Source organism: Carassius gibelio, chromosome B23, assembly GCF_023724105.1.
Source record: "Carassius gibelio isolate Cgi1373 ecotype wild population from Czech Republic chromosome B23, carGib1.2-hapl.c, whole genome shotgun sequence".
Taxonomy (NCBI): domain Eukaryota; kingdom Metazoa; phylum Chordata; class Actinopteri; order Cypriniformes; family Cyprinidae; genus Carassius; species Carassius gibelio.
The window spans coordinates 21,249,479-21,316,846 of NC_068418.1; the positions used below are offsets into that span (position 1 = coordinate 21,249,479).

Sequence of the window (67,368 nt, forward strand, 5' to 3'; positions counted from 1 at the left end):
ATTTGCTGGGTGTGGCTGAAGTGCAAAGAGATCTTTCACACAAAACTGAAAAATCTGTCATCACTGAACACCCTCGTGTCAATCCAAAACTGGATGATTTACGACTTATTTTTCTGTGGATCATAAAAGAGGATATGTTTTTTGTCCATCAGATCGCAATGTTCTTCAAAACAACTTCTTTTGTGTTCTGCAGAAGACAGAAATGCATACAGGTTTGCAAACACATGAGGGTGAGTAAATGATGACAGAATCGACATGTTTGGGTGGAGGAATCCTCCAGTAAAAATCTGTGTCAGATAATGAGAAAACTTGAAATGGTTTTAATTAAAACGGGGGAACTTTTACTGCGCCTCAGAGGAAAACAAAAGAAAGATCCAGATCGAGTTATTCAGTGTAATTGATTTGCAGACTAAACTCTCCTAACACATGGATTTTAATTGCCTTTTTATTGCAGCACTGGATGCTGATTCAGACCCCTGTGGAACTTTTTTTGTGGTTTTGCACCGGGTTGCGCAAGATGTTCCTCGACAGCACCACAAAGATCTCAGCTCTAATGAGAAGCAGTAAAGAGTCTTTCCCTTGTAAACACTTTCATCGCTGAGGATCTGCCTCTTCACGGTCTCCTAAACATCCTCTGCTGTGGTCGATCAATCCGCTGCAAGTTTTTCAGTTATTATCGTTACCTAACAGCTCCACTTACACTTATCTAATCTGAAGGAAATGGAAGTAAGAGCGTTGAGATAGTTACAGTCAGTTGTACAGATACAGCGGCCTCTTTGAATGGGCTTGGCTTTCCTTTAGAAAGAGAAAGTGAGCTTAACTTGAACTAAATGCTTATTTAATCATAGTTACCACAAACCACACATATTCGCCCAAAGAAAAATGCATTTATAGAACTAAAACCCCCCTAAAACATGATTTACAGGTGTTTTTTCAAATGGAATAATATCTCCAAACATTCCCCAAAAGAGGTTGTGTTAAAATAAGGTCACTTCTGAGGAAATCTGTCCCCTAAGTATAGCTAAATATGGGGTTGAAGAAGCCTTAACCTCCAGTACAAACATGCCTTAGCATGCACACTGCTAATAAGAACTTGCACTTTGAAGATGTCTTCTGTTACCACTAGAGGACAGTGATCGAACAAAATGTTCTCTTACAGTACTGCATCTACACACCTCTGTCTCTCTGAGGAGGATTGGTGAGAATATTGTATAGGTGCTGGAGAAGCGTGTGTGGAGAGGTGTGAGGGTAAACTTAGCCTTCCAGAGATGTTCACTCATCGAGATCCATGTGGGAGAAGCGCTGGAGGACTTGAATCATCTGAGAAGACCCATGGGAAAGAGAGGAGAGCCAGAATAGTACCTACATAAAACACACACGCGGTATCTGTCTGCAGGGGAAAGCTTTGATGAAATGAACTGAGAACGGCCAACGTGTTGCCAGGCAGATCGTTCCCGAGATGTTGAAAACAAAAGTTCAATAGCTGTGGCTTTAAAACAGGGAGGAATCATAAGATACACTCTTAAAAATAAAGGTTCCAAAAAGGAGCAGAAGAACCATTTATTGTTTCCCAAAGAACCTTTCCGTAAACCATTCTTAAATGAATCATTATTTTTTTATAGAGTGAAAGCATTTTAATAATCTAAATCTCCATTATTAAGAATCTTTTGTGCAATGGAACGTTTCTTCATGGAACCATAATAACAATAAAGGTTTTAAATGGGGGTTTTCATGGAGATGCCATAGAAGACCCATTCAGTGAACATTTTAATAATCCAATAAACATTTTCCACTATAAAGAACTTTTTGTGAAATGAAAAGATTTAATGGATGTTAAAAGTTCTTCATCAAACCATCGATGAAGTGCACTTTTAAAAATAAATGTTCTTTATTGGTATCAGTGGTTCCTTCTTCATTGCACAGAAGGTTCTTTATAGTGGAAAAAGGTTCTTTGAATTCTTAACATTACGAAAAAAATTATTTAAATATGTGTTCACTGTTTCTTTGGAGAATTTTTTTTTTTTTTTTTGTCGAACTTCGAACCTTTATATTTAAGAGTGGAGAAACCTACATGCTACCACATTTTTTGAAAATGAGGAAAACAATCATTTTGGAGCTTGACATTGTGGAGATTCTTATAAAAATCCCCTTCTGTGTTCCATTGCTTTGTAGCCACATGAAGGTGAGTAAATGATGGCAAAAGTTCCCTCATCTCAAATGTTCGTAACTGCAAGCCAACATGAGGACAGACGGTAAGTTCTGAAGAGATCTCCAGCGGATGTCAAGAGACCCTTGAGCGTCACACACAATCAACACTTCACACTGATCACCACTGAGACTCGTCCCCATAGCAAGATGAGCTGACTAATGCATGGTTTGCAATACAGTTCACTCTCAACCTACCATATAATGTAGTTTGGGAATGCAATGCAATGCTAAATAAACAAATGTAAACTATAATGTGCTTTGGTGTTTTTTTTAAGGCTGTTTAAGCTTTAGTAAAATGCTTTGTCATATTCACAAAGTACAACTTGTACAACCTCTTCTCAACTTTTACCTCTGCAAACTGTGACACATCCACCCCTTCCTACACACACGCAACTGGAGGGAATAAACAGTTATATATTCACCACCAGATGCCAGTCAGGAGCCTACATTAGAATTACAAAACATGAATACATGGTAAATAGAATCTAACATTTTGACTTAAATAGCTATTCAGTTGCTCTTCTATAATACTATGTTTGGTGACTATTCTACATTTACATTTATGCATTTAGCACACGTTTTTATCCAAAGCGATTTACAGTGCATTCAGGCTATACATTTTTTATCAGGATGTGTGTTCCCTGTGTGTTAAACAATCAGCCCATAAAAAAATATGTGGTTCAGATACAGAATTGATTACAATTCATGATCATGATTTACTCACCCTCAAGTCTTTCCAAACGTGCATTGTGTTATTTCTTGTGGGGAAAACAAAAGAAGTTCTGAAGAATGTCCTTGTTCTTCTTTTCCATGCAATTGCAATGAACGGGGATTGACAAGATTCACAAACGCACACCTCACATTCATCCTGTGAATAAGCATGACAAACTCTTCAGAAGTCAGCACTAGACGTTCATGCTTTATTAAAAACACGACAAGGAGATATAAAAGGAACATCTTTGCCTCACAATTTGATACACAGCATTGGCAGGAATGTTTTACATTGTAGCACTTTGGCACAAGCAGCTGTTTACTATAGCTGTCTTTACTATGAAACAAATAGCATTCAAATCTACGGTTCCGCAACAGTTAGAACATTTCCGATAGATTACTGTATAGGTAAATATGGAGAAAACGGTATTCAACATGAAAGTATCTGAGCAATATTTGATCTCAGCAACAAGGGTTGTGACGGAAATACACCCATAAATTGTAGTGAGATGCAATAATGCATGTCAAATGTTATTGCACTATTCATTATGTACAGCGAAATGAAAGAATGGAAAAAAATAATGAATGCTCCAATCTCGGCAAACATTCATTGAGACTACAGTCATTTTTGGAACAAAATTTGCAACATGGCAGTGCACGAAAGGTTGAATGTCAAGAAATGTCCAGGTCATGTGTCATCCCAAATTCAAAAAAGGGGGGGAGGCATTTGTCCATAAAATTTGTGCATTTTATGCACAAATGCTGACTACTACTGTATTTTTACTAATAAAATGTAATCATTTTATTGTTACACTCTTAAAAATAAAGGTTCCAAAAGGGGGGTTTCACAGCGATGCCATAGATGAACCAGTTTTGGTTCCCCAGAGAACCTTTCAGTGAACAGTTCTTAAAACAACCATTTTTCTTAGTGTGAAGAACATTTTTATAACCTAAAGAACCTTTTTTTCACTCTTAATAACCTTGGAAAGGGTTCCATGGTTGGTAAAGGTTCTTGGTGGAACCACTGATGCCAATAAAGAACTTTTATTTTTAAGAGTGTATAGCCGATAACCGATAAATCAAACCGATACCGATATTAAAATTCTTTATTTTGTCTAAAAACAAAAAATAAAGCACTTAAAAAAAGAAAAATATTTTAAATGCTACAAGTGAATTTAGGCATCGCAACATTCTAAACAACTATAATGTACAGTATTTAAAAAAAAAGTATATTTATTTTGATATTTGCTGAGGACATAACAGACAGATTATTGTTTACATTAGTGCTTTTAAATATAAAATTTAGATGAGCATTAGCAAAAACCAAAGACAATCGAAATGCAAAACAAAAAAACAATATATATGCAACATTAACCAATAAGTTATCAATATACAGTATAGTGCTAATTTAAATTATAAAGTATATTTTTAAAGTGCAATTTTATGTGTATATAATGTTTGCATTCAATGTATTGCATTTATGCTGACTTTAAAAAAATAATAATAATTGAGTCTAGACATTTTACAGTATTGAGAGTTTACAGTTATGAGAATGTGATAGGGAGAAATTCTGTTATAAAAATGTCACACTGCATGACATCTTAATGGTAATATTTTTTATTTTGGGGGTAAAATATGACCCAGACGTTTCTGTGTAAGATTCACCTGTAAAATCCCCCTCTTTTCCTGTCGTTCTGCTGATCACCTGATTTATCTTTCACGCCATGCACCTGCCTACTTCCTGTATCCATTAACCTCTGCTGATTACACCCTGGATATTTCTTCCCTCAGTCTTCCTCTCTCTGGTTGAATTGCACTGATTGGCACCTCTGTTTCTGCAAGTAATTAACTGCATCCACTCGAGGTGTGCGGAAGACTCCGGGTGCGTCGGTGTTCCCGCTCAGGCATCTGTTTTTCTGCCACAAGCAGCTATTTATTAGCTCCTTTCAAAATCGGGCACAGATTAGAAAATATTTACATACTCAAGAGTGTGCCAGCGCAACTAATTCAGCCAGTGAGAAAATGAAAAAATATCTTGGCCTAAGAAACTACGTGAAATCTAAAGATGATGATGTTAAAGGTGACCTGTGCATGCGTGGTTGGGTTTTACAGCGTACAGCACAGCCTACGTCTGTCTCTGCCGGGTGTAAGAACACACGGTCTCATGTTCCTGGGGACATTTCAGAATCAGAAATGTCCAGACGTTATTCCAACACAAAATAAAGGAGAAAGAACTAAATATGATATAATAAAGTCAGTCTAAAGTGTCTCTAAAGCTTTAAAAGGTCACAGAATACTAAACTGTACCATATTTGTGTTCCAACTACTGTAAATATTGAATTAAACCAATATAACAAAATAAAAATAATTATCATTAAACTTAATCAGGGCATAAATGGGGATTTTTTTTCAGCATTTAAACATATATAAGTATATAAAAATTGTGTCATATAAATTATAATTTATTTTAAATATTTAATTATTATAAAATTAAATAATTCTATGTGATACAATAGTTAGTTTTGTAACGTTTAACAGTTATAAAATACCAGAGTACTGATAAGTCTGATAATTTACTTTTCTTTCATTTCTCCTAGGCTACTTACAATGCATTAATTAATGTTCTTATTTTAAGTAATGAGAGATTTTAGAATTTGCGAATGAGAAAATAATGTCTTAAAGCAATACATTTCCATTAACTGAAATGGAATTCATTTATTTTATTTTATGTATTGCATTTCATGTAAAATTATATGCATATTTCATTGTTTTTACTAGTCTGCAGATTGTTTTAGAAAATATGACCCAGACATTTCTTGTCAGTAATTTCACCCTCTCTTTACTTCCACATTTTCCATTCCAAGGCAAGCAAAAACTGTTGTATTTTTGATTGATTGCTGGCTGATTATAAAGTATTACACCAGACACTTACATTAACATATTCCTGATTTCAGTTGATTATTATTGTAACTACATTATGTGCTACTGCTAACCGATGTAGAAAGTAAAAATGTGCGTCCCCGGTGACGGACCCGGGGGTTTCAGACGTGAACATATAGCTGTGGATAAAACACCGCTCTAGGATCAGAGGTGGACGTTTATCTGTGGTGTGGGAGATGGGGAGAGGGCTGGTCTGGGTTCAATGCCTCTGCTCTTCATGAACGACAGCAGCTGGTCGGGTATCTCGGCCAGGACATCCTTGGCCAGTCGGGCCATGCTGAGCACCTGGTTCCCGGATCGGTCGATGTAGTCTCGGAACGGCACAAACTAGAGAAATACAAAGATGAATCTTATTAAAAATTGCTTTTTAATAGCACTAAACAATTAAAGATAAGTGATAAAAAAGAAGAATAGAATAGAATAGAATAGAATAGAATAGAATAGAATAGAATAAAAAATATGTGGGAAAACAGTAATGTAAAATGACTAATAGTATTCACATAAAAAAATACATTTGTGCCTGTAAAGCTTTAAAAAAGTCATGGGATACCAAAGTTTTTAACTTACAGTAAAACCTCTTACTTTAATTACGTAGTTAAATATTATAAAAACAATGTAAAATCAAAATAGCTAAACTGATTATTAAATTTATTCATGGTATAAAAAAGGAATATATATATACATAATAAAATTAAAAATAACATAAAAATTATATAATATATCAAAACTACTTACTAATTATTTATTTATAAAAAAAATAAACTAATTTTAATACATAAATTATGTACGATTTAGTCTGGGCAAAAAGATTCTCATTTATTCAGTATGTTACTTCTCTTTTCTTTGCAATTAATTGTTACATCTACTAACAGTTTCTTCCAAAAAAAAAATCCATTGTACATTTTTCTTTCCTACTTTAGTAGCTTTTGTATAAATAAACAAATAAATGAATACAATTCTAAATTTAATCTAAATTATTTTTGTTAATTATTCTATTTCACAGACATAACTCCTAAATTTCTTGGTTCAGAATGTTCAGTACTAAAAAAAAAAAAAAAAAAAACATTTTGGTTTTATTTAAAAATTTCAATGTAAGTGGAAAAGCATATTAAAAATGACAAATTATATAATTTAAATAATGATTTAATATTATATTATCAATTATAAATATTTACAAATCCTATTGTTTTTTTTTAAACAATAACTTACATAACTAATAGTTTTCAAAACTATAAAATTGTTATTGTTTGACTTTTTGCCCTGAATGTTGTACTTTGCAAGTTTTAAAGCTTGAAAATATTAGAGTTTAAGTTTTAAAAAGAAAAAAAAAAATCAAGCAAGTGGTAAAATTCTAAATATTATATAACATTAAATAAAAAGGGAAAATCGTTCTTTTTTTCAGAAATAAAAAGACCAGAAGTACCACATAAAGATAGATAACATTATGTACCTGGACAATGTCTCTCTCAGCAACACGTCCCCTGGAGGACACCCTGACCTCATCTCCATCCAGCTCTTCCATTGCTGTTACATTAACACGAGAACAGTTACATCACATATTAGATTTTTATTTTGAGAGCATCTGTGTTTGCAGAGCCACAATCTCACCATCAAATTCAGCAGGGCCGACTCCAACAATAATGATGGACATGGGCAGAGACGCCGCCTGGAAACAGGGAAGGGGCAGCAGTATGTGACCAATGCCCTGCTAAAAAGATTCTTGTATTTACAGATCATTGGGAAAGTCTACAAGCAAAAATGACTCACGGTGACCACAGCTTCTCTAGTCTGTACCATGTCGGAAATGACACCGTCTGTGATGATCAGCAGCACGAAGTACTGAGAGCCATCTGTCACCTCTGACGCACACCTGAGGGTTTACAGAGTTAAACGCCTCTATATCCAAGCAAAACAAGAACATGCTTTTCAGAAACTGAAAATAATGCTACATAGTTGCACTAAAACTAGTCCATTTCAAAGCAGTTGCTATGGAATTATGGGTGATTTCTAACGGGTTAAAACAAATATTCGTATGCCATAGAAATGACTTGGGGTCACAAGAAAAAAAAATTAATAAGGGTCTGGTAACTATATGATTTAAAAAGCACTGCTAATAATTTGGAGATTCTGGATTTGTGTTACAGCATGTGGCTAGAAATAATCCTCATTATTTGATCTAAGCCTTTTCTTGAACTTTCCTTATTAAATCTGTCTGCTCCATCCAGTTCATCGACCCTAATAACCACCTCCAGATATTGTCTCAGTCCCGGCACGTAAGAAGTGGAGACTCACACCAACTCTGAAAAGCTGACCACGGCAGCAGCAGCCGATCAATATCTGCCTCTTAAAGCACCTCTGCACTTCTGGGAGTTTGATTTGCTTCAGATTGAGAGATTTAGCTGGATTTGAAAAAAGGCCTGAAACTGACAAGGCCAATTAAAAGCCTCTTCACATGTGTGTACGAGGTTTAGATCTTGTGTCATGTTGTGTGATGAGCGGCTCATGATATATGTGATATTTGAAGCAGATCAGAGATCTTTTTTTTTAGAACATTCTTGTTCTGTATCAAATGTAAAGAATACTAACTATCCATGTTTTCTGGTTTATTTTCATGATTAATTAAAATACTGGGCCTGGTTATATAATCACATTTCTGTGTAACACAGAAATAATTACTTTGAAATTACATTGTTGATAACATTTAAATTAATTCTGTTCAATTAAAAAATAAAGTAAACATTGCCAATTAAAATAAATTAGTTAATAAATAATATTCTGTATTTTTAATGCAATGAATTATTATTATTATTATTAACAATAATGAATTGTGGTTGTTGGATCAACCAATATTTTATATAATATTTCATCTATACTGTAAAAATAATGCTTAAAATGTTCTCATTTATTCAGTATGTTATGCATTATTGTTACATTAACTAACAATTTCTGAGAGAAAAACTAATTAATAAAAAAAAATTAAATTGTTTCCAAAATTATAAAAAAAAAAAAAAACATAGTTCCAAAAGTGTGTTAAACTACAATATTTTTTTTCCATTGTCAATCTTTCATCCCTACTTAAGTAGATATTTTAAAAATAAATAAATCAATACAATTCCAATTTTAATCAGAATTATTTTAAATATTCTATATCACAGAAATTTGTCCTAAATGTCTTTCTGTTCTATATCTTTAATTTTCACACAACCATTTCGTACCAGTATCTGAGCCTTAAAATTAACCTGGTTATTTTTGCTTCTGTACTCGTGACACTCTTCATATTTGAAATAGTTCAAACTCTCATTCATGCTGTGATATTTTAATTTTTAATGTTATTGTGCTCGTGGCATCACATCACAACCATACTAATTTATAAATGACCCATTTTTGCAGCTCAGCTTCAGTAAATAATAATCGCTGAGCGAGAGGATTGTGTTGCGAGTGCTGCCTTCATAGTATCACACAAAAACCCTGAAAAATCCTGTTTTCCATGATGTGTCCCTTTAAAAGAAGTTCTTTTTTCCAGCGTGGTAAACATCAGACCTGGACTGCATCTGAGCAGCAGGTTCACTGAGTGAAGTGTTAGTCAAGCGCAGGTTTCTGGAGGAGTCTTTGGAGCGTGTGTGCGCGAAAGTGCATTTGTGTGGAGAGAGGACAGGCTTTCGAGTGAATAACAAGTGGATAGTGACAGGAAGGAGTTCAGCTCGCAGGGGTGAGAGACAGATAGAGAGCTCAACCTGGTGTCAATTGCAGGAGAACTGTTTAGCTTACTGTGCCACCTGGTTGATGACAGGGGCAAAGTTGGTGGGGCCGTAGAGCTGCACTTTCCGGAGACAGTCATAGTACGCCTCCAGCACGCCTTCGATGCCGACGCAGTTTGCATTCTCACAGTCGGAGTTCTACGAGGTCAGAATACACACGTGTTCAAAAGAGCTCCACAAGTTCATATATAACACATGAGGAATAACGCCAGTCATTTCCGACTTATTCATACTGGACTGAGGCATATTTTATATTGTTATATGCTATGTCCAAAGCTAAAAATGCACAACAGCATAGTTTAGCTTTGATAATGGATAATAATAAGTAAAATGCTGTCACAATGTTTTTTTCCAAACCTTCCTTAATTCAAAGTAAGATATTTTAACTGTTCTTGTTTACATAGTTAAAGTCAACAGGGTCCAATGTTGCCTATTTTAGAAGAAAAGATTGCAAAGAAAAAGTCAATAAATTTTTCATAAATTAACATTTTGTTATTGTATGTGTTTTTAACCCATTAATGACTAATGTATAATATTTTATTTTTATTTTTATTATCAACATGATCAAAACGTCGCTAAAAACCTGTTCTACACAATCTACTAAACATTTTTAGCAAGTACTTTTAGTCTCAGTCTTAAACCGTCCACCTTCAGGTTGTGTGTTTTGTCTGTGAAATCTTTAGTAATTTTTATAAAGTGAATGTAAGAATAATTTTCATACTGTTAGTGATATTTCAAGATGAATACTTACTTGGCTAAAACAACTTAGGTTTGCTTGATTATTCATACATAATTTTTTTTCTTTTTTTTTATCATGTTGAAATGTGAGCATCAAATATGATAATTCAGGTCTTTGAGGAATGATTATTTGCACACCTTTCAGTCATAATTACATTATGCATTAATTTCACCTCCACAATAAAAACTGCAGCTTTTGTTCATAAGACAAAGGTTTTAAATAACATCTTACTAAGACATATTATTGGAAAATACAGACTGACAAAAATGCATTTCATGCAAATAGTCTTTTATACTGTTATTTTATATACTGTTATATTAGCAACCGCAACAAATTGTATATTTTTGCAGTTTTGGCCTCTTAATAAGACTGAGGTGCTTCTTTCTGAGCTCTATAGTCTCCCATATCATATATATACATCAGTAATAAAAGCCTGATGTATTAAATATTACACAATATTATATTAAATATGTTATATTTAGTCTAAAGGTTCAAAAACGGTTCATTTATTATATATATATATATATATATATATATATATATATATATTTTTTTTTTTTTTCCTAACTATGATTTCATATGTCAGGCTTTCCAGGGTTAATGATGGCTCTTTTCAAGCTGTTACTCACCAGGGGAAAAGCATGAGAGATCTTGCCATCAGGAGGGAGTTTAGCTCCAAAGCCGTAGGCAGGGAAGAGTTTGTCACTGTCATAATCCTGGACGATCTCCCCCACGGCTTTAAGGGCCATGGCGTATGCGTTCAGCTGATACGGGTTCATGTAGTGGAGCGAGGTCGGCTGAGATGGGTTTCCTGCGTTCAGGAATCAATCAATACAAGACACAAGAGCAAAGACATCCTGGTCACTTACATCACCGCCGAGCTGTAAATCTGAAACAGACATGAGACAATCGCATGCCTCACAAACACAAATGCTTATGTAATGAAGATGGTCTTACCATTAGAGGCGGTGAAGTCTATGGCTACAGTGAAGTTGAGCTGTGTTCTGTTTTCAACATTGAAAAGAATCACAGTCAGAAGTTTGTAACTAATGCAGTTCATATGGATACTTAATATGAAATGCTATATTACATGTGCAGGGTGTGTAAATGTTTTGCTGATGCATATTACTGATGCAAATCTTTTTTTATTTTTCTTTTTTAGAAAAGAAAGTAAAGACATTTATTATCTTACAAAAAAAACTGCAAAATGTAAAAAAAAAAAAGTATTTAAAAAAAAAAAATGCTAATCCTATTCATCAAAGAATTTTAAAGAAAAAAAGATCCTGAAAGGATCATGTGATACTGATGACTGAAGATGTAGTGCTTCAAGTAATGGCTGCTGAATTTTTTAACTTTGCCAGTAAATGACATGTTAAAATATATAAAATAAAAAAATATATAAAATAAATATGTATCAAATTTATATAGTGGTGTATACAAAGTCTACTAGTTAAATTGCTTATTTATTTATTTAATTATTTATTCATTGCATTTTATATGCAATTATTGATTGATTGATTGATTGATTGATTGCAAAAACTGAATTGAAAAACAGAAGATCTTAGCATTTATTTGGTCTCCATTTAGTTTTAATAACAGTAGCACACAAGCCAATAAGAACAAACCTAACACATATTATTCATACTTCAAAAGTAGCAAGACACCTGACCTTTAGCACAAAGGAGTTTGCAAACTCAATGTCACACATTTGATTAGTAACCTAGAAATAGTCCAGAGTCCAAATATCTCCTATTCTCTTGAATTCATTTGCATCGTAATTACTTTGCTAAATGTTCAAAGTACTAACACTTTGTTTATTTCAAGGTTTCAATTTAATTGATTTTCAGCTTGGAGCTTTTGGATGACACTGTATATGCAAATTTTTTATAGTCAAAATTAAAAAAAATTATTTTGAATAATCTGAGCAAATTATCAAATTGCTTCTAATCTATACATGTTAAATCATTCAATCAATTAAAAAAGAAACACTTGTTTTTATTTAAATTAAACAAATACATGTTGTTGTTTTTTTTATCAAGGTCCAGCTGCAATTAAAAGGCAAGCATATGGTATGATATACTGAATCACTGCCTTGATTTCAGAGTCTGAATTATTATTATTATTATTATTATTATGGCTGTCAGTTGATTAGATACTGTATGTGTTTCTTACTCATTATTTACTGCCTGCTCTCAGTAAGCATGGCTTGGGGAACAAAGTTTCTTGCTGGATACTTTCAAAAACATGAAGGCTTGAATGCTTGCATGGCTCCAATTATGGAATGTATGTAAGTGACATTGTGTCAGTCTTTGCATTAAAAAAAAAACTATCACCTTAAATTAATGCATCATAATAACAGCCCTAATATTTTACAATGATCCATTAAACTATTTGACCATTACTGGGTTTAGCCTTGAAGCACATACCCAGAAAAATAAATGGTAAGTGAGCTGCCCTAAAGGCTCAATGACATTAAGATCCACTCTGGTTTATTGGTATTGTCTTGAAGTTATTCAGATTGACTAATCACAATTCCATGAAAGGTTTCCATGCACGGTTATTCCAGCTGCTCTCTAACCAGTAAATCTGCATCTTTCTCCAGCCTAATTTATCCAGGGACTTTTAAGGGGCACTCACCCGCCTCGAATGAAGTCCACAAATGTGTGCTCCGATTCGACTTTGAAGGACAAAAGTGTTACCTAGAGAGAGTGAAAGAGAGAAAGAGAGGAGAGATAATGGAAGTCATTATGAAAATGCATCAGACGAGGAGAGCGCTTGACAGGTAATCCATTCACACGTACCGTGCCAGAGTTGACATATTTCTTTTTCCTCCCTTTCTTCTTGGGATTCAGAACCTGAAAGAAACAAAAAGACACCCATCAAGCAAGGCTGAAAGAAATATGACATTTAACTGAAGTGTCCTCAATCTGTTTTTTTTTTCTCTTATGATTCATGAAACATTTTTGACACTTCACGAATACAGCCCACGTTGTTGTCCCTTTACTTTTTTGGAGGCATCAGAAGCACGTTTTATTTATTTATCTATTAATTTAACTATGTTAGATCAACAGTTATTGAACATAAAAACTATCATTATATGAAAAGTAACTGGTTTTCAACAAATTGTAAATTCAACAATTTACTGTATCTGTTGTATGAAATTGAAAATCAAACAACATTGAATTAATTTATATTCAAATTTATATTCGTAAAAAACTACTTTAACAAAGTTCTAAAACACAGTATTTAGCTGTGTCCCACCATTTATGCACATACAAACAACACATGCAAAAATAAACCAACTCTTTTCACTTTTTAAGATTTGCAAGTCTAATTTTCTTTCTTTTTAAATTACTCTAAAAGAGCAGAATTTTTTTGCCAGAACTCAAAATTGATTTGCACAAAATAAAAACAAATTTGCACAAAATTACCTCATAAACATTGAATTGGCTCTGCCCACGAGACAGCTCTCTATAGCTGGTCGTAAACTCTCCGATGAAGTCATGACTGTAGAAAAATCAAAGCGTTTACTTGAGCGAGGAATATTCACTGAGCATTGCACAAGCGTGCTGAGAAGAAATCATTTTGGCTAATGAAAATTTGACTCGAGTCATTCTTGTTATGCAGGATAATTTATGTATTCATAAACACAATATTTACTACCCACGAGGGAGAACACAAGCAAGCCATGAAGAACAGCGTACCTGCCATCTCTGTCCCAGTCATAAACATCAACCTTCACTGTTCTGGAGAGATCACAAACAAATCAAACCGCACAGCAAGTCAATATCTAAAATGAAGTGCAGACAGCCTGAATTTTCTCTAAAGGTCAGAGTGTGACAGCAGCCTGGTGAGTCCACAGAGCCAGTCCAAAATAAGACCAGCACGGGCCGCTGTCTCACTCCAGCTGACTGCTGGGATCATTCCGACCGCCGCCGAGACACAGCTGCCTGCTTCCACAGCTCAGAGCTCGCTACACAGGTCTGAGAGATGCTTTAAAGGTGCAACTAAAAATCACCTGCTCTCAAGAAGCATAGACTCCTAACAAAAAGATTATTTACTGTACATGTTACGGACATAAATAAAAATGTACTGGCCCTAAGAATGCACTCAAGAATCTAAAGCATATCATATATTATATATAAATATAGCATATAATATATTCATCGTATTAGGACTGTCAAAATTATGCACCAATGCATATTTAAAATGTTTCAGTAAAAAAACACAAATTTTGTCAACAAATGGCATTTCTTATTAAATAAAGTAATTTCTTATTTATCAGGGTTATGTCATTACTTGAAATAAAATAAACAACCAAAAATAAAGTATAAAAAAAAAAAACATTTTATTCCAGCTAGTTGCCAAGGCATCATTTTTTAATTTTAATTTAGTTTAACTTGATGTGCTAAATGACTAAATCTAAAAACGTATAAATAAAAATGTATATAAACTACATAGATATATATATGTATATAAACAAAACTACTAAATATTACAAAAACACATCCTAGTTACAATTTTTTTAAATGATGTTTACATTTGAAATGAAAACAGAAAAAAAAACTGATTCAAACTACTTATAAAAACTATAATAATATCTCAATGATATACTAAAATAACCCTGTTATGGAAAACATGTTTATAAACCAAACCCAGAACGGAAGTTTAACAAAAGTCATTTGCATTCTTCATGTGGTGAATTTTAATTATCATCAAACCTCAAGAAGACTAATGCACAGGGTAGCAGCAGAAACATCTGTTATGAAAGATTAAGTCTATAAAGTAGAGAAAGTATCAAGTTTTAAAATCTAATTCTTTCAGATTTGCCACTCCGATGTGTTATGAGAACAATAATTATACATTATTTAGTTTTCTTTCCTGAAAGGTTAACTGAATGCATTAACTAGGAATTACATTATTTAAAAAAAATTAATTAATTAATTGATTGACAGCCCTAATATTTTTGTTAAGCATTAACCCTTACATATTTTAAGTGAACAAGAAAAGCTAACTAATATGTATATATATATATTAAGTGAAACAAGTGAATATTTAACAACTGGTATTTTCCCCGGAAAACATGAGTCAATTAATGATTCACAGCAAGACCTGAGTATTGATTAAGAAAGTTAATATAGTGAAAAAAAGACTTCAACATTAAAAAAAAAAGAAAAAGATGTCAACATTAAGTAGGCATGCAGCAGGGTTATACTCACCTGTCATAGTCTCCGTTACACAGAGCTCGCACCGGGATGGTGAAGGGCTGCCACACGGGGTTCAAAGTATTCTTTATCACCTCTGTTTTGTGACAGATAGTGAACCTACAAAAGAGCCAAATCAAAAAGGAAATCTTACTTAAAGGCTTGTTATGACACCTGTACACTTTTCTTTGAGGAAATATGTTTGAAAACGAATACCAACCAAATACAGCGAAACATCAATAAAAGTGGTTATCATCAAGAGCAGCTCATGGTGGGCATGAAGAGCCTCTTGGGTTTCACAACACTACCATAACCCTCTGTTATCAGTCAAGTGAGCCAACACTTATGGATCATTTTGACTTTTATGGGGTTTTATGTTCGGTCTAGAAACATTTAGCTAATATCAATAAAGCAATAAATCCTCACTATACCATGTTTCTTCTTTCAGGACAGTTGCCAAAAAAAGATTTAACCATGTCAGTCAACACAAAGCAGTGTTGTACTGGTTGTTTAATTTCTTTTCATGTTTTGAGCTGGATAAGAAAGTAAGTTATACAGCTTTGTAATGATGATGGTGAATAAATGACAATAAAGTTATACTTTTTGTTTGAATTGTGCATTTAAGGAGCTTTTTGTACCTGATCTCACCCTTAAAATGACTTTTGTTGGTGTGATTTAATGCAGTAGTTAGGCTGATCTTTTTTTTTTTTTTACTTTAATAAAAAATTAATTACTTTAGGTTACCTGACACAAGCGAATGTTGCATCATGCCTGGTTACTAGGGCATGTTGTTAAAGGAATAGTTTACCAAAAAAATGAAAGGCCTTTCATGATGTAGATGAGCTTGTTTCTTCATCAAAACACATTTGGAGAAATGTATCACTACATCACTTGCTCAGCAATCCTTTGCAGTGAATGGGTGCCGTGAGAATGAAAGTCAAAACAGGTGATAAAAACATCACATTCCAAAAGTAATTCACATGACTCAAGTCCATCAATTCTTGTGAAATGAAAAACTGCATGTTTGTAATAAACAGATCCATCAACACATTTTTAACTTTAAACCATTGCTTCCAGCTAAATATGAGTCGTCCTCTTATAATACTGATTTCTAATGTGAAAAAAGTTGTCTCGTATGAATCATGAGAGAAACATGCACAGATCAAGCACTGTTTACAAGTAAAACAGTCCAAAACAGTTCCAAACAAATATGTTGGTGGGTTTTGATGTGCCTTTCTTGCTAGAGGAAGCATTATTTTGAATTACGGATTCAGATTTTGGCGAGAAGTGTCAGTTTAAAGTTAAAATTCCATAACGATGGATTTATTTCATTTATAACATGCAGCTTTTCTCTTCAAAATATCTCCAAATCTGTTTCCGAAGAAGAAACAAACACATCTATATCTTAAATGGCCTGAGTAAATGTATTCCTTTAGCCGCTCATACTCACGTGCCGTCTTCATTGCTGCGGTAAAACACCAGGAAAGGATCAGACTTCCCGAAGAAATCCTTCTTATCCAACTTGTTAGCACAGAGCTGCATGGTTGCAATGTCCTGGTATAAAACATTCGATTATTTCGGGATAGAAGGGAATAGAACATACCAAAAACAAACAAAGTTCACAAACAAGCAAAGAAAACACATGCACCCCTGACACAGAATCTCCAATACCAGCACTATTACATCCAACGATGCATTTTAATCGCTGGCCTCAGTTAACATCTCTCCAGAGCAGGAGTTCAAGGCAAGATACTAGGACAAGAAATCAATTCCACAGAGAGGATGCACTTGTGTAAGAAGAGAATTGGTTCATACATATTAATGTTGAGCGGAGGTCTCCAGTGTTTAGCTATTTATTGGTGCGGTTCTCTTCAGAATACCAGATCTCTAGGGAGACCCTCAAGACCAGGAAGGAAGTCACGCATGCAACAGATTTAATTGGATCTTGATCGAGAGAGAATGTCTAGGGAGCACTCAAGGAACTACGGTCTGGGTGTCACACTGGACAGATAGCTCATCTGCCTTTTAAAGCATCCATCTCTCTTGGGAAAACTGAAGCTGTGTTTGAGGTGAACTGTCACGGCTTTCTGCCAAACACTTCCTGTAGCTACATGAGGGACAAAATTGAATATATATACATAATTTCTGTCATCTGAAATGATATTTATGTGATTTTATGAACTGGCCCAGGGCACTGAAACTGTCAAGTTGTGAGTGGAATGACTGAAAAGAGATGGACGGTTTAACAGTTATTAACACGGACAGGTCAAAATAGTCAGCCAAATGCTAAATTTGCATTTTCAAGTCTACAAGGATGAAATGTGTGAGGGAAACACACATTTTTTATTTAATTTTATATTTACTTTACATTTCTGCCATATGGACATCAACTTGAGATAGTCACCACATAAGCTAAATATAATGTAGAAACTTTCATTTTCTGTAAAGCTGCTTTGTAACAAATTGCATCATAAAAAGCTTTATACAAATAAACTTGAACTGAATTGAACTGAATTTACCTGCATATATAAAGATACACTACTGTTCAAATGTTTTGAGGTTAGTCAAATGTATTGTTTCTCCAAGGCTGTATTTATTCGATCAAAAATGTATTTCAATTTAGATTAATTGTTTTACTTACATTTATTTTAAAATGTAATAAATTAATGTGATGCAAAGCTTCATTGTCAGCTTCATTCCTCCAGTCTTCAGTGTCACGTGATTCTTCAGAAACATTTAATATGCTGATCTGCACCTCAAGAAACAGTTCTTACTATTATCAAATCTGAAACCAGTTCTGATTGCCTAATGTTTTTGAAAAATCATAATACGGTATATTCAGGATTCTTTGATTAACAGAAAGTTAAAAAAAACAGCATTTATATTAACTATAAATATTTTGTAACATTACACAGTAGATGTTTTTAATGTCACTTTTGATAAATTTAATGCATTCTTGCAGAATAAAAGTTTTCAAAACAAGAAAAGTCCTCCCAACCCAAACATCTGTACAGTGTTTAAACTGTACATAAATGATAATTCTCATTATTTTAAACAAACATACAGAAAAGTGCTACAACATTTGTACTTCCACGATGTATGAATACTTTAATAAAGATCGAACAATATATGTCATTATATCATAACAATTATGCACTACAAGCTTCCTTTCCATTTAACAAAATGTAAGATTGTTTTTTTAATCAACAAGCAGCAAATTAATGTGCAAAAATACTTTAATCAATAAAATAAAATATATCTATCATTTATTTATTTGTTGTTTGCTTAACAGTAAAATGAACTGGGCAGGAAAAGTGCTAATTTTCTTAAAAAATAATGTAATGCAAAGTAAATGTAACGCTCCTACAAACCTTCTTTTATTTAAACAAAATTTAACGTTTGATTTTTTTTTTTTTTATCAACAGAGTAAATTAAAGTGCAACAAATGCTTAAATCCATAAATATATATTTAATCTTTTAAATAAAATATATAATTTTAGCATTGATGTGAATTGAAGTCCTACAAGCTTCCTTTACTTTAAGCAAAATTTATTTTATACATTTGGATTCTGATTTTGCTATGGAAATTTGCCCCGTGATAAAATATCACATGTGCTTGACAGTTTTCATGAGATCCATTCGTTCACTCGAGCGACTCCAGAGAGAGATCCATGGTGGATTAACCTGGTAAATCTAGATATGTATTCCTTTTTCTGTCTTTCTGTGCCTAATCTTAGCAAAAATGCAAAAAAAGCACACAAAAACCTTCACCACTGATATTTAAATACAATGCCTTAGGCATTCAGCTTGATGAAAGACTGTAGAGTCAGACTAAGTGTGTGTGCATGAGGATGGTTTTGTACTGACCCGACAATTGCTGAGTTCCTCAGCTGTGAAGATAATGCTCCCGCATTTCTTCCCAGGAATACCCCTTGAGAAAAGATAGATGAATGCTTTTAAACTTTCAATAAAATGTGGGGTAACGTTTTTAAAGACAAGAGTTCAAGTCAACCCCTCATAAAGACTGGCACAGTTCTAAGCGCACTGCGAGCCCACTCAAAATCAGGACAAATAAGACGACTCCATTTTTGGACTCAAAATGAGATAGTTGCTCGAGCGCTTTTTGCTGCTAAGAGCTTTCTGCGGAACAATTCGATTGCACTGCCGGTAATGGTGGGCCACTTCAGTCACTGAATAGCCCACATCGAACCTCTGAAAAGAACATGATTCACCTGAAAAGAGGGAAAGTGTGGGGAATGAGGGGGAAAAGGTGACGAGGGTTAGCTAGAAAAAAGATTAAAGGCTGAGGACTGAAAGACTGCGTGAGGGAAAAGAGAGAGATTCGGAAGCAGCAAAGTGATGGAACATAAACACAGTTTGATTTTGGAAGTTAATAAGTGAAGTTCACAAACCATTTTGCATTGTGCATTGCATGAAAGAAGTCTCATATGCTCACCAAGGCTGCATTTATTTGATCTACAATATATTAGAAACACTAATAATGTGACATATTTACTTTAACTTATATATATACATATATATATTACAATAGAAAACATATTTTACATTGTAATACTATTTTAGAGCGCAATTGCTTTTATTGTATTTTTGATCAAATAAATATAGCCTTGGTTAGAATAAGTGCAAAACATTACAAAATATGAATTATTCCAAATTTTTACTTGTATATCTATAAGGAATTGATAGGTTTATGAAAACCAAGTCCTGAAAAATAGAGCTGGGTGACGTTAGCTGAAAAGGAAAAACTTCTTTTTATAACATGCAGCGATGAATCGTTTAAAATAACATTAGGAACATCCATTAACAAGGCAAATAGAGTGAATTTTGATTTCATGCTGACTCTAAGTGGAAATGAGGCTTATGCACAAAACATATCCAATACATAATGGAGTCTGGGTAGTCTTGAATATATATGTGTCATAAAATTACAAAATGAGATGATTGATTCCAGTGCCAAAGATCTGTCTCCATGGCCACAGACACTCTTTCATCATTTTTAAACCCCATTCTAAGTGGTCTCACGCCATCTTTGCATTTGATTGGCTTAAATCAGATTCCCATGGGAACAAATATCACCACAACAGCTGAGTGACAGGTTAGCTTGATACTTTAGTACAGCCTTTGACCCTCCATCTATTCACACACACATACGTGCATAAACTCACAATACCATGCACACCTGACCACCCGCAGGCTAGAAATCCAGTTAAAGCTCAATGATGCCAGATAGGAATTTCGACTGAAGGACATCTAAGACAGACAAACATCCCACCACGCTTCTCATCTGCCCCCTCCTGAGACACATGTCAGATCCAGACAAGCAGGTAAGATTCAGTGAGGCAGATCTGCCATGGAGAAGCTAGAGGTGGCATGGAGGCTGAAAATGACTCTTTGCAGTGGGAAGTGTTTTATCAAGTTATCTCCAGTCGGCTGAGCTGTAATGAATGTAATTACACAATAGATTTTAAAAATACATTGTTGCATGTTACTTTCTTGCTAATTTCACACTGCAATCTGGAGAAAATAAATAAATAAAAACACCAAGAGGATCATTCTACAAAACCAATGCCTTTTGTGTCAATAATTAATGTGTAAATAATGATTAATAATTGTTATTATTAACTTTAATAATAGTTAATAACATAACTTTGGTTTTGTGTTATTACACATTTTCATTAACAAACAACCAATAAATTTAGTTATTTTATTATATTTTTTCTTTCATGCTTCTTTCACTTTTTTTAAAAAAAAAATCTTAAAACTATAACCCTGGATGACAAAACTAGTAGCAATAGCCAAAAAAAAAAAAAAAAAAAAAACTTGTATTGTCTTGTCTTTTATGCCAAAAAATCATTAGGATATTAAGTAAAGATCATGTTCTATGAAGATATTTTGTAAATTTCATACTTTCAATATATCAAAACTTAATTTTTGATTAGTAATATGCATTGCCAAGAATTAATTTGGACAACTTCAAAGGTGATTTTCTCAGCATTTTTTTTTTTACACCCTCAGATTCCAGATTTTCAAATAGTTGTATCTCAGCCAAATATTGTCAGATCCTAATATATATTCAGCTTTCAGATGATGCATGAATCTCAATTTCGAAAAAACTGACAAATAACACTGGTTTTGTCGTCCAAGGTCACATATATTGTTTTATATATTGCATGCCATTTAATTAACTGCCTTTCAAATGATGCAGCATTGAATAAATCTAAATTTTGTGGAAAATATGTATTAAATGAATACAACCATTTTACTTTTGGAAAAGTATTACAGAATCACAAACAAATATAAAAATAATTTCAAAAGTAGTTTTGAAATGGAAAATCTTCACAGAATGACCTGAGATCACAAATGCAACATCTAAAATAAAGAATAAACAATACCGGACTAAAAAGCAAGCTACTTAGGGACTTTGGGAGTCCAAGGACACCGCTAGAGGATTTTTTGCTGTACAAACACAAAGACCAAGTAGGAGAGAGTTCAGCTTGCCTGAAGAGTTCACGTCTTGCCCCAGGCATCAACTCATCATGGTCAAGGTCACACGTGGCTCATCATAACCGTAGACTCTCTCATTACTCAGTACCAGCCAATGTATAACTCAAGACAGCTGTCAGAGTCACTAACTCTTGGCATACACTTTCCCGCTGCTATGGAAACAACTTATAAAGGTGAGCCGAGAAGGTTTTCAATCCCAACTTTTCCTGCGAATGAGGGCTCCATCACTGCTACCGTGCACAAAAGAACAGGAAGTGCCATTAGTGTAAGTAATACTGCAGTCTACACAAAGAGAGCTATATATATATATATATATATATATATATTAAAAAAAAAATTTCACTGACTGACAGGTGGGAAATGAATAAGAAAAAAAAATTAATAACATTTAATTAATGACATTTAACATTTCGAGAAGATACATCTTTGGATTAAGAGTTATTGCACTCAAATACCTCGCCTTCAGTTAAACCACATTGTGATATGAAAATATTCATGGTCACAGGCGAAGAATACACTCTTTTCCAGCTGGGCTGTCACCTCTCTAACACAGCATATCTGACAGACAGGACAAAAGCGTCTCGAGATTTTATCGGAGAGCTTCAACAGAAGAGAGAAATGCATAGAGGTTTGGAACAACTTAAGGGTAAGTAAATAATGAATTTTCATTTTTGGTGAACTGTGCCTTTAATTTTATTTAAGTCCTTTAGAAAAATTATAGCACAACTCTCCTCAAAAAGCTTCACTATCTAAGGTCTCGTTTATGAGACAAACAGTGCAGCACAGCTTATAATACTTCAGGTTATTGACTATACCACTAATTATTTACTGCACATCTGTGTTTTTAACATATCGCTGTTGTAGCTTTGTATCATGCATAACATCAACTCTAAATGGTGATAAACCAGTTCAATGCACAGCCTCTTGTGGCTTATTGCTTTAATTTGTCACACAGCTCTTCAACTGGCATGTAAATGTGGCAAGATCATGCAGCCAAGCATTGTTGTTCATGTAGATAAAATGGCATCATCAGTATAATGGTGCCTCATAAAGGTGAATTGCATGAATTTTAAATTACTCGAGCTTCTAAAAATACAGTTGGAGAAACCAGCACATCGTGTTGCTGAAGTACACTGCAAGTTCAGCCGTGGGAACAGACTGCAGAGAATGAGTAAGCCGGCCAATTAGGCGATGATGGTGGGGATTTTAGTGAGCATGCATTAACTGATCTCACTGTTCGGTCAGGGCAGGTTAATAGCTGTCAAAAATGCCCTACTCCCAACAGCACTCAAAACACAGATTGTAGAGGTGCATATCTGAGCAATTAAGCAGCCGGTAAATGTCTGTCAGGGAAGAAGTATTGTAGAGAAATGCAAATACATACTGTATCTGAAGTGCCTGGTCCAGATAAGGACAGAGATGATGTGATGGTTAACTCGTTTATGCATAATGAATTTTAAAGGCCACACTGTGTTTACAGGTCTGCTGGCATACGGATTCGGCGTACACACATCTGTCGCAGGAATCAGGAGCTGTGCTTAAGTTCTAAGCCCGTTGTTCCCTCTTAATAAGCCAGAGACTCATCTGAAGGTCAAACACAACAGCTGTGTCCACAGATCAAAAGATCTTGAGACACGCTTAACCTCATCCACTAAAATAGCATCACTAGAATACAAAGTAAACAATGAGATATTCCTGTGATTTGGGATTTTTTATCTCCTCCCACTTTGGCCTAAATATCTGCCATTCTTTTTTATTTTATATTTTGTTGAGGTGGAAGAGGTGTTGTGTTTCTGCACTCTTACATTTATAGCAAATTATGAAAAAACTTGTTCTAAAATAAAAAAATGTGTGGTTTGCATGGAACATCGATGCCTGTTTAAATGATGAACTTTATCACTTGTGTTTGTTTTCAGACACAATTATAGACATTTTCTTGTGCTTCAACTGTTTGGCCTGTGCCACAAAACTTTCAACCTTTGTAACACCAGTGCCATGTGCAAAAATAAGTTAATGTACAGACCTGCTAGGGTTTTACTATATTGTTTAAGTCAAAAGAGCAAGACTCTATGCTATTCTGGTCTCTAAAGATGGCTCAGATCCATTCTTCAATCTAACATCTCATATATAGTATAAACAGTACAGCACAACTTATAATACTTAGTTATTGGTTTGTTCATAGAGTATATATCACTAATGACTATGTACATCATACTGAGCCACATGAATGTCACCTAAGAAATAGCTAAATATGAGCCAAAAGTTGGCCTATATATCCAATGTACTGATCGTTGACTAGAGTAGACAATACATTCATAACATATAAATTGTATATATTTAAGTAATGTTAATTTATATAATATATTTTTAATGCACAACAGATGTCTATTGTGTCAAAAGTCCATAGTGTACTGAACATGTAATTGTTTTCCATGCAATGGAGTGTGAAAATCCATTTGAGCTGGTGATGTGTAAGTGTGATAGCCATCAGTACACTGACAGTAGTGTGTTTGGCAGTTTATCTGGACACACTTCACCCTCATACATCTCAATGTAAACCTGTGACAGCGCCGCAACTATGATGAAGGTCTCCAACACGGAGGGTATTTTCACAGAAAATGTCATGCTTTCTTTTGAACTAATTAGAAGCTCAGTTTGTGTGTGTGTGTGTGTGTGTATGCATGTGTGGTGGCAGCTAGAGAGTTAAATAGCGAATTACGTATGAAATAGATTGATAGAGTGTGTAGAAAAACGCATGGGCGTAACATTAGGTAATTTGTTTTTCAACAGTGACCAATGACAAATTACCTTCCTACCTGCATGGCATGATGTATTTTTGAGCTTATCTGACATGTGTTCAATACTCACATGTGGCAAATAGAAGCCAGAGCTAAAATATTGACACTCGGTCTTGTTATTGTAAAGCATTTTACATTCTCTCATCTCAAACATTCCTGGACCGAAACCAGGTTGTCTAAAAATATTTTGCTCAGCCTGACAGTATATGGCTCTCTTCTATCCACGCACATTTTCTCCACAAATCCACCACGCTCACATGTGGAAATGAGGCTGGAGAAAAATCAAGCCCGAAGGCTCCCCGAATGTGGCACGGAACCTCAAATCCCCATCTCCGAATCTCCCGTGGTATCTCTTGTCCTGAGGACTCCCTGGCCTTATCTTGTGGAAACAGAGGGAATTAGATGTATTTGCCCAAATGCAGTGCTATGTAATTGAAAAGCCACTAGTCTTGGTGGGTTGCCATAGAAACCAGCAGGTAATAGAGTAGTACCTCTTCCTCCACACTTCCACCCCAGTGTGTTACAGTATCTGCCCACTAGCTCTTTAGAGAGACGGGCTGACCTACTAAAATATGCCTATTGCCGCCAACCTTTTTCCTAATCCGCTGCTCGCCGCTTGCACAGCACAGCAGAAAGCGTGACACAAAGGCCAAAAGGAGACGGCCCATTTAGTGCTTTTTGCCCCATGCCGTGTCACCATCAGACGCATTCGCAAAAAGCTCCCCGTCGACCATGCTGCGATACAGAGCGCGTGCACAGCGCCTGTCATGTTCTTCGGGGGTTAAAACAGCTGATGGAAGGGACTTACAAACTATTTTTCATGTTCTTAAGAGGTTTAGTCACACTGTCTAGCCATATCTTCAATGTTTTTCAGTTTGCTTTCTTATTAAAAGTGACTTAAAACAGCTTATATTCTGATCACTGAGCCCCATTATGGAAAAGCATATGAGTTTTGAATTTCAACACTTTAATTGCATGTTTTTGCTTTATACAGCATGTAATCCATTGCCTTTATTGTTTACTATTAAAAATCGTTTTCAGTAATTTATGTAAAGCTGTAAAGTTAATATATATATATATATATATATATATATATATATATATATATATATATATATAAACAAATTATGCATAAGTAACATAAGTAAAAAAAAAACTTTATTGGAAATAGCAACTGAAATAAAGTGACTTAAAACCTTTCATATATTCAGATTTCAGATTTAATTTTACTTCATATCTAGTATTGTTATTGTTAACTAAAACTACTGAATTTCTGTAAAGCTGTAAAGAAAGTAAAAAAAAATGTAAGCAAAAATTACAACTGAAATAAAGTGACTTGAAACTTTTTTATATATTCAGATTTCACTTGTACCAGCAGCATTAATCGTGTTTTCATATCCAGCATTGTTACTGTTAACTATTAAAAACATTTTCAGTAACTAAAGTAAAGCTGTTAAGTAAAATATAAATATTACATTGAAAGACTTAAAAACCCTAAATTAAATTTACAACTGAAATAAAGCAATTAAAAACTGCTTATGTTCAGACTTTATGTGTGAAAGCATCAATCATACATTTTTATTTCATATGAAAGGTTGTTGTTTTTAACTAAAAGTATAAAAAGTATAAAAAATATAAATAAATGAATAAAACAAATATTAGATGAAAAACATAAAAACATATACATTTAAATAAAGTTAAAACTTGAAACATTAATTTTTTTGTATAAAAAAAATAAAAGCTCATAAAAAATTACTAATCTGAACTTTCAAAAAATTAAAAAAGGAATTCAAGATACTAATAAATACTATAATTGTATATAAATAATAGTTCAAAAACACACGTCATCATATAAAACAACATTTGAGGCTTTCTGTGAAAATGGCATGTCATTTGGCAAAATCACATATGATTCTATAAAATGACAAGAAAAATGTGCTTCTTCTGCAAGACCAAATGCAAGCATCATCCAGACACCCTATTTTGTGCTACTGAAATAGATCATTGATGTGACCCAGATATGCTGGACAGTGGAAGCCTGTATCTTAATGTTAAAATGCCCCAGTCACCAGAGTGCCGTCCTTACTCAAGCCGAAGCTTAATTAGTTTCCCTTTTTAACCCCTCGCCAAAGCTTTGGGATCTATTCATGCACAGACCTACTCTAATAATGATAAGGACACAGAAGGTCTGCTATACAGAGAAACCCCAAACAAGCACCTCGACTGCGGAACTTAAAAGCATTGATTTTAGAAGCGCCGTCAAAGAGCTGAAGAGCGTAAAAGGATTTCAAACTGCGAGCTGCACGAAAAAGACCAATTTATCAACCCTTCTGTCTTAAAATCGTCATGAGAGCACTTGCTATATAAATGAGCTCAGCTGGACCATGCAATGCCAGATGAACTTATGTCTTCCATGTGGTTAAATCTGTGGCCTGAATAGAGCCCCCATAGGATTTGGAGAACTTTTATAGAACTGTTTCCATGGTACTGTTTCTTCTTCAACGTCGTATCAAGGGTGGAAAATAATCAAAGACTTACGAAAGCACCCGCTCCAGTCTTGACCCAGAGGACCCAATAATCTCTCCTAGAGTGCAGAAGGTCTGGCCGAGGAAGGACTGTGGGAGACAAAACAATGAAGGTAATCACAGTACTGTGGGGTTCCTGCTCCAGAAGACACAAATCAGCAGTGGCAGTCCCGTCTGGAAAATCTCAGAAAGATGGTATGAGGACTCACCTTGGATACTGTATGTCACTGAGTATAAAGACAGGTGAGGCCTGGCTGATGAAACTCTAAGCAATGGAAGGGGTGAATCAATGACATGGAAATGCATACAAAAAAGCGAGCACAAAAAAAAGAGAGAGATAGAGAAAAACAACAGAAAAACAAGACGAGACTTTGAGGACTACGACAGACTCTTTCATGCAGATTTAAAGGATGCAGAGGGTCTGGGCTTTTTGGCTTTTTTTTTTTTTTTTTTTTCAAAGAATGAGAACTCAAAAAACAAATTGCATTCTCTTTGTAACTATTTTTGGCATGACAGAAAACAAGCAATGGATAAATTACACTCATTTACAGCTTGTACCTTCTGCCATCCACGTCCATTGTAGCAGAGAAGATTAAATCAACAGAGTAAAACTTGCAGGCACTGCATCGTGACTTGTCTATCCATTAGCACAGCAAGTGGAACTTTAGAGTTTACTTACATGCTTTGAGATGTTTGAGCTTCTGGAGTCCACATTGTAACTACGTCAAATAAGCAAAAGATTGAAAGTGAATGTCTAAAAAGCATTTTATCACTGTCTAATTTATTTATTTATTTTCTGAAACTAAAGGCGGAAAAGTGTTGTCATCCACTTACACATCAAACCGAAGGTTCTGCTTTTCTTCAAAGAAGTAATCCAGGACAAACTTCCTCACAAAGTCGGGGTTGAGAGTGTTGTCAATCACTTCTGTTCGACCAAACTAAATAAGAATGAAAGATGCATCATTAGATTAAATGTTTCCTTGGCTAGATAATAAAAACATAATATATACAATTTATTCTCCACAAATTGGGTGCAAAACAGGCTTTGAAGGTGAAGTCATTTTTTCTCAGCCCAATATATTAAAGGTGGGGGTGAAATGCTCGGTTTCACTCAATATCCTGTTAATCTTGAGTACCTATAGAGTAGTACTGCATCCTTCATAACTCCAAAAAGTCTTTAGTTTTATTATATTCATAAGAGAAAGATAGTCTGTACCGATTTTTCCTGGAAAAACACGAGCGCCTAGAGGTGTGACGTGTGGGCGGAGCTAAAGAATCACGAGCGCCAGTAGGCTTTTGCGTCGAGAGCGTTTGGAAGCTGTGACATTACCCAGAGCCGTTGAAAAACATATTTAACGGCTCTGACATTGCCTTGAGGAAAAAACCATCATCCAAAATAAACCATGGCTAACAGTCAGATTCAGCCGTTTATTTATGATCCAGAATCAGATCCCAAGGCTGAAACTGAACGAGAGCAGCAGCAGCAACGACTCGCTCCGAGCAGGGCTCGAACCCGGGTCTCCGATGGGAGGGGACGCACTAACAAGGAGGCAGAGATATTTGAAGCAGTTTTACTCACCGCCTGCGGTTCCAACACACGATTGTGACCCTTTTTCGTTGGGATTGCATCATCCTTAAGAAATAAACGATATGCAAATCCGTCGTCAAACTGGGCCTTGTTTGTAAAACAAGCATCTCTGAAATGCAGGGAACAAACACAAACACTTGCACAACTCCGTTGATGCTCTGTAAAAATAAACTCCGTCCACTGGTCCCTTAATGCTGTTTTTTCTTTGGTAATCTGTGCAGGGTTGTCTTGCCCTGGCAACCAAAAACACACTCCTTTTGTGACATTTCGCGACGCTCTCGCTCTGATCAGTGAAGTCTGTTGTGCTCTCTCTGCTCTGCTATACGGGAGCGCGCGCTCTTCCGGCAAACGTGCCCTCAGGACCCATACAAGGAAATTCCGTCTAACGTCACACAGAGCAATACTCGAAAAAAACTTTCCGAAACTTGTGACAAACCGGAAAGAGTATTTTTGGAACAGAAATAGTCCTTCAAACGTACAACTTAATTTTTTAAACTTTGTCCATGTTTAGCATGGGAATCCAACTCTTTAACAGTGTAAAAAACTCAGTATGCATGAAATAGCATTTCACCCCCCCTTTAGTGAAAAAATATGCTTGGCCTTTTTCATGTAATTGTTTTCTAATTGTTTTTGTTTCCCCTACAGATTTTTTGCCCCCTTTTCTATTTCTTAAAAATGCAAAAATCAAAGTCAAAATTGTGAAGTAAAAGTTACAAATGACCTATTTTTTTTCCCAATAATTGAGCATTCTGGTCCTATTTTTTTCTGAATTCTGACTATACTTTTCGCAACTGTTTGTTAGTATTTTCTCCTCTCAAAAATGCAAGAATCAAAGTTAGAATTCTGTGATATGAACTCAGAATTGTGAGAGAAAAAAAAAGTCAAAACATCCTCTATTTATTTTTTTCTTGGTGGAATCTGGTTCCCGCTGATCTGTCACACACAACATTATAATGTAATTACAGTTAATGTAATAAAACATATTTTTCTTGACAAAACTTGTATACAGTAAAGAATAATATAATAAATGCCACTTGACATTTGAGATGAATAGAACAGAAAAGCATAAAATAAATTTATGTTAATCACTCTGCACACTCTGTAAAATCTGCACAGAAGGAATTACTGATGTGCCAAAGCATAATAACACTTGCTATGATCATATTTTCATTATCAGAGGTAAAATCAGCCCTCAGACTTCCCTTCTCTCGGCAGACTCAACAGCAGCCTGAGCTCTGCATGAATGTGTTGCAGGAATAGCAGCTCAGTGTGAGCTCCTACAGCTTCCTGCCAACGTACACATCCCTGAAGCAATCAGACAGTAATTCCCATTGGGCAGGAGTCCTCGCTGGAGCTCACCGACGGCACTGAGTAATGAACTATTGATTCCTGACTCAGATTCAGACCCAAGATCATGTTCTCAACACCCCAGACACATAATCCCACCTATCAACTTAGTAACCACGCTTTCTATTATCTGCTCCTGGAGAAGTTCCTGGAGCCGATCGGTCCTTGACCGTTGATTGCTGCATTATCTTTTTAGGGAAGCTGGCTGTTTATAATGCAGTTGCTATGCTTGCTTTTGGAGGTACTTGTAATGTGAGTGGGCACTTGAGTGTTGATATGCATGCAGAGAAAGCCACTGGTCCAGATACATGGCAGCTATATAAAAGTACAGTGAATATTTCATGATGCCATCTGGAAAGTGAGATATCTCTAGAGAAGTCCAGAATGCTCGCTGCATTCCTCAAACTTCCAATGGCAAACTACTTGGGTTTTATATATATATATATATATATATATATATATATATATATATATATATATATATATATATACTGCATACTCAAACCCTGTCGATGCGGTGGGATACAATTAATAGCTGAATTTACAATTCTGCCAAAAGGGTCATGATGATTTTAGAACACTGGGAGGCAATAAAACACCCAAAAGCACAGCCAATGGGACAGTTCAGCACTGGAAACAAATTCTTTGTTTTTATCCATTTAACATAGCATAACCATTTTCTGTAATTTCTACTAATTTTATGTGTCATTCTGTGTTAATCTCTCTTCCTGTATTTCAATCCGGTTTCCTTTGTTTCATTTGCCAGTTTGTAATAATTACTCAGTGGTTGATTATGTTCACCTGTACCTTGTTTAATGTCTTACTTTCCTTGTGTTTTCAGTTTGGTAGTGTCAGCTCATCTGTGCTTATTGTGTGATATCTGTTTCAGTTAGCATGTTTTTCCGTGTGTTTTTGCCCATATTCCTTTTGTTTAATAAAGCTTCTGCAATCAGATCCACAATACAGATTTTTTTTTCTTTCTTTTTGACTGTGAACTTTTCAATGTGATTTTATTTCTTCAGTAAATTCAAAGTGGTCAATAAAATGGAACGAACTTGTAACTTTGTACAGTACTATTAAAAAATAAAATAAAGCACCACATGCATTTTAGTTTAGTTTTTATTTTACAATTTTCAATTAATAAATTCAGCATTTCAGTAGAACACCTTAAAAATACTTTTAATGCATTTTTCATCAAACCAGACTAATGTACTTACATTGTGTACAGAAAGTATTCAGACCCCCTTACATTTTTCACTCATTGTTGTTTCATTGTTATATTGCAGCCATTTGCTAAAATCATTTAAGTTCTTCTTTTTTTCCTCATTAATGTACACACAGCACCCCATATTGACAGAAAAACACAGAATTGTTGACATTTTTGCACGTTTATTAAAAAAGAAAAACTGAAATATCACATGTTCCTTAGTATTCAGACCCTTTGCGGTGACACTCATATTTAACTCCATTAAATATATGGTCCATGGTGCTGTCCATTTCTTCTGATCATCCTTGAGATGGTTCTACACCTTCATTTGAGTCCATCTGTGTTTGATTATACTGATTGGACTTGATTAGGAAAGCCACACACCTGTCTATATAAGACCTTACAGCTCACAGTGCATGTCAGAGCAAATGAGAATCATGAGGTCAAAGGAACTGCCTGAAGAGCTCAGAGACAGAATTGTGGCAAGGCACAGATCTGGCCAAGGTTACAAAAAAAAAAAATCTACTGAGAGCACAGTGGCCTCCATAATCCTTAAATGGAAGATGTTTGGGATGACCAGAACCCTTCCTAGAGCTGGCCGTCCGCCCAAACTGAGCTATCGGGGGAAAAGAGCCTTGGTGAGAGAGGTAAAGAAGAACCCAAAAGATCACTGTGGCTGAGCTCCAGAGATGCAGTCGGGAGGTGGGAGAAAGTTGTAGAAAGTGAACCATCACTGCAGCCCTCCACCAGTCGGAGTGGCACAACGGAAGCCTCTCCTTAGTCCAAGAAACATGAAAGCCCCAATGGAGTTTGTTAAAAAAAAACACCTGAAGGATCCTCTGGTCTGATGAGACCAAGATAGAACTTTTTGTCCTTAATTCTAAGCGGTATGTGTGGAGAAAACCAGGGACTGCTCATCACCTGTCCAATACAGTCCCAACAGTGAAGCATGGTGGTGGCAGCATCATGCTGTGGGGGTGTTGTTCAGCTGTAGGAACAGGACGACTGGTTGCAGTCAAGGGAAAGATGAATGCAGACAAGTACAGGGATATCCTGGACGAAAACCTTCTCCAGAGTGCTCAGAACCTCAGACTGGGCCGAAGGTTCACCTTCCAACAAGACAATGACCCCAAGCACACAGCTAAAATAACGAAGGAGTGGCTTTACAACAACTCTGTGACTGTTCTTGAATGGCCCAGTAAGAGCCCTGACTTAAACCCAGTTGAGCGTCTCTGGAGAGACCTGAAAATGGCTGTCCACCAATGTTTACCATCCAACCTGAGAGAACTGGAGAGGATCTGCAAGGAGGAATGGCAGAGGATCCCCAAATCCAGGTGTGAAAAACTAGTTGCATCTTTCCCAAAAAGACTCATGGCTGTATTAGATCAAAAGGGTGCTTTTACTAAATACTGAGCAAAGGGTCTGAATACTTAGCACCATGTGATATTTCAGTTTTTCTTTTTAACAAATGTGCAAAAATGTCAACAATTCTGTGTTTTTCTGTCGATATGGGGTGCTGTGTGTAAATAATTTGTTTCTTAAATTTCTACATTTACTCACTTAGCTGACACTTTTATCCAAAGCAACTTACAATTGCTATATATGTCAGAGGTCACACACCTCTGGAGCAACTAGGGGTTAAGTGTCTTGCTCAGGGCCACATTGGTGTCTCACAGTGGATTCAAACCCGGGTCTCTCACACCAAAGGCATGTGTCTTATCCACTGTGCCAACACCACCTCTACTATTCAGTTTCTTATGCTTTTATCAAAATTACAGCAAAAGGTTAATATTATGGAATATTATTGCAATTTAAAATAATTCATTTGTATTTTAATATGTTTACTGTATTTTACCATCTTCAGTGTCACATGATCCTTCTGCTCAAGAAACATTTCTAATTATCAATCTTGACAACATTTGTGCAGCATAATATTTTTGTGGAATTCATTTCAGGATTCTTCAAATAATAGAAAGTCAAAAGAACACCATTTATTTGAAATAGTAACCCTTTGTAACATTATAAATGCCTTTACTGTCACATTTGATCAGTTAATTGTCTCCTTTGCTGTATTATTAAAAGTATTAATAAAAAAAAATCCTTAGTTTTGAAGGGTAGTGTGTATGTAGAAAAAAAATCCAACTTAGAAAATAACAATAGTAATATTTCATGTTTTATTTATGTTTTGTAATTAAAAGCTTTTGCAAGTTTATGGATATTGTTTCTAAAAGAAACAGTCTCGTGAGATTTATCTGGAAGGAATTTAAAAGAATGCACATAATGAAAGAAAAAGAAAAACAGAACATCCACACAAGAACAGATAGAGGAGGTAGATGGAGGAAAATAGACACTACAATCTGATAATACACAGAACTGCAAATTGTTTCCTGATTGCAGCTTCTATAGCTGTGGCCAATGGACCATTTTAATTGATAATACAGTTTTTCAAAAGGTTAAAAACGAGCATGCTGAGCACTATATGTTCTGCTCATACTGTATAACCTATAAAAAGCATACTAACCTCTCTCCACTCCTTAGTACCAATTCCTTGAACATACAACACAACCACTGTAAAGAGAAAAAGGGAAAATAATGGTCAAACACTGAGGGAAACAATCAATAAATTGATAAAAAGCACTTGCAGCATGTGCACGGTGAGTTCCCTTAAATGAAGCTAATGGAGGTGCTTCACTGAGAGCTTCATCTTACCATCTAAATTAGAAAATGGCTTGGAGAAGTGCCTACTTGTGACCAGTATGGAGTATTAGTCCAAATTCCAGGCCTGTTAAGTCTAAGTGTGGAGCAGCAGATGTGAGAATCTAACTCATAAATTACTCCACTAAATCATTTAAGGGGAGTCTAAACAGGAAGTGCTCTGACCAACAAATGGACTGCCGCTCTGTTGGAGGTAGTTTGAGGAAATGTCCGAAATGTCTCCTGGCTTTTGGCGAAAATATGAAAATTCGAGCCTAAGAATTTGGACTTGAACATTTGCTCTGCAATCTGCTCACAGACCTCCTGCTATCGCCAAAAGATTTGTGAAAGAGCAATCAGTGGTGAATCTCACTGAGAAAGATTGCAACATGAGATTCATTCTCAGAAAAAATGTTATTTGTGTCTGAATTAACATATTTTCATTAATTCATTCGAAAATGATCCTTCTCAAATTAAACCATTATTGTTTCAGACTAAAATGTGAGGATCAGGATATTAATAAAATCTGCATTAAAATGAAAACCAGTTCATAAGGCTGAAAGTGAAAGCATATTTTAATTTTGATTTAAATTTAAGTTCTGAATTATTTAATATTTTTTATATTAAAAAAGGCACAACTGTGCAATAATCATGCTGTCTAATCAGTATCTTGGTATGCCACACCTGTGATGTGTCTGGATTATATCGGCAAAGGAGAAGTGCTCACTAACACAGATTTAGACAGATTTGTGAACAATATTTTTGAGAAAGTGGACTTTTGTGGACATAGAAACGGTCTTAGATCTTTGAGTTCAGCTCATGAAAAATGGGGGCAAAAACTAAAGTGTTGCGTTTATAATTTTGTTCAGAGTGTGAGTGTATATATATATATATATATATATATATATATATATATATATATATATATATATATATATATATATATAGATAGATAGATAGATAGATAGATAGATAGATAGATATATAAACATTATATTATTAGAATAATAATTAAATCATAAATATTATATATTTAAATTATATATAATCTTTCATGAAATGTAATGGTGAATGTGAATTGGCTGAAATTCTAATTATAAAAACAAAATGGTATTGGTATTTAGTATTATACAGTAAATTAGGCCATGTATTGTAAACAAGTTCAAAATAAATATATTGTATGCAAATAAGTATCCTGTTAATTATATCAGTCAATAGAGACTCAATAGACACAATTGTCTTTTTTCCCCTGAGAATTCATGGCCCAGGAATTTAGACATAACTAGCCAAACAAAATCACTCCAAAATAGCATTTCTTGCTTTTCAAGATGCAAATGTTACTCGAAGCAGGGCATTACGAATAAACGAGATGAGACTGACCACATTCATTATTTTCAACTCCTCGAAAAATCTGCACTAACTACACTGGGCCGGCTAATGTTTAACGATTTCACATAAATTACATGGACAGCACAAAAAGCATTTCAGGAAGAGTAGAGACACCTATTCAGGTATGACCTTTGCCAGATCAACCGAGGAACTGATTTAGAATAACTCTCAGTGCAAATTATGGCAACTCAGATGTCAGTCAAGCGTTTGATTGCTGTGAGCATTAGGGTGAAGGATTAATAAATGTTATAATTTTGGCTTCTCTGACTAAGGCAGGTTTAAAATGGCAAGCTTTTTTTCAACTCAGAGATTACTTTGGAAGGAAAGTAGTCCCTTTGATACTACTTGAAAAAGCAGTAGGAAAAAAAGATGTGCCCTAAGGGTACAACACTTTCAGCAATAGCTTCACATACCAAATAGCCATGAATAACTCATCCAAAACCTTCCCACTTGTTTTCAAGGCAACAGCAAAATAATTCATGTGAATAGCATTCATGGCTACTGACATCATTTGGGAAGGGAAAATGCTTTGTGTTTCTGCTCAGTGGTTGACCCTCTGAGAGACGGAGAGGAAAAAAAAACATTTGAATAATGCAGTAATAAAATTTGGCCATGTTTATATTATCATGCAAGTTGACTATTTTATTACCCTTAAGAATAGTAAATAGAACTCAGTCAGAATTATTATATGCTCATTATTCCATCAAGAAAATCAAAAAGCTCTAAATGAATATGTAAATGCAAAATCAGAGTTATATTAAAGCTTATGCATGCAAATTTTTGAGACACCAGACAAGTTTTAATAAAATTGTTTCCTACTGTGCAGTACACAATGTTATTTAAAAATAGTTAGAACGCATTATAAAACAATAAGAAATTCATAGTACATGACAGTGTTGTCATATGACCTGATCATAGCAAAATGTTTTTTTTTTTTATACATATAATACTACTTATTATTATTATTTTTAAATATTAAATCCAATTTCTTGTAAGCTCCTATTTAATAACAGATCAAGGAGGCAATAAGATATAGAGTTTCAATCCATCACACTCTTAAGCATACTGCAATGTGGGATACAGTACACAGCACCTTTGTTGTACATGTCAATATTTTTGGCAAAAAAGCAGGTATTTTATGCATAATACAGAAAATCTGCATACTCTGCATATCTAATGCATAAACAGTATGATTATTATGATAATGTATTAGTCACACATATCTACAGACTACTTGTGTCAAGCCTCACATCATCAAGGAGCAATCACTAAGACCAGGACTTACCTGGCGCTGACCTTGAGAACGTATCCACATCCAGCAAATTCCTGGAGAAACAGAAACACAGAGATGCTCAAGCACAACGCAGATGGAATAAAATAATTGCTGGCAATAATAAACCAACAAAACCTAGCTTGAGGAGATTGTTTTATTGTGCTTAGTTAGAACAGATGGTTACACAGAAACAAAAGCAGCTTCTATGTTTGTCCTGTGTGAACAAAGAGACTCATTGATGCTCAGGTCAGAGCAGGCTTGAGGTTTCTCCTGCCAAACATCAATAATGAAGGTCAGGAACATTACAAGAACACGTGAGATCCAAACTGCCCCATTTACGTTTTTATTCTAATTAATAATACAGCTGCCTTGTGGCCTTTTAGTGGAAAACAGATATACAGACTTGAAAACAGTTCCTTTGATGATAAATAAGATTTTTTTATTATTATTAATTTATTTAAATGGAAATAATTATGAGAAATTAAACAAATATATATTTTTTGTAATAATTATCAGCATATATAAGGAACTTAATTTTGATTTTTTTTTTACTTTTTAATGCATGCTCGTGGTCTTGATGACTCATTAGGTATGCCATTATAAAGAAAAATATAATCTGTCTTTATAATCTTCTATCAAAATGTAATAATTTGGAGATTCTGTAAAATGACTTTCCTTTGCAGATTAATTCTTCCTTTTCAATCGCTCGACTCTGGCATATAACAGCCAGATAAAATCAAGTCTCGTCCCACATTTTTCTCATTCCATATCTTGTTTCGATTCAAAATGCATCGCGCTACAGAAGTTAATTGGCTTTTTTAAATAGACCTCAACTCTGTCAAAAGAAATATCTTTTAACAAAGACTGTTGATCAAAAGTAATGTTTCATAACTCCCTCCGACGGCAACAACATCTATTTCACTTTGGAGTTTCCATCCATCAGTCTGTTATTGGTCTCTGACGGTGCATTTAAATTTAAAGACCAGACCACGTTAAAAAGGACATGATGGATGGCCAGTAACAGGAACCCATAGATACGCTCGCACAGGAGAATTGTGTTTGTGGAATAAATAGATAGAGGAATAGAAAAAGGCTAGGGAAGTACAACAGAGAGCACATTAATCCATCCGACTGAGCAGAGAATCGATTCCATCTCTAGTCTGCAGGATGCGGCTCGGAGCAACAGGAGGTATTGCCTGACATCTGGTGTGACGCCAGCTGTGACGTTTTAACCCCGAATAAACAGGTCCTGAAGCTCTGGCATCTCAACAGGGAGCGTTCTCACGTGCACCTTACTGAGGGGGATCCCTTAACATACCGTGTGGCTTTGGTCATTGGGTTTTAGATGATGACCTTGATCACCGGAATTAACACACCGCAAAACTTCCTACTTACGCATTCACATCCATTATGGTTGGGCTCATTCATCACGTTAGTCAAATATTAGAATTTTATTACGGGATGTAATCAAATCACCTAGTCAGCCAGCAACCTCCAAATCAAGTTATGAAGATCAGTTGATATATAATTCAAACGTTGACGCACTCAAAAACAGCCCGGTAGACCTACATATCTGTCTTCGTTTTAAACAAGACACCGTGAAATCTACACTCAAAGGAAACCAGCCTGACAGTACAGTATAGAATTTCCTTTCTGATGCTGCCAGGCTTGAGTCACACGTTCAAAAAAATATACCGAGAAAATGTTTTCCTTTGCTCCACGAAATATGATAGGGAAGACAGGAATTTACAAGCTTTTCTTGACAAACGCAACAGATCCTTTAAGATCTCCGGGTCTGGGAGTCTTCAACACATTCCCTTGTTCTGGTTTGCCTCCAGACGCTCCCTTATCGAGTGACACAACGGCATCTGCTGCAATCTGTGTTGACAGTGACAAACAACCTTGATGAATTGGCTTCCCCTGTGAACAGCTTCCACAATTTGTCGGCATAATGCGGTGACAGAACGACACTCTTTCTCTAACTTGTTGCCTTGCAAAGTGTTATCAGTTTGGAATGCTCATATCTGACTTCATAATAGGTTCCTGTGGAGTTTTGAATATGGGTAACTAACTCAAAGCCATCAAAACTGTAACTGCTGGTTGCTTTCATCGCTAATTCCTAGAGAAAAGCACAGTCAGCGTGCAAAATAATAATTAAAAATGCCCAAAGGTATGTGGACGCCAAGTATAAAGAGCTGACGCTAAAATTCACAAGGGCTCGAGATATCATTTTAATGAGTTGTCTGCTTCTCTAAGAAGGTTCTATGAGTAGGCTTCACCATTGAGGACCTTGGTGGGCAACAAACTATTACAACAAAGTTAGAATGTCAGTTCAGAACCCAGATTATTACTCATTTTCTGTGGGACGCTCCACATTGCAAGTGCAATGCTGTACCAGGTGAGCTACCCAGCAAGTTTACTAAATCAGAAGAGCCATACATATGGAGCCGATTATGCACACGTCAAAATGTATTAGCTTACAAATCGTGCAATATATAGTAAAAGTATTTTAAACTAATAACACATTATTGCACAATAGAATGTGAAGGTAAGTCTATTAAATAATAATCTGTCCCTGTAAACATCATTTGTATGATAAGGAATAAACATTGTTGGTGTTTTACTGCTACTAGCAGGCATTTCGTGCAGTGAATTATACATCACTTAATTTTTGGAGTTCTGCAAAAATGTAGGTAGAATAACGTTTTTAACCTAAAAATGTAAAATAAATTATTAATTCACCCAAAAGGAAAATATGGTCATCAGTTATTCACCCTTATTTAATTAAAAAACTCTATGGCTATATGTTTTTCTGCAGAACACTAGAGGATATTTAGAAAAAAATAGTTTGTTGCTTAAACCATCACTTCTGGCCAAAATATCAATAATAAACCATAATCCATAACAACACTTTCTACAGTGAAAAAAAGTCAATCTCCTGTTATCCTCTGCATGTTTAGAACTGTTTTGGACTATTTTCGCTTGTAAACAGTGCTTGAGCTGTGCAAATCTCTCTTCAAATACAGATGAGACAAATTCTTCACTGAACAAAGCAATATTATGGATACAAGACTTTTTTATTTTAACCGGAAGCAATTATTTGAATTCATTTCTTAGAAAAACGCAGTTTATTGCTTCATAAGAAATTGAAGGACTAGAGTTGTGTGGATAACTGGTAGATTACTGTGATGTTTTTCGTCAGGTGTTTGGATGGCATTCTGACGGCACCCATTCACTGCCATTGGATGAGCATGTGATATAATGCTAAATTTCTCCAAACCTGTTGCAATGAAAAATAAACTCCTACACATCGTGAACCAGTAAATTTACATTTTAGTTTTTTTGCTTCGTTTAATATTTCCCTTGAGTAGAATTTGAACAGGACGTCCATATACTTTCAGCCATCTAGTGTATTAAGTCCACAAACTCAAGCCATTTGTACCCTGTGTCCGGATACACTTTCTTTTACCACTGAGATGTCATGCCACCAGACACTGCCTCAAAGTGAAGCAGAAACCCACTGGGCGTCTAGAAGCGGAGTGTATTTCGTTGCTGTATTTCATTTTTCATAAATCCTGATCTGTTGCATTCATATCCCAGTAGGCTACTATGAAATATGTACCATGAGGTACCACTTGCTCTATTTTCTTGCCCCCATCTTCCACCTCAGCCAAATTACCGCTGAAGGCTCAGCGGGCAGAGCCTGGCAGCCGCAGATGTGTCTCATGTATAAAGAGACCTCCCTTGGATATTTGGGCAAGCAGTGTCTGAAGTGAAGGCTTTATGCAAACACACAGACAGCATCAGCAGTCAACACATTCATTATTCAGGAAAGAGTCTGTGCTGTTGTTTGTTGCCAGTGGTGTCTGTCCAACAAGGAGAGAACGGTCCAGAGGGACACAGCGAGGGAAGAGGTCAGCCAGGCATTAAAAAAGGTCGCCCTTTATAAACACAGATTAAACTGTTTTTTGGATTTTATAAGTGTTCGTTTAATTTACATTCTATGAAAGGCAACAAATCATAAAATGCAATAATTTCTTCTGGCATCAAAGACTTGACGTGCAGCAGAAAAATAAAAGACGAGCTATTTTCAGCAGGAAAGATAAGCAAAAATAGACAACAAAAATGAAATATGACTCAAAGATCAACATAATTATGACATCTAACTCCACAAATCGCAAATGACCAAGAAAGGGGTCGAATGCACCTACGCACAATGCCAAAAAATGCTGTCTACGTAGGGAACTCGTTAGATTTTGAGACACAGCATGCAAGTCATGAATGCAAACAGACGACTCGGACAAAGAGATTCACCTAAAACCCTTACAAAAAAATAAAATGTGGTAATCCCATGGCTGTCAATATATAGCATCTATATATAGACCTTATCAAAAATTCTAAATTGACCATATGTCAAAGTTAATGACATGGAAAATAGAGGGAAAAAAGGAGTGACCACTATTCTGAATAGACATGTCCCTTTTATTGGTTATGTAAAAGTAGGAAGAAGTAACAAGGTATTGACACGTTTTTCTGACATGTATCATGGTTTTACCTGACTGTACCATAGTACTGCCACAGTACTGTTTTGTAAGAGTATGGTTGTTGCTGCCCTATATAGACTAAAACGGTGCTGAAAGATTACCATATTCATGTACCATGGTATTTATACGAAACTCAGATTCCCCTCAAGCAAGAATGATACGTGTCTCGCAAATGCATAGCCTATACTCCTCATTTCCAATAGTTAATCTTTTTGCTCAACTCGCTGCTTTGTGTATATTTTTTTATAAGACGCTTGGTATATTGGCATCTTCTAAATGGCCAAATTCAAACGCATTTGAATAGTTTTTCCAACATTTTTCCAACGAACAAAAAAAACCTTCACAGCGAAAGCAAAGAGAGAAAAGACACACCGCTTTTAAGACGTACCGAATTATGAACATTATAATAAGCTATATTCGCTCTTACCTGCACGAGACGGTAATCTCTATTTTGGTGGCAGGTACGCTGCTGTTTAACGGATCAAACTCCCCGATCGATGCCATTGCAGCTCCTCGGGAGTTTGAGATAAGTCTTCAAATGACTCCAAAATCTGGGTCTCACTCGTCTCAGGCGTCACACGTGTAATATAACCCAGCAAACCGGCGTAGAAATCTGGCTTTCCTTACAGTTTGGGCAGAGCGAGCATCGTCGGTCCGTTGGAGTCTGACCCCCTCGCGCACCTGAGGAAACAGCGCGCGTTTGATCGGCAGGTAGAGTCTGACTGGACCTCCTCTTGCCCTCCCTCAGCGAGGACACTCCGACTCCGCTTTGAAAACTTAAACTGAGAACATCAATGTTTAATGTTACAGAAGCCATCCAATATTTATGAGGTGTGGTGTCAGATATGGATCTGAAACCTTTGAGGACGTTTAATCTATTGGGGAAACGATTTTCAAATATTCAGTCCTCCAAACGCCCACGGCTTTTAAAATCCGGCTGAGCTGTGGTTAAACGTCGGTGTTGCGCAATATAAATAGCAAAAATACTCAAGTAGCCTACTCTTCAGCACCACAAGTCAATACACGAGTTCTGAATCTGCTGATAAATCGGAAAGCATTGTGGCTGTCTCAAAATCTAGTGATCTGTCTCCGTAAACAGCATTTTTGCCCATTAAATGCTCGATTTAAACATCTAAGCACATCTAAGATGTTTATAAATGCTAAGTTTACCAAAAACACAAATGTATTCTATATTAATCAATTAGTAGGCTATTGTTTTGCTGATACATCAGTATGTTGTGTGTCAAAATCTAGTGGGTTGCCAACGCAAATAGCATATTTTTGACCATCAAATGTTCGATTTAAATGTCTGAACTAATATATATATATATATATATATATATATGGTAATAATTCAGTTTATAAAAGCACTATTTTAAGTATGTTATGGCCATATTATAATGCTAATAAATGTATTGTGACAATAAATCATGAACTACCTCTAGTTATCTGCCTACCTAGACCGCTATTTTTGGCATCATATGATTAAAATGTGTGCTTAAGTTGCTCAAAAATACAGTCTAAACTACTTAAAATAGAATGGTATGAATAAAAATTAGGAAATCTTAGTAGCTTGATATATTATATATATCAGTCACATTACAAAATATTATCATTACCATAGCATGATATACCACTACAATGCTTTTCGTAAAGAGAAATTTACCAACATTTAAACTTTCAAAATGACCGATTCAAGTGTCTAAATGCACTTACATTGCCCAAACATGGTAAACTAACAAATAACCAACTGTAGACTATGCATTATAATAAAATAATAATAACATATTTATAAAAACATATCATTACCATGTTGCAACTTCTATGGTAATATAATAGAACATCTCTAAATATGTATGTGTGTGTGTGTGTGTGTGTGTATATATATATATATATATATATATAAAACTTGCTAGTGTCATGGTATTTTTATTATTTTTTTTAATTAAATCCCCTTCTGTCAATTTAATTTGAGTTTCCAGCCATCTTCGAAATGACCAGACTTTTAACTTTAATTTTAATAAAACTCTGGTGCCCAGAGGGCAGATAGAATACGGTTATATCCTCTGGATGCTTTCCCCACCGGTTAGTGATGGGCAGTACTGCTGCGGCGCTGCTCAATTGCCTTCGGGAGATGGCACATTGAACCTCTTGGCCAGAAAAGAAAGAGAGAGTGTGAATGGAGACGGGGAGGGAGGAAAAACAGTTTGTATACGTTCCCATTTGGTTACCGAGCAAGTGAGCCCTCGGCTGAGAGGAACCTCTCTAACGGATGCCATCTAAAGGGAAATTTAATTGTCCTTTGAGGTGAATCTCTGCTTAGCTTTCCAGTCACAAACTCAAAGCAAGAGATGGATAGGGAAACAGGGTGTGGGAGACTCTCATTACACCTGCATACAAAAGACCGCCTGTGTCCCGCTGTCCTTGAGATGCCAGAAACCTCCAGCTTCAGAGAACAAATGAAAATACGCAGGAAGACACACAATATGCTCATTAGTGATGTGTCAGTCATGGTGACAGTTCATGCATTGTTGTTCTAGAGAAGCAAAATACAGATATAAAAGTCTACTGAATAAAAGACATGACAAAATAAATTGAACCTGCCTTAAGGATGCTCCATCTTTCCCTCCTCCTGCGAAGGCGGCATCGCTGTCCTGAATCATAAAACCTGGGGTTCAGATGTGAAGAAACTCCTAAGCTTAAAGTATTACGTTTGACATGAAAAACACAACCAGACCGGTGGATGAAATGGGGGGGGGGACTTATTATTAAAGAAGGGACATCCAGGGAGCAAAATATCTGCAAGAAATCACCCAAATACCATAACAACCACAAAATACAAAAAAATGTAATTATATTATTGTACTGCAACAAAAGTGACTTCTACTAGATCATCAATCGCTAATGTATGATTGCATGTATCGTCACAAAACTATGTGCAACTGTAAAGCATGACATTTTTTTTTTATTAAATAAACATTAATGGAATAGATCTCCCCAAAATTGAAATTGGTTCAGAATTCACTCACCCTCGGGCCATCCAAGATGTAGATGATGATGTTTCTTCTTCTGAACAGGTTTAAAGAAAAACGTATATTTTATTTTTGAACATTTTTTGTGAGCTGTGTTTGATCTGTGCATATTTCTCTCCCGATTCAAAACGAGATCATTTTTTTCACATCTTCATAAATGTATTTCTTACAAACACAGCTTTTTGCTTTACTGGACATTAATTGATGGACTGTAGTTGTGTGGATTACTTGCTAATTATTGTGATGTGTTTATCAGCTGTTGGGACTCTTATTCTGACGGCACCCATTCACTGCAGAGGATTCATTGATGAGCAAGTGATGTAAAGCTAAATTTCACACAATCTGTTCTGACTAAGAAACAGAGTAAAAATAAATAAATAAATAAATAAAAAATATCTAGTTCTCTTCTTGCATTTGTAAGTTTTCAAGTGTTCAAACACTTCATTCAGACATTCTGTTGTTCTTCCAGATTGTGTGGATTCTCAATCAAGCAGAAACAAATCAGCGGAGGTCCCAGCTCCAAATCTTCAGTCAGAGTTTTCTTTTCCTACAATGGAGCATAAAATCAAGTGGTATGCTCTTTGTGGTCTCTCAGCTTTTGTCGACAACAAAAAAAAAACGCTTTTGAGTGTCACACCCACATCTCAAAATCCAATCAACAACCGATGAAAAGAACGTAGTCCCACCACTCTTCTTTTTTCTTTTTCACACGCACAAAAACATCTGTCACTACTTCCGTTTCATTGTGACTTTAAACCCAATAGAGACAAATGATGAAGCGGACCACGATTACTCAAGGAATAAACTTCCTCAGTGGTTTAATGTAATCAACATCACGGACAGGTTTAAAATTCAAATCCTTTTCCAGAACCACCAGAAATGCCAAGTAATACCCAGTCTAATGTTTTTGAACAAAATAACGAATTGAGGAAAACAAGGCAACACATGCACACAGAGCGAATACACACTGTCATGCTGTTTTACATGGTTATCTAACGGTTTGCACTGATTAATAGCATCTGCAGCTATACATCTGATCGATGAGTGGAGGAATAATTCATGTGAGGAAGTAAGTTTTGAAGTTCAGGAGAAAAACATGTGGACAAGGGAAAAGTAATGTCATCTGAGTTTCTTTCTCCTCAGAGGATAATGGACACACGCAGATACACACCACCGAGCACCAAGACGGCCTGTCGTATAACTCACAGGGGCTATTTTGGAGAGAGCCTTGAAGTGTGAAGAAACCGGATTTGAATGTTTCTCAGCAGATTCTGGTGAAAGCTACAGTGCCCCCTGGTGGTGAGGAGAACGTACAGTATATGCTTCGTTCTGTAGGTAGTGCTGCATGATTGTGATGTGTACATGTGTTGTTAATGCTGACAGTGCTGGTGGATAAAGGAAAGCACGTCTTCTTTAGACAGTTTGTCGGGGTTGACCCGTGTCTGGGAGTCATGAACTCGGACACCCTCCTCCCAAGCCCAAAACAGCCTGTCTAGATGACATGCACTGAGAAACAGGAGAAAAGAGAGAAACACGTTTTAAAAAAAAGTTCTGAAGTAAGAAAGCATACAGGTAATCTATGAATGAGAGTGCATTACATTACATACAAGTTGGGGTCAGTACAATTTTTTTTTTAAGTAATTAAAGGGGGGGTGAAATGCTATTTCATGCATACTGAGTTGTTACACTGTTAAAGAGTTGGATTCCCATGCTAAACATGGACAAAGTTTCAAAAATTAAGTTGTACGTTTGAAGGAGTATTTCTGTTCCAAAAATACTCCTTCCGGTTTGTCACAAGTTTCGGAAAGTTTTTTTCGAGTATGGCTCTGTGTGACGTTAGATGGAGCGGAATTTCCTTGTATGGGTCCTGAGGCACTTCTCCCGGAAGAACGCGCGCTCCCGTATAGCAGAGCAGAGAGAGGCTGTGCACAACAATCACTGATCAGAGCGAGAGCGTCGCAAAATGTCACAAAAGAAGTGTGTTTTTGGTTGCCAGGGCAAGACAACCCTGCACAGATTACCAAAGAAAAAACAGCATTAAGGGACCAGTGGATGGAGTTTATTTTTACAGAGCATCAACGGAGTAGTGCAAGTGTTTGTTCCCTGAATTTCTAAAATGCTTGTTTTACAAACAAGGTCCATTTTGACGACGGATTTGCGTATCGTTTATTTCTTAAGGATGCAATCCCAACGAAAAAGGGTCACGATCGTATGTTGGAACCGCAGGCGGTGAGTAAAACTGCTTCAAATATCTCTGCCTCCTTGTTAGTGCGTCCCCTCCCATGCCGGAGACCCGGGTTCGAGCCCCGCTCGGAGCGAGTCGTTGCTGCTGCTGCTCTCGTTCAGTTTCAGCCTTCACAGCTGTCACAGCTTCCAAACGCTGTCAACGCTACTGGCGCTCGTGATTCTTTAGCTCCGCCCACACGTCACGCCTCCAGGCACTCGTGTTTTTCCGGGAAAAATCGGTACAGACTATCTTTCTCTTATGAATATAATAAAAATAAATACTTTTTGGAGTTATGAAGGATGCAGTACTACTCTATAGGTACTCAAGATTAACATGATATTGAGTGAAAACGAGCATTTCACCCCCCCTTTAATACTTTTGAACTTAATTAAAGAATCCTGCATCATAGTTTACACAAAAATATTAACTGTTAACAGTATATCAAATGTTTTCAATGTTGATGATAATAAGAAATATTTCTTGAGCACCAAATCAGAGCAGAGCAGATTACAAGCAGAGTAGATTATGCAAATCTTCTTGAAAATATTAGCTATATAATGCAATTTTTCTTGCTCAGGGGCTTCAATCCAAAATCGGTTGCCAGTATAGAGCCAGTCATGCAGGACTGATTCATACTGGCACATTAATACTTACTGAAAAGGTGCCACAGAACCAGGTGGCAGTTCATAAGTTGATTCTTTGGTCTGCTTATTGTAGAAAAACTTTCTTTTAGAGCTTTTGCTGAACGCCATAGTCCATGGGTCTGTCAAAAAGAGAAAAAAAAAAAAGACAATAAAATCATTTTTAACAAGGCACGTCACTAGATTTTATCCAGTTACTTCTCTTTTCTCTCTCACCATTCACTGTTTTGACGATATAAAGGCCGCTAGGGAGGAAGTGACGGTCATCTCTGCCTGTGTACGACAGTCTTGGCATCCCTCCTGAACTCTTGGTTACCTTCATTTCCAACCTGAGGGAAACAATAAGAATATCTAATATATATATATATATATATATATATATATATATATATATGTATATTTTTTTTTTTCTTTTTTTTTTTTTTTTTTTAAATAATCTACATGCTGTGTTTAAACGCACCTCACAAAAATCTTCTCCATCTCTTCTAACCTATAGACTTCCTTTACTCTAAAAAACAGAGAGAATGAATGAATGAATGAATGTGGCTGAAACAGCAAGCGGACTGATTTGCAGTATCATCATAAACATGAAAGATCCTGTCTAGGCTCTAGTAAAACACAGTATCTTCATTAATTTGACATACTGCCCCCTCCGGTGTTCACAGGACTTCCTGGCCCCCAGGGCTGTCCCTGATATGCAATTAGCACAACCGCAAAGAGAAAGGAATATTACCGGATGGGGTTCATGTCTGGCCTGCTGGGTTTGGACACCGCTTTCACAAACTTCTCGGCCATCTGGATTCTGCACCAAGAACAAGATTCTTTTATTTTTTTCTGATTTGTGAGGTCAAACTACCAATCACGTCTATTAAAAAAACAAAAAAACTTATTTGTGGAGAAACTGATCCAGACGAAGAGAGTTTAAGAATAAAACAAAAACAAATGTCTGTCAAAAGACAAGGGCTGCTCGATCATGACAAAAATCATAAACATATTTATTTTGGTCAATACTGTAATCACAATTATTTAACATGATTATGAGTAGGCTACATAACCCAAACTTTAAATTAATGATTTATTTAAAGATAGCGATCGATAAATATAATTTCCAATAAACAGCATAGTCTTCGCTGTAAGAATTAAACTTCCTTCGCTTCTTATTAAATCTACAAAAAGTCCTTCAGTCAAGAGCAGTGAATGATTTTTTCTGTCTTTTGTTGTTGGATTAATATTAATCAAACAGTTGGCAGCAGTAGCGTCCAGAGCAAGTTCTTTTTTGCGCTTTTAAAAACATGAATACATCTAATTAACCTAAATAAATCAAGCACGTTCCATGTCGCAAAAGTCACGTTACACGATTTTACTGATTTGCACATAAAATTGGGCTTACATGGAGGTGCAAAAGCACACTGCTGGAAATGCCTGGAGCACAATAATCATTTAAAATAACTAGATTATTGTATTTTCATAATCGCTGGAGGTGTTTTGATTAATTGTACAGTCCCATTACCCATTGACAGATATTTGTTCTCGTTTTAAGCATAAGCTCAACTTTGTTACGTTTCTCAGAAAACACTGCATCAGATCTTCAATTTGCATCAAGTAACTGTTGATTTAAAGATGCTCAGATATTTATACTGGAAAACAAAAGTTTGCAGTGCATGCCGATATTAATTCCATGACTTTATGAATTTAGGACTTTATACTCAAGTTTACGAACTTTTGAAGTATTTTACATAATAATGAATTATAGCAAAGTTTTTAAATCAAAACAGCAATGCACAGCAATATTCTGTTATTGTTTACATCACACAAACTGTATCTTGGTGGAAAAATTGCACTTTATAAACTGGTTTAATAAAATCATTTCTTAATGAGAAACTCATCTTTTTTGATTTTGTAGTTAGTGAAAGACCGAAAAAATATTAAAAAAAATTAATTCTACATGTAATAATGTAATAAAAAAGACCTCTGGTTGAAGTGCTGATCTCTGACGTCAGTGCCGTTGAGAACAAGAGCATCAAGAACGTGCACAGCGTTGATTCTTCTCTGGGCTTTTCCCTACAAACACAGAATAAAACTTCTTACAAAAAAGCATACCGAAATAACACAAGCTCTTTCCCCTTACAGTATTAATGTAAAGCTGTCATTCAATAATTCTCTCTCAACACTAATTCTCTCTGTTCACCTCTCCCTTCAGCTCCTGGACGATCTCTGCGCTTAGTAGTGTGTCTCTGGGCAGCTCCAGTTTGAAGTTCTCCAGTTTCTTCCAGCGAAACGGGGCTCTGCCGTCCCAGGTGTAGATCTGAGATCTCTGCATACACCCACAGTTTAGGTTTTTCACTCTTTAAGTAGTATATAAGGATATACATCAACACAACACAATATAAATATAGGCTATATAAATATAACATTGATAGACACAGACATATTCCTTACCCCAAGTCCCAGGAGAAAGAGCTGCTCTCCTCCTCCCACAATGCACCTGTAGTCCAGTACGTGCTGTAGCTTTTCCAGATTTTCTGAGTTCAGTGCAGTTGGTCTGGAATTAAAACTGTCCATATCTGAGCCCTGGCATAAAAAGACAGTAAGCAGAGAAATATAGTTATAGTTTAATTATATAAAATATAAACTTTATTTTAAACTGTTAATTGTCAGCTTGGCACTCTTTTTTATAACATTTTATTTTTATCACACATTTATGTAATTATTCCAATTTATATATCATTTAAAAAGCCTAAAGACTCAAAATTCATCCAGTGAAACCCAATTTAAAGTTGAACATTGCTTTACCATAGAAATGGCCATTTACCAGGCTCCTCCCATATTACATATTACAAAATGTACTATTTTGTAAAAAATAATTTAATAACCAAACATTTTTCTAATTTTTAAAGTACACTTAGTGTTACATTTAGTGACTATTTAGCGATAGAAGAAATATTGTGACAGGAAAATCAAAAAAAAAAAAAAAAAAAAAAACTCAGGAAGAGATTTTTGTGATTGTTCATGGACAACTTCAAATTTGGAACATAACCTACTTTATGTAATTTATCATATGCAGTATCATTTGATTTTACAGCAACTTTAGATTCCTTTTTTTTTGTAAGACATGTATTTTAAATAAAACGAAACAAACTTAGTACAGTTCATTTTCTTTACAGTAAACAAATTTTACAATTTAAATAATATAATCAATCTCACTGGAAAACATAAAAAAAAAAAGTTTAAAAAAGTTTTTGTTTATTTGAAATGTTTAAACTGTTTCTTTCTTTCTTCTTTTTTTTTAGGTGAATTATGACCCTGACATTATAGGTTCCATGTGATTCACCCACTTAGCTCTTCTAATGTTGAACATCACATCCACAAGAGCATTACCACATTCCAAGCTAACTTTTCAAAGCCCACACACACTCTTACCTTCACAAGCTCATAGAACTTTGTTTTTGGATCTGATGATGAAGGAGTGACTCTGGCTTTATCAGGAATCTGCACAAAGATAAAGACGTTCAACGTCTCAATCATTCAAATGAGCATCATTTTCTCCTTATAGGAGATAACTATGTAAAACAATGTTATTTACATCTTTCAGACAGAACCACAAAGCACTAAACTAAATCTCAGTCCACTATGAAGCTTGTGGCTATAGTTTTTGGACTCACCCCCCACAGTTTGAGACATTCTTTGCGGATGTCTGCTTGCTTGGCCTCAAACAGTGTCCTAGAAAGACACACAGCCTTGTCAGTGACGCTCATACAGACTCGGGCACATGCGCACAAACAAATAAAAGAGAGTATGAGATGAATGCCCTGAAACTCACGTATCTCTGACGTATGCGTGGATCTTAGCCAGCGCTTTGATCTGTACTGCACAATGGCTGCAAGACAAGGGATCAGAGTTCAATAAATAAACCTAAGCATGAATGAATGCATCGAGAGAGCGAGACAAAAGAGGCGATGATGATACCTTTCGTTGGAGTTGATCATGAATTGGAAGAAGTCAGTGTCTCCTTTAATGATGTCCAGAGGGACGACTTCGGTAACGTCTCTGTCTGCGTGTCGAAACTGATTCAGTTTCAGGTTGATGGTGAACATATATTCTCTGACAGCATCAGTGCCTGGCTTTAAACTCTTGCACACCACATATCTGCATGCAGACGGACATTGAAGATCAGTACCACATGCTCATTAACCAATCATTTTTAACAATAACAACAACATGCGTAATATAATCAGGGATGTGCATTAATAAGTAGGTTTAAATTATTATTTTACAGTTTTATTATTAAAAAAAGACCCAGTACAAAAATAACTGATTATAAATAAAAAAGATTAATAATATTCACACACTACTAGTGAAACTCTTCGAATAATTACGTTTTTTATGTTGAAAAAGGTTTCTCAAGCTCACTAGTAATAGTATAAACCAGTAACACTGTGAAACAGTATTACAATTTAAAATAACTATTTTCTATATATGTTATAATATATTTTACAATTCATTCCTGTCATGCAAAGCTGCATTTTCAGCATCATTGCCTCAGTGTCACAGTATCCTTCAGAAATCATTCTTATATACTGATTTGATGCTCAAGAAATATCCATTTGTTACCAATGTTAAAAAAACAGTTAATATTTTCCGAAGCCGTGATACACTCAAAATTCATCCTGTGAAAATAAAGTATAAAGGTATAGTTTGAGTGTCCACTGCCAGCAGCTCTCTCATATCCCCAAAGGTCTCTCACTCTTTCAAAATGAGTAATGGATAATGAACACACACCTCTCTGAATTGGCAGGCCGGCTGGTGACGGGTTTGAAGAGCGAGACCCTCTCAAAGCAGAGGTACACCAAATAAATCAAGCCCACACTGAACGGTGTGAACAGGTCAAAAGTCTTACACACAAAATGGCCACCTGTAAAACACAAGATTTTGTGAGAAATGGAAGCAAAAGTGACCCTAAAACAGAAAACAACCAATCACAACATAAGACATTTACATAATCTTAAAAGCACAGTAACAAAAAAAAACCTATTAAAATAAAAAGGTAAGAGAATCTTTTTGACTGAAAAGGTGGACTTCAGAAAAAGAAAAAGTGTTTTAAAATATGGCTCTTCAATGCTAGAACCGTAAAACATGTTACCATTGATTTGATACACCTAAAATTAGCTCTCAAGTAGCCAAGTCTTCTTTCATAATAACGTTCCTAATTACAGGATTTCAGAATAAATAGACTCGTGTCTGGGCGCACCCCCAGATAAAATCCAAACTGATCTGAGACAAGGCTGTACAATAATATCAAGGCAAGAAAAAGCATTAAATAATCTTCAAAGCCTTGAGAGAGACATCATTAAAGAGATGAAATCATTTGGAACCGCTGTTTAAGAACTGGCTGTCCTCCAAAACTGAATGTCTGGGACTGTGAAACGCCTTGAGAGCTATGGTAACCCAAAAGAGGATACTGTGTGTCATGACAGAGATGGAGGACGCTCTATTGATGTTGATCATCCCTAGAGCAGAGCATGATCAAGTTTTAATGATACTTCTTCAACATTAAGGGAATGAAAACACGCAAAGAGGAAGAAAAAAACAGACTGAGTGAAATGAAAAACATCCTCAAGGAAAACAAGGATTTTGAGTGATTTAACCAGGAAGACTCTGCATCTTCCAACCCTTTTTTTTTTTTACATGCATACAAACAAAATCACAGAAGATACCTGGTCTGACGACAGACATGGCAGTGAGGAACTGACACAGAAGGAGCTGTTTACTCAGGATCTCCTGAATGTTCTCTTGGCCCTCCACAGAAAAACCCTGACGAGCAACACACCATCAGAATATATCGACCAATCACACACCAGCAATAATCATATTTTAACCAATCAGAGAAGAGCATGTCTTACCCCATCTGCCATTAAGAAGTGCAGGCCCCGCCCTTCAGTGCTGTCTAAGACAAAGTTACGAAATGCAGTGATGTTTTCCGGACGCGTGATGTCACCATCGCCATCAATCCCACCCTCACCTGAAACACCGGTAATGAGACAATCAAAAGAAATTCATATTTTAATTTCAAAAGAAAATAATATTTTAATTTACCTTTTTTTATATATATAACTAGATTAAACATTTCTACCACCGATATAAGTGGAACTGGAATAATAACTAATTTTAAAGTGGTTAAAAGAGTCACCAAGACTGCATTTACATGATTATAAAAACTGTAATACTGTAAAATATTATTACAATATAATATAACTGATTTCTATTTCAATATATTTTTATTCCTATGATGGTAAAGCTGGTCATTTTCAGCATCATTACTCCAGTCTTCAGTTCTTCGCATGATCCATCAGAAATCATTTTAATATGCTGATTTTATGATCAAGAAAAAGTTGTTCTGCCTAATATTATTGTGTAAACTGCGACAGCAGTGTAATATAATACACACACAATATAATATGCTGTTATACTCCATATATCTTCATATACAAGTCAGAAACTAAGCTTTTTGTGCATAGGCCTATCTAAAGGGTAAATGGTCCCACCTAGTGATCAACTGTAAAAGTAACAATTTTTACCTCTTCGCAAAAGGGAAAACCACAAGCAATCAAGAATGCATGATTATATGGTGTCATGGCTTTGCAATCAAAAAATGTCGTTATAATTGAAGTCAATGGGGCAAAAACAGCCACCAACAACAAGTTAGGGAGAAAAATTTTAAATCTAATGCTGCACAAAAACTAAAAATGCATCAAAGCCAATGTTGCTACTAATCTTTGACATGCCCAAGACCGTTATAAAAAGTTTTTAAAAAAATCCAGCCACAATTACTTTTATATTGAAAATAAGTCATTTTTTCCACCAAATCAGTGACATCATTTATGAACTTGGCAATTAAAGAGTTAAAATCTTTTAAAAAAAAACATTTGGTAGTTTTGATCAGGACTGAAGTTGATTAACAGATTTATGCAAAAAAATTGAAGAAGAAAAAAATGATTCTGATACATTTTTACAGCAGCTTAATTGAGTGGATGTTTTCATCCCGAACATAACGAAAGGGTAGTGAATTTGAACAATCCACAAGGGTTAAGCATAAGAGACTTAAGGGTTAAGCATAAGCGATAGAAAAAATCATCTGAAAAATTAATTATTATTATTCCAAACTTCTGAACAGTAGTGTAGGTATTACATTAATTTTTCTCTATGATCAATACAGTACAAATGTTCAATAGTTGTTTTTTTTCATGTTAAAATGGTTGAAACTCATACCATAGTAGGCCTCAAAGAGCTCACTGGGAGCAGCATAGAAATCTTCCAGTTTGAAATCGTTGGCTCCTTTGAGCGTCATCCCAAAACCTTTCGCATGCCAGCGCCGCCGCCACAACACATACTCGGAGAATCCTCCCGGTCCTGCGCACACGTCTCCGAAATACAGCAACTCACCATCCTTATCACGCGTCTGGGGCTTCTGCACACAGACATCCGGTTCAAAAACATAATCGCAGCACATATTTCTAGCTTGTGTGACTGTGGTCTCACCCCTTGAGAATCCTTTGGGTTAGTGAACATATAGTCAAAAACATGATCCATGTTCGCCATCTTCATGGCAGCTCTGAGGACAAAACAAGAGAGAAAAAAATTCAGAAAAGATATGCTTCTGTTATTACACGCATGTGGAGACGCCACCCACCTGTTGAGAAAGAAAGCCCCTCGGATCGTTTCATAAGGGTTTGATCGAGTACGTGCTCGCCTCATCTCCTCGCCCTCTAAGTCATCAAACACACTCTGAAGAGAAATGCATGTTACATTATTACAGGACACAGAGCACAATGTGTCCGGTCTTATGTAAGAACGGGATAAACATAAGAGATGTTTGACACTCACTTTGCAGCGAAGAAGGAGATGCAGTAGATTCTCTGAGCAAAATTCAGTTTCATCATCAATTTTTAATTTTTTCTAAAAATATAAGCAAAGGTACAGTCATACATATAAACATTGGAATCTGATAAATAAAATGTTTTATATGAATGTACACAACCATTCAAAGGGTACGTTTTTGTAAAAGATATTAATACTCTTTATTTGAAAGAAATGTATACTTTTAATACGCAAAGACACTTCCAAATAATCAGAAGTGACTGTAAAGAGGTGTAATTTTACACACACACACAAAAAAAAATTCAAACAAATGCGGTACTTTTTATTCATTAAGGAATGATAAATACATCAGTCTATACAAAAAAACACTTAATTGTTTTCTGCATAAATAATAATAAAAAAAATGTATTTAGCAATAAATCACCGTATTAGAATGACTTCTGAAGGATCGTTGAAAACTAGAGTCTTTAGCTTTGTAAACCGTATTTTAAATTGTAATGATTTCACAATATTACTGTTTTTAGTGTATTTTTAAATGCAGGTGAGCATAAGAAACTACTTTTAAAAAACCTTTTTTTATTTTTTATTACTAAACCACAACTTTTGACAAAGCGTAAGGGAATTTATATTAATGTATAAGGTTATTTTGCCTTTTAATTGTGTTAAAAAGTACTACAGTATGAGAGGTGCATTTATAAAAGAACAAATATTTAATTTAATCTCCTAATTCATACAAGGTCATAAAAGCAGCAATCTGGAAGGAAACCCAGCAAATAATAACTTCACAAGATTTACACAATATTTGAAGTTGGCAAAACATTTGATCATTATATAAGCCAATTATGAGATCCAAAGGTTTATTAGTAAAGCTTATAATTATAAAACAATGTTTGTGAACAAGAGACAACAAACAGCTGAGCAAAAACAACTTTTACCATAGAAAGTAAAAGAACTAAACTAATCCTTTCAGTTCATCAGGTAATATGTGCTGCAATACCTGGCCCAAAGTCATCCAATCCTGCAGCTCATCTGCATCTGGGATCTCTGGAGAACTTTCTGGAAACCACGTCACTGATTCTATAGCACTCGGCTGAGAGTAAAAATGAGAAATAAAGGTCCTGGACTACTATTATTTTGGTTTTAACATTAAAGAAACATTCTGGAAGTGTTGCTGTACCTCTGGCTCATCTTGCCAGTCTACGTTCAGGTCACCCTGGAAGCCCTTCAGGGTCAGACCCAAACCTCGCCTCCCACGCTGGGTGGATGCTTCTATGATCTCTCTCCGTCCTTGACCAAACTTTCCCAAACCCTCGCCTTCTCTGAAACCCATTTTGGCCTTAAGGAAACAGAGGAGGAGACCATTTTATTATGAGTTTACTCATAGGCATGAGTAAAAGAATGAGAGGAGGTGTTTATTTTACCATGAGTTTCTGAGAGACTCTGTTATACATGGGAAATTTGTCAGAGGCATCATTGCCCTCGGCATTCTGGGAATCAGAAGGTCTGGAAAAACTGGGTTTGTGATCTTCAACATCGCTGAGAGATTCGCTCGGACTTGAGTCTGGGAGACAAAAAGGAAAATAAAAATATGCTTACAAAAACCTACACCAGCAAAATAATATGGCCGTGTGAACAGTGTAAAGTGTCGTAATGAAACTGCTCTCTAACCCTGACTGGTGGTTCTTTGAGAAGACTCCTCCTCATCTTCATCAGAGGAGTCCTCACGGAGAGCCTTCCTCTTCTTCAGAGGCTCGCCCAATGCTTGTTGTGCCCCTCTCTTCATCTTAAATTCAAGAGCTCCAAGAACCTGCACTCATTCAAAAACACAACATCACTGGATTAAAACAAAGATGCATAACATAAACATTTCTTAAATTATAAATATATACATATATATATATACATATATACATATATATATATATATATACATATATATATATATATATATATATATATATAAATAACAACACTTATAGCAGAGAGGGTTTTGGCTATCTCTATACATCACACTCTATAAATGTCAACAAGCAGAAAAGTTAAATGAACAGATCCCTCGATAGAAACCTTCAGAATAGAGATAGGAATAAAATAGGAAGTATGGTGTGAGTGCATCTGAAATTTCAGACATTGCGCATCAGAATAAGTCTACAAAAAAAATAATCTAATTCGAAATAAAAGATTCTACATCTTCAACATCGGCTTAAAACACATCTCTTCCATCTTTATTTGACCCTCTAACTTTAACACTCACTATTCTAATTCTATTCTTTAAAAAACTCTAACTACCTTTCTAATCTTTTTATATTCTATTTTCTTTTCATTAATTATGCAATTCTATGTGTGTGTGTGTGTGTGTGTGTGTAGATGTAAAGACCTCTAACACTAGCTTGCTCTATTCTTTTTTTAGTCTATCTGTTTTCTTTTTATTTATTATATTATTTAAAATCCCATGCTACGTGTACTGTGTTATCCTAACTGAGACTTGTTATAGCACTTATATATCATTGCTCTTTTTGTTGTTTTTGATTGCTTCCACTGTCTTCATCTGTAAGTCGCTTTGGATAAAAGCGTCTGCTAAATGAATAATTGTAAATGTAAATGTAAAAACGTCTTATGATTAACAGTAGCAGATAAACTCGAATTAAATAAAAACTTAGATATGTTGCATATTTTCTATAAAAGTCTGAAAGACAACGTTATGAAAACAAAATATCACAAAATAGTTCAAAAGATCATCATTATCATAATAATGATAAAATAAATGCGATCTAATATAGTTTTACATTGAGTACAGTTTCTCACCTACGTCAACTAAGTTATACATATAAGTGAATAAAGCTGAACTGGTTCTCTTCATCAAATCATTCGTTGGATCTAAAATTTAACGGTTTTAAAACACATTCAAAAACTGCAAAACCTTAAAAAGGGATATTAATAAATAGTACTGCTGCAATCTTCAGTATCTATCTCGACATTTCGATGTCAAAACTATAAGTAAAATTAATAGTAAGCAGGTAGCAAGCAGGGTATTTATCATTTATTTCTTCCTTTATATAAAAATTAAGCCATAACTAAATATTAAGCTTTATTCAGCTGCTCTAGCAATATGAAGGTATTGTCTATTTGGGCTTCAAATGTGCCATAAAATGATTAAGATAGATCTATCGTCCTTGCTATCGCATTTCTGTAACTTAAATGTTCAGATTTATTGGGGAATTTTACAGTTAATGGTCTTAGAAACCTAACTGTGTGGCACATAAACACAAAGTGAAATCAACACTCGGCTTTTTAGGTTTCGATTTCACAAGAAATGATGCTGCGACACTCGTAAACATACCGAGAAGGAAACACGCAGTTATAATCCCGAGTCACCTCCGAAATGTAAACTCATATTTGTCTCCAATCTGTACGATTTCGCGACAAATTCTGCTTTAGGTTGTACTTCAAATGTAAAATCTGGCCCGCGTTCCACTTTCAGTGGGTCTTACCGTGTTTCTGGCGCATGATATTTACGTCACCAATGGGGTTGGACAACAAATGCGTGAAAGGTTAATTATTAATATTAATAAGGTTGTGCCTGTTTTTTATACAGTCTTTGGGTTGTGCCGAAAAAAAAAATCTTATGGCTAAAGTTTACTTCATTAATAATACATTTGCAATCGTCGCTTAGTCAGGCTTGGCTTTTTGTTTATTTGTTTATCGTGAAAATAATTTACTCAACTATTTTCCTTATATTATTTAAATATATTTCAGAATATGTGCCCGTGTGTGTGTGTGTGTACCTGTATATCAATTGGCCAAGTTTGTATTGATAGTGTGATACTGTGTGTATATGTTTTAACTTGCTATCCTATGATTTTAAGCCTTTTTTCCTCTCTTACAGGCTATATTTCTTCGTCTTGTTCCTCTCTTTTGCTCTAGTGGTCCAGCAGGTCAGGGTTTATGATGTCCTGAGAGTTATTTTCCAGTCCACGAGGCACAAACATGACTAGCTGTCATTACTAAGCTGCCCTTCTGTGAACTGTTTACAGTATCATGTAGCCTTTAGATTGTTTAGGCTCTGCTTAACCCTTATTAGGGTGGGATATTGGATATTATACCTGTCAATAAGAGAAGATCTGCCCCAAACTCATTAGTTGTATCCAGGGTCAGCTGAGTTATGTGGAGCACCAAGTTGAAGCTGTGGGCCTCAGTTAAAATTGCTGTGGAATCCACAAACAGTCAGGGGTCCAAAATCGTCACCACCTTCTTCTTCTAATGTCTCTGGTTGCATCAATAGTGCAACAGAGGCTTCAAACAGGCTGCGTAAACAGCTCTGTTCATAAGTCAGCGTTAAGAAGCTTTAAACCCCACTTTGATTACTGGTTCACGTCATCTGTCACAACAAATGAGGAAACAAATAGATTGTGACCTAATCCAATGTTCTGCATCCTAAATGTCATTCAGGAGGGTTCTTTGTGCTCATGTTTACATATAATAGCCATGAAAATATCACTGAACTGATCATTTAATCTGCTGACTCGAAAACACCTGCAGTCTGATCAGTACAATTCTGAAAATAAAACATAAAGCATGATTTGAGACCTCATTCAATATTCTTTCAAAAGAATCGTCACATTTACAAATGGACACCTAAGTGAGAATGTTCTCCAAAATAAAAATAAACTGATAAAGTAAGCTTCTTCCAGCTAATGTTTTCAGAACTTTTGCTCAGAATGTTCTGTTGAGGTTCTCTCAAAGTTATGAACAAATGTTCTTCCAGTAACATTAAGTTGTCAGGTGTTTAATAATGTTCTATTATAACAAAAATATTATTATTCATCGGTCATGGAATGTTTTTTTCTTTAAATGTACGTTTGAAAAATGATCAAATTGAACTTTTCCTATGTTTCTCTAACGTTTGCATAACCAAGAAAATAAATGTGTAAAATGTTTAATAATCAACATTTTGAACTCTTAGAGAAATAATGTTAACATAACTTAATGGGAACATTAGCAACATATTCTTATGACATATTTTTGTTAGTTCAAGTTGGCTCAAGTACAGTAACAGAGGCATTTTATGCAATTTATGAATTGCAAATTATGTAGGCCAAACCAGTAAATTTAACTGAAATATCTGCCCTCCAGTTTTTTTCCAAGAATTGGGCACACACACACTGGCCCTTCACAAAAAGATAGACAGGATTTCATGGAGACATGTGACCAGTTATATAAGCACCCAAAGCTTTATAAGTCTGCAAGTGTCTGAAGAGCAGTGGCAGATCCGTCTGGTGTGTGTGTGTGTGAGTGTGTGTGGACGGGAGCTTCTCTGGCAGCTGAGATGTTCTTCCGCATTCCTCTCCTGACGCCTGGATACATTCGATACCTGCAGGTGAGTGTCCAGTTTCTAACTGAGCAAAATAAACGAGTTCACAGTTCTCCAAAATGGTGATTACTGTTTATGCAAATATAATAATGCTAGTCCAAAACCAAATACAAATCACTTATAGTTTGACTGTGTGTATGTATGCATGTTTATATATTTTTTATCCATATCAGAAAGATAGTTAGTGACATTACCCTTGTCTATAGAAAGCATACTCTAGCAAAAAATATTTTGTAGAATAACACAATAAAACAATTTATTGTATTGATTCATGTTTTAAGTGGATTCTACTCCAAGCAAAATTTTCTATGGAGTCTGAAATTCTAAAAATGCTTTTGTAAAATGTCCAAAAAGGGAATTTCATTGTTCTTCAATGAATGTTCTTTTTTTTTAAAAGGCCTTGCACCTCTTAGACCCCAAACAAACATCCAGCATGTATGCCTTGTATTTTTTGTAATGGTTGTAGTTTTATACGCAAGTAAACATTTCAAAAATCTAAGTAACTGAGCATGTAAAAGATATAGGGAATGAATAACAGTAAAGTTGGCAAAGAACAGAGCCAATTAGACCAAGTAAAATGTATTAAGTTTTTACAAATACAAATATTATTTGTTATTAATTTATAAAGCAAATGTTTATCACTTGATTTAAAATCCATAATAATATTAAAAAAAACTGAAATACAATATTTGCAATATTCTGATAATATTCTTCCAGTCGTTTAACTGTGGGATTTTGGATCAGAATCGTGGTTTCCACAGAAAATTGAATACCAAGCCCAATGACATTAGACGCCTGCTCCAAATCTCGTTTTGTTACTATTTTTGGAAACAGATTCAGCTGCAATTAATCCCCTTTGGCATTTTGGTGTTTGTTTCCATCTAATATGTTTTTACATTATATAAAATTATTCTTTCCTTTTTCAGGGAAGATTCAAAGTAGAAGCACTATAATTGTGTCTATATATATATATATATATATATATATATATATATATATATATATATATATATATATATATATATATATATATATATATATACACACACACACACACATGTACACACACACACGTTTTTTTGTTTATCATGATAAGCTTCTTACAGGTCTTAATCTTGATCTAGGAAATTCACTAATACTTTTCAAACTTGTCTGATGTACCAAGTGTTTCTGAGAACTACTTCCTGGATGGATCTTCTCTCATCTCATGCTCATAGAAGGGCCATGAACACTGACCTCTGACCTTTTGCTTTTAGACTCAAGCGGCGCGGACCGGCCTGCAGAGGGAGGGCCCCGCTGTACCCCGCTTTGCCATGTTGCTGGGCCTTGTGGGTATTGGGATGTCAGGATACAGCTCTCGCCAGCTGACCTTGTACCACAAGCCATCGCCACATCTCCTGCGGTGAAACACAATGCAGAGAAAACACATCGCTTTTGTTTAGAGGTGCGTTCTTTCTTAAACGGACTGAACAACCCAAATATCATCATTATAGTTTTACCAAATCATGCTGAAGCTCATAGTCTTGCTTTGGGTGCGAGGATGGCCGATCCTCAGCCAAGCTCTCCCAAACTTGTTCTCTGGCAACAATGGAGTGAATTAAATTAAATTATTTAGTGAGCATCCTTCTGAATCATAAAATGACAGAGGGGATAATATATGGCCTTTGGTGGACCTCAAGGATGTCTCAAAGGCTTCTTCAGTTCACCATTTGGGACAGGGGTCCACTTAGCACTGGGTTATATTTTTGATATAATCCCATTTATGCACCTAAAGTTCATAGACCACCACAAGCTCCACAGTCAAAAAATCCAGCAGCCAACAAAACTAGCACAGCTGTCACAGCGCAAACATTATGCAGAAGTATGACTTCAGTTTATTGATTTTCTTAAAGTAATCTTAAAAAACATATTACTCTAATGAAGAGAGCGATATCTGCAGGTCACCTTCATAAGCTGTGAGTCACTATTTACAAGACAGGGCGTCATCCTTAAAATACACTGAGTATTTAATACCCCATATGTCTAAAGCAAACATGCAGGAAATAAAAGATTATATATATATATATATATATATATATACACACACACACAAACACACACACACACACACACACACACACACATAATTTATTATATATTGTCATACTTGAGTTTTTTAGTTCAAATGTACAGTACATATAATGTAAATGTAAATAAGTTGATTAAATTCATATATTTATATTTGAAATGTATTTCATGCTATATAAATTGCTAAGTATATATGTGACCCCTGGAGCACAAAATCAGTTATAAGCAGCACAGGTATAAGAGTAGCAATAGTCAAAATACATTGCATGGGCCAGAAATAGCTATTTTTCTTTTATGCCAAAAATAATTCTGATGTTAAATAAGGATCATGTTCCATGAATATATTTTTTAAATATACATCCCATAAAAATATCAAAATGTAATTTTTGATTAGCAATATGCATTGCTAAGAACTTCATTTGGACAACTTTAAAGGCAATTTTCTCTCTTGTTTTTTTTTTTTTTTTTTTTTGTGCAAATTTTCAAATAGTTGTATCTCATCCAAACATTGTCCTATTCTAGCAAACCATACATCAATGGAAAGCTTATTTATTCAGATGATGTATACATCTCAATTAAAAATAAATAAATGGACCCTTCTGACTGGTTTTGTGGTCCAGGGTCACATGTTTAGGAGTTCTTTAGCTTTGAGAGTAGGACAGTGTTTTTTGATGGGCCTCCAGGCTTTCCATTCACAAGCGTGTACAGAATTCCTCACCTGGCTTTTCTCTTCCAATATGGGTCTGGCATTCTGGTTTGCCAACCTCAGTGTCACCCAGACAGCAGGAGTGAATTTGCACCACCAAAATAGCCCATGAAGGACACTGACCTATCAGAAACTCTCTCCTAACTAGACATCTGATCAAAACAATCTCATAAAAGTGTTTATTTATGGAGGAAAACAATGTGTTTTTTGGCATTGATGTATGTAATGGATGTCTCACCGACAGCGAAATGTCATTGGTTTTGTGAATGGGACATGATTGATGTCATGACGTCTCAGACAGACACTCAAGAAGAATAAGAGCTTATGTTCTTAAAAGGGTCTAATCGGCTCATCCAATTACAGTTGGCTGTTAATGCAAGGTCAAAGGCTTTTATTTAGCAAACAAACAGTTGGCCACTCAAACAGTGACATTGTGTGGTTTAGATTCGTTGTGAACGCTCTGACTGATTTGCAGTGATTTGTTTTATTGTTGAGATTCTCTACAATGACTGTTAAGATTGTGACTATTTTTGCACTTTGACGGCAGGATTGATTGTATTTTCAATGCTCTTTTTAAAAGAAGAGAGAATATGTTATGTTGTAATATATCTGTATTTATTTACAAAATAAAATATTCAAGCACTTAAAGAGACTTTGCATGGTTACGTAGCCTACCTACTGTATATAAATGAACACAGTATAGATTTCTGTTCATTTGATGTAAAGCTAATTAAAAACAGAGCTATGATTTCGAACCTTGTTTATTTATTGGTTAGTTTGTTTAAGTGAACGCATTCATACTGTATGCACAAAATATGCACACAAATATAACTGATAGTCCAAATATCAAAACTCCATATTCATGCAGTAGGGGGCAGCACTGCACCAAAACCTCTAAAAATAGCAATGACTTCAACTTTAAAAGTAGGCAGAAAACACCTATCCATTATAATCTGATTAAACCTACTAAACTGTTTATGCTTGTGTTTATGTAAAACAAAGAAAACGCTGAATAAGAGTTGTTTATGAATGTCTGATCTTCAAGACAATCACCTGTGGTCTTTAGTAGCTATGTTGCAAATGCACTGACCCACTTTAGCTACTAAGCTCTTCAAATCCAAACCAGGATCAGCTTGTCCGAATTACTTCTCCTTTATACATGCAACCACATACAGCAAATGAAGGGATACACGGACCTACATAAATGTGTGCCTAAACAGTCTCTCTCGTGTTTGCACACACAGATGTGTGTTAGGTTAACAGTGCAACTTTCTCGAAGGCAATCTGATTGTGTTTGTTTGCCGGTCATTAAAGATAACTGGTCTTTTGCCTTTGCACTTTATGTGTGTAAATAAGCAGCTGTGTATGCAGAAAGAGAGAATAGGGGTGATATCCTCAGGATGAGTCAGCATGTGATCAGACTTGAATCCTTGATATGGGTGTTGGCCGGAAAGAAGATTTATAAATGAATAGAGAGCTTTCTCTCACGACTCTCTCCCTCAAAATAAAATGCAGATTCATAGGCCTGGTTTAGAAGTCAAAATGAATGTTAAAGCAACTGTATGTGTGGGGTTTTTTTTACCTTGAAATATCAGTTTTTAAATGATTATGAAGGTGCACTGCATTCTAATAAAGCGAAAGACTTCCGTTTCTTTCCCAAAAATATGTTTCTGCGTAATTTGCGGGTATGAAATTCCACGAATAGAGCGGATTGGTTTACGGCAACAACGTGCACTGCACATGAACAGCTATCCCATAGACATATAAATAATAATAATATTTATATGTCTATGAGCTATCCACTCTATTTACGACAGCGAACTTCACACAGACGACTGCTTCAAAGTCGCAAAAATACATTAAAACAACATACAGCTGCTAGCTTTCTTTTACTGTCTATGCTGCTAGCGCTAATCGTTGTTATATTAATGATTCGGTCATTTGCCAGTGAATAAAATACGATCCAAACCTACTTGCTGTCTTGTTGAATATCTTGTTTCAATTTCTGAAAAAAAAATTTAAAGAGAAAAAAAAATCAAAGAATTTCTTATGATCGCCGCATGGCTGTATTTATAAAATTAAATTGTTTATTAAAAATACAAAACCATAAAATTGTAAACTATTTTTCTATTTAACTGTTTTGTTATAATATATTGTAAAATGTCATGATGGCAAGGCTGAATTTTCAGCAGTCTTCAATGTCACATGAACCTTCAAATATCAGCTGATTTTTATTATTATTAATGTTGAAAATGTCTCTTAATTGTTGTGCGAATTTTTTTAGGAAAATATCATTGTATTTGAAATATATATGATGACAAGACATACAGTCAAGTATGGTGACGCATACTCAGAATTGATGTTCTGCATTTTACCCCTCCAAAGTACACACACACACACACACACAGAGCAGAGAACACACACACACAGCAGTGAACACACACCCAGAGCAGTGGGGAGCCATTTGTGCTGCAGCAACTGGGAAGCAGTTCGGGGTCGTGCCTTCCTCAAGGGCACCTAAGTCGTGGTATTGCCAGCCCAAGACTCAAACCCACAACCTTAGTGTTAGGAGTCAAATTCTCTAACCACTAAGCCATGACTTCTCCTTTTAGTCCCATTATTATTATTATTATTATTATTATTATTATTATTATTATTATGTTTTTTGTAACATAAATGTATTTTAATTCCATTTTATAAATGTTCTTGCTAAAAATTCTTGCTGAATAAAAGTACTGATTTAAAAAAATAATACAAATCTTACTGAACACAAACTTTTGAGGGATAGTGTATACAGGTGCATACCTGTTTGTTTGGTTTAACACCTTTACACCTCACAGATCAGTTCTGTTCACATCTTTAATCAGACAGGACTCTTATCACACCAGCGCTCTACACAGGTTCTGTTTATGTATTTACTGTAAACATGCCTGTATAAAGATGATGTCTGATGACCCTTCTGATCTGTAGTTTTTTTTGTGTTTTCTCAGATAAGGTCAGCTTTTCTGACTTGTTTGTTGTGTGTAAATTGTAATATTATAGCGTAAGCTGCTGTTTTCCAAGCTATTCTTCATATCTGCCAAGACTCACAGAGGGAAACACGGTCAACTTCTTAAACAGCTTCATAACCCTCGAGTTCATAATCTCCTTAATGAAGACCCCGAGGAGACGTTAGAAGTGCTCTGCATGTGTTTGAATTCTTTAAGCAGTTAACAAAGAGTATATTCTTTACATTTAAAGCATGGGAACATTCACATCACATGAGCACATTTATATATATATATATACATCCAAGTTATGTCTTATAAGCAAGACTATTGATTAAACAGGCTTATTAAATGAAAAACTTTACATTGGAGTCACATGGATATACTGCACAGTAGTGTATTCTTCACATTTAGAGTGAAGACATCTAAAGTATCTATACGCAAAACATTTATGGATGTTTCTTCCACTTCTGGCATTTTTATTATCCAAAGAATCATTTTTTATAGAAAAGTTTATTTTTGTTAAATAGAGGTTATATTAAAAGTGCAATATTCGTTTTAATATGTCTTGTTTAATAGTCAATTAAATCCCAAATCACAACCATCCCTCATGTTTCCAACACCATTAATAATTTTACCCCTAATATTATTTAATGAAAATATTTTTGTACTTTATTTACAATGTCATTGAAGTGCTTGAGATGAAATATGAGACACAACAACAAAGAAAATCTATGTTAATGTCACTTGTTTTTTGACATACAGTCAAACCAAAAATTATTCAGACACCAGATATAATTTGTTATATTTTTTACTAGTGGGCGCATGACACTATAGTTCATTTATGTAAGTGAGTATAGAAAAATAAAGTGAATTTTGATATATTATTTTTTTTTATTATTATTATTATTGCTAATGCAACATTTTTTCACCACAGACAAATCATAAACTGCATTACCTTATATTTACTTGTTCATTACATACCTTTCTATCAAAGTTATCTGACATTATC

The 67,368-nt window shown here is 35.3% G+C and overlaps 2 protein-coding genes and 1 long non-coding RNA gene across 4 annotated transcripts; 1 reads left to right on the forward strand and 2 right to left on the reverse strand.

The window, feature by feature from the left end:
- Positions 1-3,106: 3,106 nt before the first annotated feature.
- Positions 3,107-42,392, reverse strand: LOC128011103 (copine-9-like). The gene is made up of 21 exons (XM_052593191.1): positions 41,878-42,392; positions 36,919-36,959; positions 34,072-34,118; positions 28,243-28,346; positions 28,088-28,127; positions 27,967-27,969; positions 27,422-27,498; positions 19,428-19,491; positions 17,011-17,114; positions 15,576-15,680; positions 14,061-14,102; positions 13,788-13,863; positions 13,158-13,211; positions 12,994-13,055; positions 11,314-11,360; positions 10,986-11,167; positions 9,628-9,755; positions 7,627-7,729; positions 7,468-7,525; positions 7,310-7,383; positions 3,107-6,186 (listed from the first exon to the last, which is right to left on the reverse strand). The coding sequence occupies exons 1-21, from the start codon at positions 41,952-41,954 to the stop codon at positions 6,004-6,006; spliced, it is 1,671 nt and encodes a 556-aa protein (XP_052449151.1). The 5' UTR covers positions 41,955-42,392; the 3' UTR covers positions 3,107-6,003.
- Positions 42,393-45,271: 2,879 nt separating this feature from the next.
- On the reverse strand, positions 45,272-58,757 carry LOC128011264 (cap-specific mRNA (nucleoside-2'-O-)-methyltransferase 1). Of its 2 annotated transcripts, none has more exons than XM_052593462.1 (24): positions 58,717-58,757; positions 56,894-57,032; positions 56,647-56,786; positions 56,403-56,561; positions 56,223-56,315; positions 55,232-55,303; positions 55,038-55,132; positions 54,887-54,959; positions 54,617-54,815; positions 53,251-53,369; positions 53,065-53,161; positions 52,130-52,262; positions 51,317-51,496; positions 51,171-51,227; positions 51,013-51,070; positions 50,771-50,839; positions 49,790-49,921; positions 49,539-49,664; positions 49,320-49,411; positions 48,084-48,152; positions 47,811-47,858; positions 47,567-47,679; positions 47,364-47,472; positions 45,272-45,988 (listed from the first exon to the last, which is right to left on the reverse strand). In XM_052593462.1, the coding sequence occupies exons 2-24, from the start codon at positions 57,006-57,008 to the stop codon at positions 45,853-45,855; spliced, it is 2,484 nt and encodes an 827-aa protein (XP_052449422.1). In that variant the 5' UTR covers positions 57,009-57,032; positions 58,717-58,757; the 3' UTR covers positions 45,272-45,852. The 2 variants fall into 2 exon arrangements, with proteins under 2 accessions (XP_052449422.1, XP_052449424.1); XM_052593464.1 differs by having other exon boundaries at positions 58,566-58,722.
- Positions 58,758-60,404: 1,647 nt separating this feature from the next.
- LOC128011267 (uncharacterized) lies at positions 60,405-64,017 on the forward strand. Its single transcript, XR_008182520.1, has 2 exons — positions 60,405-60,602; positions 61,853-64,017. It is a non-coding gene; the product is annotated as an uncharacterized LOC128011267 (long non-coding RNA).
- Positions 64,018-67,368: the final 3,351 nt, after the last annotated feature.

Excerpts from the sequence above, each read along its gene's own strand:
- LOC128011103 (XM_052593191.1), bottom strand. The coding sequence starts at position 41,954 with ATGGCATCGATCGGGGAGTTTGATCCGTTAAACAGCAGCGTACCTGCC. Across the intron at positions 34,119-36,918 it reads GTTCTCAAGGTCAGCGCCAG|TGGTTGTGTTGTATGTTCAA; the intron begins GTAAGTCCTGGT and ends TTCTCTTTACAG. Across the intron at positions 13,864-14,060 it reads GACTGGGACAGAGATGGCAG|TCATGACTTCATCGGAGAGT; the intron begins GTACGCTGTTCT and ends ATTTTTCTACAG.
- LOC128011264 (XM_052593462.1), bottom strand. The coding sequence starts at position 57,008 with ATGAAGAGAGGGGCACAACAAGCATTGGGCGAGCCTCTGAAGAAGAGG. Across the intron at positions 49,412-49,538 it reads TCCAGGAGCTGAAGGGAGAG|GGAAAAGCCCAGAGAAGAAT; the intron begins GTGAACAGAGAG and ends CTGTGTTTGTAG. Across the intron at positions 47,473-47,566 it reads TATCGTCAAAACAGTGAATG|ACCCATGGACTATGGCGTTC; the intron begins GTGAGAGAGAAA and ends TCTTTTTGACAG.